At 45.5% G+C, this 70269-nt stretch overlaps 4 protein-coding genes and 1 pseudogene across 7 annotated transcripts; 3 read left to right on the forward strand and 2 right to left on the reverse strand.

Annotated features, from left to right (window-relative positions):
* Positions 1–5560: 5560 nt before the first annotated feature.
* On the reverse strand, positions 5561–30764 carry UBR7 (ubiquitin protein ligase E3 component n-recognin 7). Of its 3 annotated transcripts, XR_002523481.2 has the most exons (12): positions 30384–30736; positions 27885–28018; positions 27456–27516; positions 26028–26123; positions 22569–22622; positions 22266–22371; positions 18547–18755; positions 17925–18074; positions 16841–17003; positions 14200–14261; positions 7674–7831; positions 5561–7400 (listed from the first exon to the last, which is right to left on the reverse strand). XR_002523481.2 is itself a non-coding variant. In XM_003902191.5 (11 exons), exons 1-11 carry the CDS (start codon positions 30531–30533, stop codon positions 7739–7741), a joined length of 1278 nt encoding a protein of 425 aa, XP_003902240.4. In that variant the 5' UTR covers positions 30534–30753; the 3' UTR covers positions 5561–7738. The 3 variants fall into 3 exon arrangements, 2 of the variants coding, with proteins under 2 accessions (XP_003902240.4, XP_021797186.1); XM_003902191.5 differs by having other exon boundaries at positions 5561–7831; positions 30384–30753; XM_021941494.2 differs by lacking the exon at positions 27885–28018 and having other exon boundaries at positions 5561–7831; positions 30384–30764.
* On the forward strand, positions 12454–13063 carry LOC108586633 (annotated as a pseudogene).
* GON7 (GON7 subunit of KEOPS complex) lies at positions 30635–34937 on the forward strand. Its single transcript, XM_003902193.3, has 2 exons — positions 30635–30995; positions 34054–34937. The coding sequence occupies exons 1-2, from the start codon at positions 30635–30637 to the stop codon at positions 34146–34148; spliced, it is 456 nt and encodes a 151-aa protein (XP_003902242.2). The 3' UTR covers positions 34149–34937.
* A 17724-nt stretch (positions 34938–52661) lies between these two features.
* TMEM251 (transmembrane protein 251) lies at positions 52662–54781 on the reverse strand. 2 transcript variants are annotated; one of them, XM_031667884.1, is made up of 2 exons: positions 54696–54781; positions 52662–53492 (listed from the first exon to the last, which is right to left on the reverse strand). In XM_031667884.1, exon 2 carries the CDS (start codon positions 53474–53476, stop codon positions 53081–53083), a length of 396 nt encoding a protein of 131 aa, XP_031523744.1. In that variant the 5' UTR covers positions 53477–53492; positions 54696–54781; the 3' UTR covers positions 52662–53080. The 2 variants fall into 2 exon arrangements, with proteins under 2 accessions (XP_031523744.1, XP_003902243.1); XM_003902194.4 differs by having other exon boundaries at positions 54243–54753.
* Positions 54782–54808: 27 nt separating this feature from the next.
* On the forward strand, positions 54809–57523 carry MOAP1 (modulator of apoptosis 1). The gene is made up of 2 exons (XM_017961487.3): positions 54809–55172; positions 55369–57523. Exon 2 carries the CDS (start codon positions 55489–55491, stop codon positions 56542–56544), a length of 1056 nt encoding a protein of 351 aa, XP_017816976.1. The 5' UTR covers positions 54809–55172; positions 55369–55488; the 3' UTR covers positions 56545–57523.
* The last annotated feature ends 12746 nt before the right edge of the window (positions 57524–70269 follow it).

Consider the following 70269-nt stretch of genomic DNA (forward strand, 5'->3'; position numbering starts at 1 on the left):
CCAGGAAAGCATGCTTGGGAGGAGGGGGGAAGGCAGGAGGAAGGCCTGCCCGGGCTGGGGGATCCTCGGGGTACCTGCAGGGCAGGGCCGGGGCTGGGCCTGCCTCTGCCACTTCCTGGCTGTGGAAGCTGGGGCAAAGCGCCTAACCCGTCTCCTCATCCTTAAACTGGAGATAATGTGAGTGCACTTCTTGAGCGCTGATCGCGGACTTTCCATGTCTGACCCACGATCCTCAAGTCACCCTGTGCAATAGTTCTCATCCTCAGGTTAAGATGAAGAAAATCCTCCTCAATACCTGCCTTGCAGGGCTGCTACGGGCTCCTGTGGGCACCTGTAGACGCCTGCACTCTCCTGGAATTCCTCACCCTTCATCTAGCTAGCTCCACGAATATCCTCCATCTCTGGAATCTTTTTTTTTTTTTTTTTTTGAGACTGAGTCTGGCTCTGTCGCCCAGGCTGGAGTGCGGTGGCCGGATCTCAGCTCACTGCAAGCTCCGCCTCCCGGGTTCACGCCATTCTCCTGCCTCAGCCTCCCGAGTAGCTGGGACCACAGGCGCCCGCCACTTCGCCCGGCTAGTTTTTTGTATTTTTTAGTAGAGACGGGGTTTCACCGTGTTAGCCAGGATGGTCTCGATCTCCTGACCTCGTGATCCGCCCGTCTCAGCCTCCCAAAGTGCTGGGATTACAGGCTTGAGCCACCGCGCCCGGCCCATCTCTGGAATCTTCTGGTACAGTCGTTGCCAACCCTTTTGGCACCAGGGACCGGTTTCATGGAAGACACTTTTTCCACGGATAGGGGTGGCGGGGCGGGGGGCGGTTGGGGAGGGTGGGGAGGTTGGTTTCGGGATGATTCAAGCGCATTGCTTTTAACATTGGATTCTCATAAGAAGCGCCCAACCTAGATCCCTCTCATGCGCAGTTCTCAATAGAGTTCTCCTCCTATGAGAATCTAATGCCGCCGCGGATCTAACAGGAGGCGGAGCTCGGGCGGTAACACTCGCCGCGCACCTCCTGCTGTGTGGATCCTAACGGACGATGGACGGTACCGTGGGACCCTCGTTCCAGCAGAGGCACCATAAATGCCTCCCTGCCCTCTGAGACTGATCTAAAAGCAATTGTTCTTCCCATCTCTCCATGTTCCAGCGGAGCCACTGAAGTCCCTGGGAAGTCCAACTGTAAGTGACCCCGAGAGACCTTAGTGCCCCCAACATCCCACCATTCCTGGGCTGCCGGGACTGGGTTCTTTGCAGAGTTGCAGTCAGGTGACCCTGTGCCTGCCGCTGCCGCTCTCCCGAGTCATTTGCCGGGCTTCTTCCTACAGAAGTCCCCTGATGGCACCCAAGGTTGTTTCCCCGCCCTGCTCAGGTGTCCTCCCCCACCCCCAGCGCCAGCGTCCTTGTGCTCCTACCCCGCCCCTCCTGCCTCCTGCCCTGGCTGCCCTCCTAGCTCCTCCTCGCCCACTTAGCCCTCTCCCAGGACGTGGGCTCCTTCTTGCTCTTTCCAAGGATTGTGTGTCAGGAAGGGTGGTGGGAGACGTCTCTCTAACACCCCAGCACCTCTCCAGCCCCCACAGTCCAGTGTCCCACTCCCACCCTTGCAGCTGCCACCCCCAGTCACTCCTTTCGTATCCTGAAGGCTTTGGCTCCAACCTCACTAACGTCCTCTCTGGTGTCATCCTGGTAGCTGCCTAGACCATCTCCAGCTACCTGTCCATGGCACAGCTCTCCCCTGTTCCCAGAACGTCTCCACCTTTGAAATGCTAACCTCACTGCCCGCTCTCAGGCCGGATCGCCTCCTGTCCAGAGCCTCTCCCTGGACCTCCTCTGAAACTCTGGCCTCCTTGCTCCCCTGCCAGGATGGTCCAGCTTCCATAGGTGGTAGCCATCTCAACGTGCCCAGCTGCAATCCATCCTCCCCGCCCAACTCAACCCATAAACAGGGTGTCCATCTCCAGCTTTGGGAGACTGAAGACAGCCATGCCCCAGTGGTACCTGTGGTCCCCAGCCTCCCGTGGCTCAGTGTGCCTGGGTCCTGCGGGTCAGCCTTAACCTGTTCTTCTCGGGGCCACTTTCCACCCCTCTTCTCTCACCTGAGCCGCCCTCCAGCGCACTCCTCCCCCCCACCTCTTCCCTCCTCTTACCTGAGCCATCCTCCAGCTCACTCCTCCCCTCCCACCTCCCAGGGAAATGGAGGCTGCCAATGGAACTCCCTTGATTTTGAGGCCTCATTCCAACACCCTCACCTGCATCCCCCTGCCACCAGGTCTGGTGGTCCTTCTGTCCCATCCTATCCCATCTTCTAACAGCTCCAATGTCACCTGTGGTCCATTCTTAGCAATGGCTCCACCTTAAGAATGTGCGTTGGCCCAAGTGTCTCTGAACTTCAACAAGCAACTCCCTGGACTGGCCTTCTGCAGCCGCACCCTCTCCTTGTCCCCTCACAGTGGTGCCAACTGTGGCACACTCCCTGCCCTCTGCAATCTGGCCTCCGCCCGCCACTTGTGGAAATTGCTCTAGCCAAGGTCACCCGCTGGTGACCTTCATCATTAAACGCAGTGGATGCTGTCGGGGCCCCTGGCCCCCCCGTCATTTCCCTTCTATCCAGGAGCACTCCTGCCCCCCATCCCCTCACTCGCCTCTGGCCTGCCTGATGCCAAGGCTCTGTCCTGCCTTGGTCCCTCCCCTCCCTCTCTCCTTCTTGGGAACCAAGTGCCTAACCAGGACATTAGCTCTGGAGTGTCCTCAACCAACGTCAGGGGCTTAGCATGAAGAACGCTGCTTGCTGTGTGGAGGGTGCCTGCCCTCGGACCAGCCTACCTCCTGGAGTGTAGGACCAGGGAGGGGCCCAAGCAACCACAGACAAGGCCACGTTATCCCAAATCAGCCTTACCAGGAATAAAATGGGGGTGGGGATCTGTCTTTCTTATTTCTAAATTGGCTTAGAACTTAAAATCTCAATGGACCCAGACCCTTTTGCTCTTGACTTTGCTGCAGAGGCACCCCGACTTCTGTAACGTGGGTTCTTGGCCTCCCCAACCCCCGGGCTGCCCCTCTCAACCCCCAACCCCCCGGCTGCCCCTCTCAACCCCCAACCCCCGGGCTGCCCCTCTCAACCCCCAACCCCCGGGCTGCCCTTCTCAACCCCCAACCCCCGGGCTGCCCTTCTCAACCCCCAACCCCCGGGCTGCCCTTCTCAACCTGCACTTCAGCTTCAGCCTTCCTTTCAGCGCTGGTGTCCCTGGCATCTGCCCGAGGCCCCCTTTCCTTCTCACTTTTCCTTATCTCCCTGGGGAAGAGCCCATTCATTTCCATGGTGCCAATGAGTGTGGCTGCTGATCACTCCCAAAGCTCATCCCCAGCCTTGGCCCCTGGACCTCAGATCCATTTACACAGCACCCCTCTCAGATGCCCAGCAGGCAGCTCCAAGCCACTCAGCACCTGTCTTCTGCCCCAGCCTAGCCTGTGCCGCAACAAAACCATTTGTTGCTCCCCACGTCTTTCCTATGCAAAAACCTCCTCCTGGGGAGAAGCAGACGCCAGTGCCATGCAGCCTGTAGAACCGTGAGGCAAGATAAACCTCTCTTCTTATAAATCACTCAGTCTCTGGTATATTTATTTATTTATTTATGAGACAAGACCTTACTCTGTCACCCAGGCTGGAGTGCAGTGCAGTGGCACAATCACAGCTCATTACAACCTCAACCTCTCAGGCCCAAGTGATCCTCCCACCTCAGCCTCACAAGTAGCTGGGACTGCAGGTGTCCGCCACTACGCCCAACTAATTTTTGTACTTCTTTTTTTTTTTTTTTTTTTTTTTTTTTGAGACGGAGTCTCGCTCTGTCACCCAGGCTGGAATGCAGTGGCCGGATCTCAGCTCACTGCAAGCTCCGCCTCCCGGGTTTACGCCATTCTCCTGCCTCAGCCTCCCGAGTAGCTGGGACTACAGGCGCCCGCCACCTCGCCCGGCTAGTATTTTTTTTTTTTAGTAGAGACGGGGTTTCACCGTATTAGCCAGGATGGTCTCGATCTCCTGACCTCGTGATCCGCCCGTCTCGGCCTCCCAAAGTGCTGGGATTACAGGCTTGAGCCACCGCGCCCGGCCAAATTTTTGTACTTCTTTTAGACACAGGGTTTCGCCATGTTGCCCAGATTGGTCTTGAACTCCTGGACTCAAGCAATTCTCCCACCTCGGCCTCCAAAAGTGCTGGGATTACAGCTCTGAGTCACTGTGCCTATCCCAGCCTCAGGTATTTCTTTATGGCAATGCAAAAGAGGATGAACGCAGTGACCCAAATGGGATGTGGCCTTACTGGCTCCCGGGAGGTCGGCCAGGTTGGCTTCCTGTACTTCCCATGTTCCCCAGATAGCAATGACCTTCAGTAGGGGCTGGACTAGGCCACTTCCTGGTCCTGTAACCATGCAGACTGATCTTTCAATTTTCTTCTGCTCCACTAATGTCCTTCAAGGGAGGTGGGAGAATGGCAGTCTCCGGGGCATTGATGATTATAGAGTCATCTCTTTTTAGCTGTGTAAGCAACTCCAGGACTGCAGAGAACACTTTACCCACTTAAGTTGAACTCACCATGGGTGATGACCACAAGTCCACATCCAAGGTAGCAGGAGTTTGGGGGAGGCCAAAGATGGGTCACTCTACTGGCTTTTTGGGTTGTTTTTATGTTTACTTAGAAATAATGGCTACTGTGTAGGGTGGACCTCACATTTTTCTCAGGCTGTCAGCTCCAGCCCTCTCTCCCTCTGCACACAGCAGTACCTGAACACTGTGACTGGTCACACCCAGCCCACTGCTTTGTTCTGCTGTTCATCTAGACCCCAATTATTAGACCCCAGGGGGTATGGTGAAGTCGGGTGGATGAAGGAGCTCTGCTCAGGGGACCTTGGATCAGGCTGCATTTTGTAGAATAGCAGAATAGTGAACTACCCAATGTCGTGAACCAGTCCCTCTGCTTTGAGGGCAGGACCCCAGGGCGGGAAGAGCTGTTAGAATATACCATTACATTTCTTTTGAAGAGACGAGGTCTCGCTCTGTTGCCCAGGCTATAGTGCAGTGAGTGGCTATTCACAGATGCAACCACGGCACTCTATAGCCTCCAACTCCTGGGCTCAAGCAATCCTCCTGCATCAGCCTCCCAAGTAGCTGGGACTACAGGCATGAACCTCCATGCCCGGCTCTATGCATTTTTTTTCTTTTGAGACGGAGTCTCACTCTGTTGCCCAGGCTGGAGTGCAGTGGCGCAATCTCGGCTCACTGCAAGCTCCACCTCCCGGGTTCACACCATTCTCCTGCCTCAGCCTCCCAAGTAGCGGGGACTACAGGCGCCCACCACCATGCCCGGCTAATTTTTTGTATTTTTATTAGAGAAGGGGTTTTACTGTGTTAGCCAGGATGGTCTCGATCTCCTGACCTCGTGATCTGCCTGCCTTGGCCTCCCAAAGTGCTGGGATTATAGGCATGAGCCACCGTGCCTGGCCTGCATTTTCTTATAACCTGCAGAGGGAGGCTGTGTAGACTTAAATATGACTAAAAACAATCTGAAAAGCAATGATTTTGTATTGGTTTTATTTAAATTTTACAGAAACCTGATTAGAGTTAAGTATGTAATTATAAGTCCAGTAACAACTTCTACAAAAATGCACATACAATGCCAGAACTCCTTAAAAGCAACTAATATCATATTTGTGTTTTGCATAAAACATGCATTAATATGTTGGCCAAAATCAGTCTCTACAAGAAGAGACAGTCCAATACAGTCGATAAGAAAACTAGTTGTGAACAACAGGTAAAAAAAGAGGTTTCCAGTTAATGTGAAAGAAGGAATAGTACCTTTCATAAAACAAGCCCTTCAGCGTTGGGTTAACTGATTGGTACTATTGTGCTGCACGTAATGTAACACATCACCTCCAAGACTTGGTCCTGATCGGTCATAGGAAGTAAGGGACTTTCTGGTAGTTACATCAGATATTTGAGAAGATTAAAAGCTTTCTGGACATGATGGTATACTAGTGGTGGAACCTTGCAAAAAGGGTTCGAAACATTCTCAGACTTGGAAGAGCTCCCAAGCTTGATAAACAGCCTCAAAGACACCCTGAGCCTTTGAACGGAGCCCTCTGCACAGGCCAGCTCAGGGCTCACCAGCATGTCCTATGGCCACAAGAGCTTCCAGCTCCACTTACCACCCTTCGTGAGGATCTGTAATTAAGAGACTGAGTGCTGAAGAACATGGTTGTGCCATTTCTTTGAGGCTTTGACTTTTTATAAGGCCTAGTTCATCTCGTCCAGGGATTGGGCACTCAAATGAATACACGGATGCTGGACACATAAGGAGTATTAATATACATGATGGCCCCACAGCCTGAAATGCTTTTATTAACATACATCAAGATGTGTCTCCGACTGTCAGGAAAGACCTTGTTCTTCCAGAGGGAGAGAAGCTGAGGGCTCTCTATGTATCACAAGGCCTTTACTCCACAGACTGAGGGGCGTTAAAGAGGTCTCGTATCAACTGAAAGGACTTCCCCTCAAATGTGGGGCTCTGTACAACCTTCCATGAGGATCTTCAAAAACAAGATCTCATGTCGCTAGGGAAGCGGCGGCGGACGTTAACATTATATACACAAAACTCTGCATTCGTGCAGCCTCGGGCCTTATTTGGAATCTCTTCCACAGTCTGTCTCTTCCAAAACAGGGCTCCCTGCCCTGCTTACTACAAGTAAGCTAACTCAGGAGCTGTTTTCTGTAGCACAGATTCGAGGGGGAAAATAATAATTTATTGGGGTTCTAATAACATTTTCATAACAGAATATCAAAATAGGTCCATTTTTGATATATGCTTATGAATATCCCTGATAATATCAAGAAATCCAGAGGACTTCGTAAATCACCAAGATTTCACAGGGGTGAGACCCGGTCTGTTTTCTAGGCAGCAGAAAAGGGACTAGTATACCGGCAAATGTTCTCCAGGAAGCCCTGTGAGCGCTACAGTACTGAAATTCTAATTCTAGTGCCAGAAGAATTGTGAACAAAAATTTCACTTGAACTGTATTAGTAAAATTCATAACAAAGGTTTGCTTCCTCAGCCCTATCACCTGCTAATCTCTCTGCTGTGACAGACATCCAGACCAGAAAACCATCAGTCCCGGCTACTCTGGAGGTTGAGCCTAGAGAAAACAAGCCCCAAGATCCTTTCTAAGCTATGACCAAACCTCAGAAAACAGGGATGTGAAAGAAGGAGCAGACCAGGCTTGAGGAAGCTTTGACCCAAGGCACCACGATCATAGGGGCGAGGGGACCTGCAGAGGTTCTAGGTGACGGGAAGAGAGCCTTCCGTGACGCCTGCGGAGGAGGTTCTGGGAGGCAACAGCTCTGTGGCAAAACACACACATCTGGGAGTGAAATAACAGATCATTAAACAAGACACCAATTTGCTTTCTCAAAACCAAATCAAACTTTAAAAAACTACGCAAATAACCCTGGGTGCACTGGAGTAGGAGTACACTGGAGAAGTCTGTGGAATGAGCTGCACTAGCTGAGTCACAGAGGATGTTGGCTGTGACGTCAGCATCCACACTGTGGCTACTGCAGCTAAAGAGAATGAAGGGAGCGCGAGGCCTCTCCAAACAGAGGAGGACGGAAAGGGGGCCGAATGTGAACCACACCTCTTTTATTCCAAGAATGGGAAGTGCATTTTCATTGGCCTGAATGAGAAGCTTCATACTCCACTCTAGCTGCAGTAATACTGCATCCCGTCCACTCTTCTTCTCTTTTTTGACTGAAACTCTTCAAAGAACTGCTGAATGTCCTCTCTCTTAACAACCTGTTGATGAAAAGCAAAGATTATGAAAGAGAACTAAGTAACAGAATCGCAATTATGAGGCCATAGCATTCACAAACAAGTCAAATGATACTGCTAAGAATTACGTTCATGTGCAGTTAATGATACCATCTCCATTTTCTGGTTTTTTTTGAGATGGAGTCTTGCTCTGTCACCCAGGCTGGAGTGCAGTGGCATGATCTCGGCTCATGCAACCTCCACCTCCTGGGTTCAAACCATTCTGTTGCCTCAGCCTCCCCAGTAGCTGGGATTACAGGCACGCACCACCATGCCCAGCTAGTTTTTGTACTTTTAGTAAAGACAAGGTTTCACCATGTTGTCCAGCCTGGTCTCGAACTCCTGACCTTATGACCCACCCACTTCGGCCTCCCAAAGTGCTGGGATTACAGGCTTGAGCCACCGCGCCCGGCCACCATCTCCATTTTCTAGGAGGGATGCTCAGGCACACAGGGCTGACCTGCTCAGAGCCACACAGCTGGGCACAACAGCAGAATGGTTCCAGGCTGGGTGACCCCTACTGCAGTTTCCCTTTACAAAATGAGACAACAGCAGCACCTATCTAGCAGGGTCAACTGAAGGTTGGATGAGCGACAACGCCCACAAAAGACTGCCTGGCACGTGGCAAGTTCTCAAGATAAGCTGAAATTGGCAGAGCCAGCACACAAACTGAGAACCCCAAAGTCCTCCTCAGACCACTGCCCACACCCTCTTACCACAGCTGTGTTTCTGAATGTCCTCCAGCTCTGCAAAAGCACCCACAAAAAACAAAATGTACTATACTGGGAGACTGTGCTTTCTTTACCAGCAACAGAGGTGTTAAGAAAAAGGAACTAAAAAGCTTTTCCCTCTGGCCAGGCACAGTGGCTCATGCCTGTAATCCCAGCATTTTGGGAGGCTGAGGCGGGTGGAACATGAGGTCAGGAGATCAAGACCATCCTGGCTAACACGGTGAAACCCCATCTCTACTAAAAAAATACAAAAAACTAGCCGGGCGCGGTGGCAGGCACCTGTAGTCCCAGCTACTCGGGAGGCTGAGGCAGGAGAATGGCATGAACCCAGGAGGCGGAGCTGGCAGTGAGCCCAGATCATGCCACTGCACTCTAGCCTGGGCAACAGAGCAAGACTCTGTCTCAAAAAAAAAACTTTTCCCTCTTTGTCATCAATGAAAAAAACAAACTTAAGAGTCCAAAATTAAAGATGTTTGCTATATACACAGAAAAATAATTGGGAAAAAACTCATACTATAGAAGCAGCACTTTGAATAAATCCACCTTATGCAATAAAATGGAAATTTATCTATTTTATTGGAAAAAGGATTTAGTGTCCCATACAAAGGTGTTTATGATATTAGCAAAATAAAATATTACAAATAACAAAATAAGACAAAGGGAAAATACAAATAAAAAAGCAAACTGGTCTAGATGCAGTGGTTCACGCCTGTAATCCCAGCACTTTGGGAGGGCGAGGTGAGCGGATTGCTGGGGCCAGGAGTTCAAGAACCAGCCTGGACAACGTGGCAAAACCCTGTCTCTACTGAAAACACAAAAATTAGCCAGGCATGGTGATGGGGGCCTGTAATCTCTGCTACTCAGGAGGCTGAGGCAGGAGAATTGCTTGTACCCGGGAGGCGGAGGCCGCAGTGAGCCGAGATCGTGCCACTACACTCCAGCCTGGGCGACAGAGTGAGACTCCATCTCAAAATAAACAAAACAAAACAAAACAAAAAGCCAACTGGACAACCTGGCAGTCCCTGCCCACCCCAACAGCGAGTCTGCGCCAATGGATCCATCGAAAGCTGTCTAATGCCATCACAGAAACAGGTTTGTTTATTTATTTTTTGAGACAGGGTCTCCCTCTGCAACCCAGACTGGAGTGGAGTGGCGCAATCACAGTTCACTGCAGCCTCGACCTCGTTGACTCAAGCAAACCTCCCACCTCAGCCTCCCAAGGAGCTGGGACTATAGGGTGCACGCCACACCTGGCTAATTGTTTGTTGTTGTTGTTGTTTGTTTATTTGTTTTTGAGATGGAGTGTCGCTCTGTTGCCCAGGCTGGAGTGCAGGAGTACAGTGGCACAATCTCGGCTCACTGCAAGCTCTGCCTCCCGGGTTCATGCCACTCTCCTGCCTCAGCCTCCCGAGTAGATGGGACTACAGGTGCCCGCCACCACACCTGGCTAATTTTTTTTTGTATTTTTAGTACAGACGGGGTTTCACCATGTTAGCCAGGATGGTCTCGATCTCCTGACCTCGTGATCCGCCCGCCTCAGCCTCCCAAAGTGCTGGGATTATAGGCGTGAGCCACCGCGGCCAGTCCACGCCTGGTTAATTTTTAAATTTTGTGTAGATACGAGGTCTCACTATATTACCCACACTGGTCTCAAACTTCTGAGTTCAAGTGATCCTCCCACCACTGCCTCCCAGAATGCTGGGATTACAGGTATGAGCCATGACACTCAGCATGTTTGTTTTTTAATAAGGTAACACATGCTTATTGTTCAGAAAGAAGGACAGTGAGACAAGAAGAGTGAAGGAAAGAGAAAGAAAACGAGAGCATGTGAATGCATTTCAGCAAAATGGGAAAGAGATAAAGAGAAAGTAAGAAAGGGGTATAAGGTGAAAACTTCCCTCTCATTCCCTAGTAAGTGCTGCTAACATACTCAAAATATCAATGCTAACTTGGAATAATTTTCTCAGACCAGTAGCTGATACACCAGTTTCACAAGCACCAACAGTAATACTGCTGCTCAACCAGTGAGGAATCTGAACCCCTAACAGAATGCAGAGACTGAACACAGCCTGAAGTGACTGCAGCTCAAAATTCTAATGTACTTGGCTAAATGGCATGGGAATTTACACTTAACAAAATGCTAATAAATAGGATACTTGCAAGGTGCAAAACGAAGGATCTGTCCCTACCTTGGATTACAAACGTTAACCACAGAAAGCCCGTAAGTGAAAGGAAATAATATCTCTAGCAAGGATACTGTAGGAGGAGACCTAGCAACACACAAATGAGACTGTGCAGCTTTTGGTTTCTGGATATCCTCAAACGGCCACAGCTAACGTGCAGAGGAGAAATGCTAGTGAATAAATACTTGGGTTCAATAAAAAATCAGTTTTTAAATTTATTTCAGAAAATTTGTAGTTCCTAAGTTTATTAATTATTATTGCTTTTTAGAGACGGGGTCTCGCGCTGTCACCCAGGCTGGAGTACAGAGGTATGATTATAGCTCATTGGAGCCTCAAATTCCTGGGCTCAAGCGATCCTCCGATCTCAGCCTCCCAAGTAGCTGGGACCACAGGCACACATCACCATGCCTGGCTAAATTTTTTTCTTTTTTTGTAGAGGCGGGGTCTCATCATCTTGCCCAGGCTAGTCTTGAACTCCTGGGCTCAAGCAATCCTCCCACCTTAGCCTCCCAAGTGCTGGGATTACAGGCATGAGACACTGCACCCAGTCTAAGTGGGTTTTTTTTTTTGTTTTTTTTTTATTTTGTTAGATGCAAACATTAAATAAAAGGCAGTCTATCATCTAAAACAGCTAGAACTCATTAACATTATCCCTATGGACAAATACAACCAAAGCAGATAAGCTTTATGGCAACCTGAGGTTTTTTTCTTTTTCTGTGAAGATCTGGTTAGTAATGTCATGGAACAAACCACAAAAATACCACATTTCTGTGACCTCTTAAATTATCTGCTCAGATAAAACATTCTCTCCTAAAGAGTGGCTCTGGTGATAACAAGGACCCGGATGTTTAAGATACCTGTGAAGACTTGGAGTAAAAGTCTCCAATGTGCATGAAGAAAGAGAACATGCCTACCTTTTTCTTTTATGTAATTTTAAGTATATGTGTGTGATAAAATAAAGAACAGAGGGCATGCCTGCACACTCTCTGAAACACCTCGAATGTCCACACACACAGAGGTTACCACACTGAGGCAGAATGCCCCATGACACCCATGAACATTCTTAGTTCTAGCACCAAAGAAGCTTGAGTCTGTATTAACCAGAGGATAGTCTCTGCAACAGAAACAAGAATAACTACATTAAGTTTTAAGAACTGTAGGGAAAGACGGGTGCAGTGGCTCACGCCTGTAATCCCAGCACTTTGGGAGGCCGAGGTGGGTGGATCACGAGGTCAGGAAATCGAGACCATCCTGGCTAAAAACCCCATCTCTACTAAAAATACAAAAAACTAGCCAGGCGTGGTGGCGGTCGCCTGTAGTCCCAGCTACTTGGGAGGCTGAGGTAGGAGAATGGCGTGAACCTGGGAGGCAGAGGTTGCAGTGAGCCGAGATCACGCCACTGCCCTCCACCCTGGGTGACAGAGCAAGACTCCGTCTCAAAAAGAAAAAAGAAAAAAAGAACTGTAAGGAAGTAGGAACTATTCCCAGTGATAGTGAAGAACAGTCTCTAAAACCTGAGAAAACCATTTAGGAGAAGGCTCTTTTAACTTTACAATTCATTTTGCAGAAAGGCAGCCGGCAGCACCGTGACCCTGTCCAGAAACTCAGGCAGTTAAATGTTCTTCCCACATTTATGACAAAGAAAGAAACGACCTAGCCTTTGGCGGGTGGTGGTGAGCACGGAGAGGACACCATGAAGGCCTCGGACACACTACCAGTACAAGGTGGTGGGTCGCTGCCTGCCCACCCCCAAATGCCACACACCGCCCCCCTACCGCATGCGAATCTTTGCGCCTAATCATGTCGTCGCCAAGTCCCACTCTGGTACTTCGTATCTCAGTTAAAGAAGATGAAGAAGTCTTCCGGGGAGATTGTCTACTGTGGGCAAGTGTTTGAGAAGTCCCCACTGCGGGTCAAGAACTTCGGCATCTGGCTGCGCTATAACTCCCGGGGCGGCACCCACAACATGTACCAGGAATACCAGGACCTGACCACTGTGGGCGCTGTTACCCAGTGCTACCGAGACATGGGCGCCCGGCCCACTCCATCCAGATCATGAAGGTGGAGGAGATCACAGCCAGCAAGTGCTGCCGGCCGTCAAGCAGTTCCACGACTCCAAGATCAAGTTTCCGCTGCCCCACCCGGTCCTGCACCAGACCCGTCAGTACAAGCCAGGCTTCACCACCAAGAGGCCCAACACCTTCTTCTAGGTACAGGGCCTTCACCCGGGTGTGCCACAAATAAACTCAGGAATGCCCCCCACCCCCCACAAAAAAGAAAAGAAAAAAAGAAAAAAAACGACCTAAAGTAGGTAGACAGAGATGGTATCTTCTAAGAAAGCAGGGCTCAAGACAGCCTCCCGAGTAGCTGGAACTACAGGTACAAGCTACCATGCCCAGTTCTTTTTTCTTTTTTTTGAGATGGAGTCTTGCTCTGACACCCAGGCTGGAGTGCAATATCACAATCTTGGCTTACTGCAACCTCCACCTCCCAGGTTCAAGCGATTCTCCTGCCTCTCAGCCTCCGGAGTAGCCGGGATTACAGGCACCCGCCCTCATACCCAGCTAATTTGTGTATTTTTGCAGAGACTAGGTTTCACCATGTTGGCCAGGCTGCTGTTGAACTCCTGACCTCAGGTGATCTGCCCACCTCAGCCTCCTGAAGTGCTGGGATTAAGGAGTGAGCCACCACACCTGGCCACCATGCCCAGTTTCTATTCTAAACTTTGGAACTTAGAATTCCAGAAAATGGGTCTGGTGTTAATTTTTCCTGCCCATTTTCCCCTCCCCCTCCCAAAGATCCATGCTTCAAGGTCAGGACCAGCAGAATCGGTACTGCGGATTCCTTCCAATGATCTTCTGCCAAGCTGCAAGTACTCTCTGAGAGGCCGCGGGACTGCGTCCTCTCATCATGCCTCCTGGCCCAGCTGGGGTTGGTGAGGACTCCCAGTGTAACTCTGGTGTTTTACTACCTCTTACTCATTTCCCTTAGCCTGCCAATTTGCTCAAAATAGTCCCTGAATTCAACTCTCAAGTACCCACTTAAGTCACAGTCATTTTTTCTTTTTTTTTGAGATGGGGTCTTGCTCTGTCACCCAGGCTGGAGTGCAGTGGCGCGATCTCGGCTCACTACAACCTCCGCCTCATGGGTTCAAGCGAGTCTCCTGCCTCAGCCTCCCGAGTACCTGGTACTACAGTTGCCTGTCAGCACGCCTGGCTAATTTTTGTATTTTTAGTAGAGATGGGGGTTCACCATATTGGCCAGACTGGTCTTGAACTCCTGACCTTGTGATCTGCCCACCTCAGCCTCCCAAAGTGCTGGGATTACGGGTGTGAGCTGCCGCGCCCCACCAATCACAGTCATTTTTAATCATCAAAGGAAATAAACACTTCATTCAAAACTTACAGGGCTATGATTAGAATTCTTTAACTCAACATACCGTGCCTTCATCAGCAAATCTCTTGAGATAGTCTTTAAGTTCAGTCTTCAAATCATTGTATTCTAAATCAAAACCACAAAAGTATTTACATTTAGATAAACCATTTGCTTTCAAAAACAAAATATTCTTTGCCATTGACACCTGACTGTTAATAATGTAGTTTAAATAAAAATTTTCTTAAGTGAAAGCTGCATAGAAACTCATTCCCAAATTATCTGCACTTCCTCCATGTTGATATCTGAGACTCTTTTTCATTAAAAAATAAAAAGCGGCCAGGCGCGGTGGCTCACGCCTGTAATCCCAGAACTTTGGGAGACCGAGGCGGGTGGATCACGAGGTCAGGAGATCGAGACCATCCTGGCTAACACGGTGAAACCTCGTCTCTAATAAAAATACAAAAAATTAGCCAAACGCAGTGGTGGGTGCCTGTAGTCCCAGCTACTCAAGAGGCTGAAGCAGAAGAATGGCGTGAACCCGGGAGGCAGAGTTTACAGTGAGCCGAGATCACGCCACTGCACTCCAGCCTGGGTGACAGAGTGAGACTCTGTCTCAAAAAAAATAAATAAAATAAATAAATAAAAATAAAATAAAATAAAAAGCAAAAATTTTTAAAAAGCACAAGTGGCTGGGCGCGGTGGCTCACGCCTGTAATCCCAGCACTTTGGGAGGCCGAGATGGGCGGATCACAAGGTCAGGAAATCGAGACCATGGTGAAACCCCGTCTCTACTAAAAAAAATGCAAAAAATTAGCCGGGCGAGGTGGCGGGCACCTGTAGTCCCAGCTACTCAGGAGGCTGAGGCAGGAGAATGGCGTGAACCCAGGAGGCGGAGCTTGCAGTGAGCTGAGATCATGCCACTGCACTCTACCCTGGGTGACAGAGCGAGACTCCGTCTCAAAAAAAAAAAAAAAAAAGCACAACAAGCAGAGATATTCTAATCCCATAAAGATTAAGAATTTTTAAAAGGGCTTCCTATTTCTCTGGAATTCTGGTAGCTGAAATAACCATGGACTTGTTGAATATTTATTTTATTTTATTTTATTTTATTTTATTTTATGAGATGGAGTCTCACTCTGTCACCCAGGCTGGAATGCAGTGGCACGATCTCGGCTCACTGCAGTCTCTGCCTCCCAGGTTGAAGTGATTCTCATGTCTCTGCCTCCCGAGTAGCTGGGATTACAGGCACGCACCACCATGCCTGCCTACTTTTTTGTGTTTTTGGTAGAGACGGGGTTTCACCATGTCAGCCAGGCTGGTCTCGAACTCCTGACCTCAGGTGTTCCACCTGCCTTGGCCTCCCAAAGTGCTGGGGTTACAGGCATGAGCCATCGCGCCCAGCCCAAACAAACTGACTCAGTTTACATTATGTACAAGGTACCTTGAGGGCTACAAAAATCTTTTAGGTGCAGCCTCTATCCTTGAAAGTGTTTAATAAAGGCAAAAAGAAATTAACAGTTATAAATAAAAGACAAGGTGCAGTGGCTTGAACCTGTAATCCTAGCATTTTGGGAGGCCGAGGCAGGTGGATCACCTCAGCTCGAGAGTTCAACACCAGCCTGGGTGACATGGTGAAACCCTGACTCTACTAAAAATACAAAAATTAGTGGGGACCGGGCATGGTGGCTCACGCCTGTAATCCCAGCACTTTGGGAGGCCAAAGCGGGTAGATCACCTGAGGTCAGGAGGTCGAAACCAGCTTGGCCAACATGATGAAACCTCGTCTCTACTAAAAATACAAAGTAAATTAGCCAGGCATGGTGGCGGGTGCCTGTAATCCCAGCTACTTGGGAGGCTAAGGCAGGAGAATCACTTGAAGCCGGAAGGCAGAGGTTGCAGTGAGCCGAGATCATGCCACTGCACTCCAGCCTGGGTGACACAGTGAGACTCCATCTCAAAAAAAAAAAATTAGTGGGGCACAGTGGCATGCGTCTGTAGTCACAGCTACTTCAGAGACTGAGGCAGGAGAATCACTTGAGCCTGGGTGGCAGAGGTTGCAGTGAGCCGAGAATGCACCATTGCACTCTAGCCTGGGCAACAGAGCAAGACCCTGTCTCAAAATAAATAAATAAATAATAAAAGACAGAAATGACTGATGCCATAAAAGACACATAAAAGTGGTGGCATCCAGGTGGAAATGGCTGGGATAGAAATCACTACGTTTGGCATGCTGCCCCTGGGTAGTGGTGGGGGGATGTAAAAGCCTTCAATCAAGGGTTTGGGGGTATTTTCTCCTCTAGTGGTTTCCTGTGAACCACTGAAGCAACCTCAAGAACTGTCAAAATGGTGACATGCCTTGCTCAAAAAGATGACACATAATGTCCAAAAAATTGTTTCAATGGATGGAAAAATTTTATTCATCCATCTACCCTTTATCAGAATAGTGTATGTTGTGGTTTCTCAAGCATGTAATTATTCCAGCGTGTAACTGCTTCAATGGTAACAGCAGCTGAATACCCACCAATATGAAAATCAAGCAATGATCTACAATTCACAATTTTAATTCTTTGAATTAAATTAAAAATATAGGTGTTTATTGCCCCCTTTATAGTTTTTTACATAGTGAAAGAAACTATGAATTTTCACTTTCACACACACACACACACACACACACACACACACACACACACACACAGAGTATTTACCACAAATGAGTTCCACTTGCTGGACTCTATTCATGCTGCTAAGGGTATCCATTAGGGGATCGCTCCTGTCAGTGGCCTGGGCAATCTTGCCTTTGTTTTCATAAGCCAGAACTGTGTCGTATTCATCTGTCAGGAACAAGACATCTAGATCTCCATACATTTTCTTTAGGAAAAAAAAAAAAAACAGTTTCCCCATTAGAATTGTTTATCATTCTCAGAAAGTCAATGTCATCAGAATCACTAAAAATGTTATTTTTTAAATATTAAGACCTAGAAAAACTGGAACCTCTTAACACAGAATTGCTAGAAGGATTTATTCTTTTTGCCCAAATTTCTGTCAGAATTCTCCCAATTTCCCAGATGTCATAGAGTCTATGAGATCTTTATTTAAAAATCACTGATTTACTGTAACTTTCTTTTTTTTCTTTTTCTTTTTTTTTTTTTTTTTTTGTGAGACGGAGTTTCACTCTTCTTGCCCAGGCTGGAGTGCAATGGCACAATTCCGGCTCCTTGCAACCTCCGCCTTTCGGGTTCAAGCAATTCTCCTGCCTTGGCCTCCCAAGGAGCTGGGATTACAAGCATGTGCCACCACGCCCAGCCAATTTTGTATTTTTAGTACAGACAGGATTTCACTATGTTGGTCAGGCTGGTCTCAAACTCCTGACCTCAGGTGATCCACCCAACTTGGCCTCCCAAAGTGCTGGGATTACATGCGTGAGCCATCGCACCTGGCCAATTTACTGTAACTTTCAACCAGTGTTTCCAAGCAACTTTTTGATATAACAAAGAACTGCTATTTGCCTAAAGATAAGTAAACTAAAATTAAAATAAGTAAATTTAAAATACTGCATAATTATCCATTTCTTCCACAAACATTCCAACTGTAAGTACTATGTCATAAATTTGCTTAATGTAAAAATTTTGAGGGTCTCCTAAACATTAATTCCATAAATATACTGTTCAGGTGCTCTTTTTATTTTCCTTTCTTCCTCTGGTACAAAAACTGAATGTTTTTCCCAGGTGTCCTTATTTTGGGGCACAGTACACAAAACATGCTAACACTGAAATTAATCAGATACTTTACCATACAGTCCTGGCAGGTACACAACTTGCTCCGCCAGTTCAGGGGCCAATAGGTGGCAGTGTCCTTCTTTATAAACTGCTTAGCCTTAAGCTCCTGAAGTCTGCAGCCAGATTTTGATTCTGCGTTGAGGCTTTCATTCTTAAACACTGTCTGAAATAAAATTAAGTTTTGAAGCATGTTTTTTAAACTACCATAGTTTTCATAGTTTAGATTTTGTAAAGAGATTTCTTTAGGCAAAGGATAAAATTGAAATCCAAAGCCATAAGTTTACAGAATTAATTCCGCTTCAGTTTTCTTTCTTTTTTGTTGAGACGGAATCTTGTTCTGTCGCCCAGGCTACAGTGCAGTGGCATGATCTCGGATCACTGTAACCTCCGCCTCCTGGGTTCAAGCAATTCTCCTGCCTCAGCCTCCTGAGTAGCTGGGATTACAGGCAAGTGCCACCATGCCCGGCTAGTTTTTGTAATTTTAGTAGAGATGAGGTTTAACCATGTTGCCAAGGCTGGTCTCAAACCCTCAGGTGATCTGCCTGCCTTGGCCTCCCAAAGTGCTGGGATTATGGGCACGAGCCACTGCGCCTGGCCCAGTCTTATTTCTTGATGGCTTGTACTTCACATATTACCTGGAGATCAGATTCAGAACTAGAGCTAGCACATGGTTCACTGTTCTGCTCTGCTTTAACCTCCTGGACATCATCCTTTCCCTGTTCTGGAACATCCTCTTTGAGGGTACTATCTTGATGCTCTCCATTTTCAGCTTTAATAACTTCCTGATCACCTATTCCATCAATGTTCCGCACCAATCCATCATCCTCAGTGGATATTTTGGTTACTGTGGGTTCAAAGAAAAAAAAGAAAAACACATACACACATATCCACTGACCTAACAGACAATAAAATCCCAACAGACAATGCAATCACTTATTCTATTATTATTTATTTATTTTTTTTTTTTTTTTTGAGACGGAGTCTCGCTCTGTCGCCCAGGTTGGAGTGCAGTGGCCGGATCTCAGCTCACTGCAAGCTCCGCCTCCTGGGTTTACGCCATTCTCCTGCCTCAGCCTCCCAAGTAGCTGGGACTACAGGCGCCGCCACCTCGCCTGGCTAGTTTTTTGTATTTTTTAGCAGAGACGGGGTTTCACCACATTAGCCAGGATGGTCTCGATCTCCTGACCTCGTGATCCGCCTGTCTCGGCCTCCCAAAGTCCTGGGATTACAGGCTTGAGCCACCGCGCCCGGCCTGTTATTTTTTTTTTTACAGACAGATTCTCACTCTGTCACCCACGCTAGAGTGCAGTGGCATGGTCTTGACTCACTGCAACCTCTGTCTCCCAGGTTCAAGCAATTCTCATGCCTCAGACACCCAAGTAGCTGGGACTACAGGTGCGTGCCACTATGACTGGCTAATTTTTTGTATTTTTAGTAGAGACAGGGTTTCGCCATGTTGGCCAGGCTGGTCTCGAACCCCTGATGTCAAGTGATCTGCCTGCCTCAACCTCGCAAAGTGCTGGGATTACAGGTGTGAGCCACCACGTCAGGCATACAATAGCTTTTGCTTTTTTTTTTTTTTTTTTTAGATGGAGTTTTGCTCCTGTTGCCCAGGCTGGAGTGTAATGACGCAATCTTGGCTCACTGTACCCTCCTCCTCCTGGGTTCAGGCAATTCTCCTGCCTCAGCCCCCTGAGTAGCTGGGATTACAAGCATGCGCCACCATGCCTGACTATTTTTTATTTTTAGTAGAGATGGGGTTTCTCCATGTTGGTCAGGCTGGTCTCAAACTCCTGACCTCAGGTGATCCGCCCGCCTCGGCCTCCCTAAGTGCTGGGATTACAGGCATGAGCCACCACATCTGACCTAAAATCGCTTTTTCTGGTTTTAAAATATTTCAGAATCTGGAAAAAGAGATTAGTCCACCATAGTCTCCGAAATACTGAGAAAGAAAATACTAATGCTTCTTTAGGTTATGTCTGTCTAACCCAAAGAATTCAAATAATTGAACAGTTTATTTGAAAATATCAATCACTGCTTAAGCACTTTACACATAAAGGAGAAAATAATGTACTGTACTTGTTAGAGACAGAATAATACAAGAAGTAGGAGGAAGAGATTGAACTGTAAACACAGACAGAAGGGTACTTTTTAAAAAACAGCTTTTCTTTATGGGAGGAAGAAATAAAAAAATGATGGGTGTAGCAGCACATATACTCTGAGACAGAGAAGAGAAACGATAGGGGAGCTCACATTGGATGCCAGCATTTCAATGTAATAGGAGATGAAGCCATCTGCTGACGAGAGAGGAAATGGAGAGGCAGGAGATCAATTTAAAAAACCCAATTAAGCTGGGTATGGTGGCTCACACCCATAATCCCAGCACTTTGGGAGGCCAAGACAGGTGGATCACCTCAGGTCAGGAGTTCAAGACCAGCCTGGCCAACATGGCGAAACCCCTGCTCTACTAAAAACAGAAGAATTAGCTACGCATGCTGGCGCATGCCTGTAATCCCAGCTACTTGGGAGGCTGAGGCAGGAGAATTGCCTGAACCCAGGAGGCATAGGTTACGGTGAGCCGAGATTGTGCTACTGCACTCCAGCCTGGGCAACAGAGCAAGACTCCGTCTTAAAAAAAAAAACCCAATGAGTAAGAACTGTACATAGATAGGTTCAGTATCTGTGGACAGTGAGAGAGACCACTGGAAAGGGTATGAACAGAAAGGGAGCAGCACTTAAGAACTCTGAGGCAAACTGGCCAGGTGTGGTGGCTCACGCCTATAATCCCAGCACTTTGGGAGACCGAGATGGGTGGATCACTTGACATCAGGAGTTTGAGACTAGCCTGGCCAACACAGTAAAGCCTTGTCTCCACTAAAAATACAAAAATTTGCCAGGTGTGGTGGCATGTGCCTGTAGTCCCAGCTACTCTGGAAGCCACATCACAAGAATCGCTTGAACCCAGGAGGCAAGGTTGCAGTGAGCCGAGATAGCACCCCTGCACTCCAGCGTGGATAACACAGCCAGACGTTGTCTCAAAAAAAAAAAAAAAAAAAAAAAAAGACAGAAAAACATGAGACTGGAGGTACAGCTATGCTGCTCATGGTTTGTACAGTGAACTGATCTCTAAAGATGAGAAGGGCAAGAAATTATGAAGCCAAAGCAGTAGATACTACGAGTTTAACTGCCACCTTAAAAATATATTAAGAAACACATAAAGCATTACCAGTAAGACATTTAATGCCTCAGGACCATTCATTAATCAGTTGTTTTAATTTCTTAGTGTATAATAAAAGCACCAGATAGGCTGGGCGTGGTGGCTCATGCCTGTAATCCCAGCACTCTGAGAAGCCAAGATGAGTGGATCACTTGAGCTCAGGGGTTCAAGACCAGCCTGGGCAACATGGCGAAACACTGTCTCCACAGAAAATACAAAATTAGCAGGGCGTGGTAGCATGTGCCTGCAGTCCACTTTTATAAGGGCACTAATCCCATTCATGAGGGCTCGGACTTACGAAACAGGCCCAAGCGAGCTTGTTTGCCCCTTTTAACAGGTACGGACACATAAAAGCCTCCATCTGTGAGGAATGGGCACTCAACCAAACCACTGACTCTGCAGGCACCTGAATTTTGGACTTCCCAGCCTCCAGAACTGTGAGAAATATCCATCTATTGTTTATAAATTACTCAGCCTAAAGTATTTTGTTCTAGCACCCCAGATAGACTAAGACACCACCCCCTCGCCAACCGATACCATGTGTTATAATTAACAACTTATTTCAGTTCTATGTATCTTTCAAAATCCATTTGAAAACTGCCTCCTCCATTTTCTCTAACTCTGGTCTCATCAATATTCTGCATCATATCATTTAAGTATAAATTTGTTTTTGGTAGTGTCCCAACCAATCTATGCACCTTGTGGAGAAAGAACACATACTATTTTTTGGTTTTTTTGTTTTTGAGATGGAGTCTCGTTCTGTTGCCCAGGCTGGAGTGCAGTGGCATGATCTCAGCTCACTGCAACCTCTGCCTCCTGGGTTCGAGCGATTCTCCTGCCTCAGCCTCCTGAGTAGCTGGGATTACAGGCACGTGCCATGATGCCCGGTTAATTTTTGCATTTTTAATAGAGACGGGGTTTCACCATGTTGGCCAGGCTGGTCTCAAACTCCTGACCTCAGGTAATCCACCTGTCTTGGCCTCCCAAAGTCCTGGGATTAGTGAGCCATCGTGCCTGGCCAGAACATATACTATTTTATAACCACAGAGTTAAAAATAGTTGCTAAAAATTCTGAATTGAACACACACATTTCACAAGCACAAGTTTATGGCACAGCAACTTCACAAAGATACCTACCTGCCAATTGTGCAGCATAAGCCCACAAAAAGGAACAACGTTTCATGCAGGCCTGGCATACCATCTCTTGAAAATCCCCACTCTCGGGGGGAATGGCACCAAGATGCTGTGAATATAGAACACCAAAAATTTTCTTGTGATTGCCACACTGTCCAAAATGCCCATTATTTTACAAATAAATACTGTAATAATACACTGATCATATCACTAGAATTTATTTTTAGAAGAGTAATTATAATGTAAAATATAACCTTTATCTCTTTGTGATGACAATGGTTTCAAAAGGTAGAACATTTTCCTTACCCTTCCATGGAACCAGTCTTCACAGACCACACACTGGATCATCTCATCTGGAATCTAGCAGAGAAAAGCAGTTTGTTACGGAGTACACTGAATTCGGGAACACGGAAGTAACCCGGCACGCAGTAGAATAAGATACTAAATATTCGTTCCACATGAACTGGTGTTCCAAAGGCTTACATTGAGAGAAGCCCTCTACAAACAATCTCAAAGCTCTTTCACATCAGTTACTTAATATCTGATTCTCACAAAACGGTGTAGACAAGGAGGAAATTCCCATTTTATACAAAACTCAGGCCCAGGCAAGTAATGTGAATGGACCGATGCAGACAGTGACAACTGGGACTTTTTACCACACCATCCTTTAATACAATACTCAGTTGTATTACTGTATAGGATGGTCACTCCAGCCTTCTTTATGATATTGAAAAATTAGACAATGCTTTTCTGCTGCAGAAAAACCATCCTGCCAAGTACACTGAAAAGTAAATGTTAGGAAAACCCTCTTGATAGATAACTCCTCTAATTTGAATAAATTAAATAATTAAATGCTGGCCCTAGGAAAATAATATACCAAAGAACATAGACTATTTGGGAGATGACTTTCTTTTATTCCCAGGCTCTCATAACTGTTAATTAACATCCCAATGTTGTTCTGTCCTTTTCCTATTGTAGGCTTCTTAAAGGGAAAAAAAAAGCACATATTGTGGAACAGGAGGAGCTGTAACACTTTACTACATGCCTTAAAATATCCAGTTTTGGGCCGGGCGCGGTGGCTCAAGCCTGTAATCCCAGCACTTTGGGAGGCCGAGACGGGTGGATCACGAGGTCAGGAGATCGAGACCATCCTGGCTAACACGGTGAAACCCCGTCTCTACTAAAAAAATACAAAAAAATAGCCGGGCGCGGTGGCGGGCGCCTGTAGTCCCAACTACTTGGGAGGCTGAGGCAGGAGAATGGCGTGAACCCGGGAGGCGGAGCTTGCAGTGAGCTGAGATCGGGCCACTGCACTCCAGCCTGGGCGGCAGAGCGAGACTCCGTCTCAAAAAAAAAAAAAAAAAAAAAAATATCCAGTTTTGGCCGGGCACGGTGGCTCACACCTGTAATCCCAGCACTTTGGGAGGCCAAGGTGGGCGGATCGCCTAAGGTCAGGAGGTTGAGACCAGCCTGGCCAACGTGGTGAAACCCTGTCTCTACTAAAAATACAAAAATCAGCCAGGCCTGGTGGCAGGTGCCTGTAATCCCAGCTACTCAGGAGGCTGAGGTAGGAGAATCGCTTGAACCCAGGAGGCAGAGGATGCAGTGAGCCGAGATCACGCTACTGTACTCCAGCCTGGGTGACAGAGCGAGACTCTGTCTTAAAAAAAAGAAAGAAAAAAAAATTTCAGTTTTAAGATTTTATTTTTGCTAACTCAGAGAACTTCAATCTGTCCCTGTACATAATTTGGTTTAATAATTATAGTTCGAACGCAATTAGAAAACAAGGAAGAAGGCAGAAGGCTAATATCTCTAAAGACAAAAAGTACTCTTTCAAATCAGTAAATACCCAAACAAAACCCAAACCAATCAAAACATAGGCTGAGGATATGAAAGGACAATTCAGAGGGAAGGTTATTACGGATGTCCAACGAACTCATGAAAAGATGCATAATCTCACTTATCATCAGGGAAAGAAAAAAAATTTAAGATACTATTCTTCATTTATCAAAATGGCAAAATTTCCAAGAACTGGTAATATGCAGGGTTGACAAAAGTGTTGGGGAAAAAACATTATCATATACTGTTGCTGGTTCAACTTTTTTGGCAGATATGATCATAATTTTATTATTTATTGTGATTATTATTTTTTGAGACAGAGTCTCGCTCCGTCAACCAGGCTGAAGTGCAGTGCCGCAATCCCGGCTCACTGCAACCTCTGCCCCATGGGTTCAAGTGCTTCTTGTGTTTCAGCCTCCCGAGTAGCCAGGACTACAGGCATGAGCCACAGTGCCCGGCCAATCACAATTTTAAACACCACAAATACACTTTGATCTGTCAATTCTACTAATCCATTCTACATAAATACTTGGAGTATACTCAGTTGTATTACTGTATAAGGATGTTCACTCTAGCTTTCTTTATAATATTGAAAAATCAGATAATGCCATTCTGCTGTAGAAGAACAATGAGGTTGACTAACTTATGGCATATGAAGTTATAGGATACTCTGCAGCAGTTAGAATGGGGTAAGTGTGTTTGCTGACATGAAAGAATGTCTGTGATATACTGGTGAGAAAAACCAGCTGCAGAAGTGAGTGTACAGAATTTTCACTTCGGTTAATGGAAAGGAAATTACACATTGAAACACACATTCACTCAAAACACTTTAATGTGCACAGAAAAAGACCTAAAAATACATACACCAAAAGTGTTAACAGTGGTTAGGCTTGGGAGGTAAGAGGTGCAGGAGTGAGGAAGAACTCGTTTTGAATTTTGCATATATTTCTCATTGACATTTTTAAGAGGATGCTGTTTGTATACCCCATTTCTTTCCGTAGAGAGACAGAAGAAATTGAAGGTCATTTCTTAGAAAGTGTTAGGGGGCAGGGGGAGGCAGTCAGGGAAGGAGAGGAAGGGAAGAAGCTCTGGCTTTGGGAAAGTCCTCTCCAATATTTCATTCTTTTTTTTTTTCTTTCTTTCTTTTGAGACGGAGTCTCACTCTGTCGCCCAGGCTGGAGTGCAGTGGCCAGATCTCAGCTCACTGCAAGCTCCGACTCCCGGGTTTACACCATTCTCCTGCCTCAGCCTCCCGAGTAGCTGGGACTACAGGTGCCCGCCACCTTGCCCGGCTAGTTTTTGTATTTTTTTAGTAGAGACGGGGTTTCACTGTGTTAACCAGGATGGTCTCGATCTCTTGACCTCGTGATCCGCCCGTCTCAGCCTCCCAAAGTGCAATATTTCATTCTTATGATGTAAAAATGGAAAGAACGGTTGAGATGTGTACCAATTATAGATCCGACCCAGATTCATAAGAAAAGATAAATCTAGAGGCCGGGCGCGGTGGCTCAAGCCTGTAATCCCAGCACTTTGGGAGGCCGAGACAGGCGGATCACGAGGTCAGGAGATCGAGACCAACCTGGCTAACATGGTGAAACCCCGTCTCTACTAAAAAATACAGAAAACTAGCCGGGCGAGGTGGCGGGCGCCTGTAGTCCCAGCTACTCGGGAGGCTGAGGCAGGAGAATGGCGTAAACCCGGGAGGCGGAGCTTTCAGTGAGCTGAGATCTGGCCACTGCACTCCAGCCCAGGTGACGGAGCAAGACTCTGTCTCCAAAAAAAAAAAAAAAAAAGAAAAGATAAATCTAGAACCCTTTCACCATCCCGCACTGCCTCCCGAAGAGCCAGAGGCTCAGATATGACAAGCAGTTGAGGAATCAAGGCTAGAGGGGACACACTCCCAGGTTTAACTTCCAATTCTCTTACCTCGTCTTCAGGATCAGGATAAGGTCTCTTGCAAATGCAGTACAATCCAAAAAAGTTGTCATTGTACTTATTGCCAGAATTTACCTTTGCTTTGTCCTGAAATATAATATTGATTTCAATAATAATATGGTCTAATTTTAACTATAATTTCACACATTATAAAATTAATACATTCAATACATTTCCACATTATTTCCCCCAAGAGGCTGATCTTTAACTTTCAAAGTAGGAAAAAAAAACCTCACTACTACTAAAGGGATACTTTTTTCAGGATACAGGGAAAAAATAAAATTTTGTTTTTGTTTTTGTTTTTTTTGGTGGTAATTAGGAGAAATTAAATACACCTATTCAGTAAAGTGGAGATAAAAGTTAATCATAAATATTAATTATCAATCTATGTGAACTGACATTGGCCTGGAATTTCAAGGTACTTCTTTTTCCTTTTTGATAGAGATGGGGTCTCACTACGATGCCCAGGCTGGTCTGGGTTCAAGCCATTCTCCCACGTAGGCCTCCCAAAGTGTTGGGATTACAGGTGTGAGTCACCACGCCCGGCCTTATTTATTGGTTTTTCTTTTTCTTTTCTTTTTTTTTTTTTTGAGATGGAGTCTCGCTCTGTCTCCCAGGCTGGAGTGTGGTGGCACAATCTCGGGTAATAGAAACCTCCGCCTCCTGGGTTCAAGCGATTCTCATGCCTCAGCCTCCCAAGTAGCTAGGATTACAGGCACACACCACCATGCCCAGATAATTTTTTGTATTTTTAGTGGCGGGGGTGTTTCACCATGATGGCCAAGTTGGTTTCGAACTCCTAACCTCAAGTGATCTGCCCACCTCAGCCTCCCAAAATGCTAGGATTACAGGTGTGAGCCACTGTGCCAGTCTATTTATTGTTTTCGTTTTGAGATGGAGTCTTGCTCTGTTGCCAGGCTGGAGTGCAGTGGTGCAATCTCAGCTCACTGCAACCTCTACCTCCTGGGTTCAAGCAATTCTCCTGCCTCAGCCTCCTAAGTAGCTGACCGAGTAGGTGACTGGGTGCCACCATGCCCAGCTAATTTTTGTATTTTTAGTAGAGACAGGGTTTCACCGTGTTGGCCAGGATGGTCTCGATCTCCTGACCCTGTTTATTGTTTTTAAGTCATATCCTTTGCTTTAAAAGCCTCAGAGAATAAGTACAACCAATATAATTAAACCTGAATTACTTTCAAGTACATCTCTTCCCCAAACCTTTCATATTAATTACCATCTATGTTGTAGGCTCTCAACAGTTTATATAGTTTTTCCAACAAAGTAAAAAATGAAATGGCCATCTGCAAAGAATAAGCATAAGAACTTCTTTTTTGGAAAATACAGGTATTTGTTTTTTACTCCCTCTGGCAAATATTAACCCCAGCTGCTCTAACTGCATTTATAGTTACAGTGTTTACTTACAGGAAGTAATTTGCATTCCAAAGTTTTAAACTTGCTGTTTCCACAATCACAACGAAAATTTCTGAAAAAAAGGAGGAAATAACAATTTTATTTTTCTTTTTACAAAATCCAATTTAAAATTTCTTCAAGCATTCAAGCACATAAGACTTCACAATTCTGGAAATTAATATGTACAGAAGCAAATATTTATATCACATACACACAAACACACACAAGTAAAATGATGGTAGAGAAAGATGAGTAGTTTGAGTTTGTACCATATTATGTTTTTAAAGGCTCTAGAAACTCTCTCCAATTATATAAAATAATTACATGAAATTTCACTACTGTACAACAGCTTTGCATGAAAAAACATGATTAGGAAAAAGTGTAGATGGGAAAGAATCTACACTTCAAAAGCATTTAGTAACAATCTCTGACTATGTTTACCTTTTTGTGTATAGCTCAAATAGTTTGTGACTTCCATGACATTCATAACTGCAAGCTAAACAAATTCCTGCTGGTTCTTCTCCCTCTGGGGTGCAGGTACTACAGGCATATAGTGCTTGCCTCTTTACTGAGCCCTAAAAGCCCCCAAAATAGAAAAGAGAATTAATGTAATAGCATGGCTTACCTAATACCCACACTAGGAACTGAAAAATAATTAAAATCAGATTATCTGTGGTCAAGATCTTTCTGTAAAAACCATTAAGACTAAAAAGTTTACACAGCAGAGCATCAACCAAAACACGGTTGTGTTGCATGTTTCATTTTTATACTAGTGCTTTTCATGCAAGCACTTTTTTCTTTCTTCCTAATTTATTTATTTTTTGCAGAGACGAGGTCTTGCTATGTTGCCCAGGCTTGTCTCAAACTCCTGGGCTCAAGCAGTTCTCTGCCTTGGCCTTCCAAAGTTCTGGGATTACAAGCATTAGCCATGACACAAGTCAGCACTCCTTTCTTAAAGTGATAGGATGTCTGAATTTGTCAGTCGGCTGTGAATAAATGGATCTGTTTAATCATTTTAACATGTGAAAACACAGGAGCATATGTATAGGTTTATGTAAGTAATATCACACTTTCATCCTGGAAAATGTTTGTAAATCCACCAAAGAGAGAATCAACACATGCAAAGAATCTCTTTGATTTTTAGGAGATGCATGCTGAAGTATTTAGAGGTATAGTGTCATCATGTCTGCAACTTATTTTTAAATAGTTCAAAATTTTAAAACAACAAATTTTAAGTAGAAAAGGAGATAAATGTGACTAAATGTTAAAAAGTGAATATGTAGGCTGGGTGCAGCGCTCAGGCCTATAATCCCAGCCCTTTGGGAGGCCAAGGTGGGCAGATCACCTCAGGTCAGGAGTTCAAGACCAGCTTGGTCAGCGTGGTGAAACCCCATCTCTAAAAAACCCCATCTACTAAAAATATAAAAATTAGCTGGGCGTGGTGGCGGGCATCTGTAATCCCAGCTACTCGGGAGGCTGAGACAGGAGAATCGCTTGAACCCGGGAGGTGGAGGTTGCGGTGAGCCAAGATCATGACATTGCACTCCAGCCTGGGTGGCAAGAGTGAAATTCCATCTCAAAAAAAAAAAAAAAAAAAGTGAATATGTATAATAGGTATAGTTACCTTCCTCTAGGAAGGAGGAAGATAGACAAGGAGGCTTCCGGGATGCCAGTAAAATTCTATTTCTTTCTTTTCTTTTTTTTTTTTAAGTTCTTTTCCAATAAGCCTTTTGCACTCCTAATGTTCTATTTGTTGATCTGGGTGGTGGGAACATGCACACTTTCCTTTCAAGCTGTGTACATGATTTGTGCAAATTTCCATATTTTTTTTTTACCACAATAAAAAGAAAATATTAAGGGAATCCATTTTATAAAGGTAACTACACTTCAAAAATAGTTTACATACAGACTTAGAACTTTTTTTTTTTAAGGAAAGCAGGCGAAAAATTGTTTTAGTGGTGACCAAAGGTTTTAAAATACCTGGGGCTATGTCTGGATACCAGGTTTATTCAACAATCTAGCACTTTGCAATGTAAACTAAACTTGGTCAACAACGAGAACTGGTATTATGACCTCAGTTCATACCACATAATGAATGCAAGTCTCTCCCCTCATCTCCCCAGTGTTCCAATCCACCCCTCTGCCTAGGTAACCCTTCTTCCTGCCAGTTCTTATCCTTTGTCAGTCTTCTTCCTACCCATCCTTTTCCATTTTTGTACCTCGAAGTATAGGGTGAGTCACTAAACACATCACACCCCCTCAAACACTTGCTCACTCACAACGTCTTCCAAATGCCAAATAGATCCTTTTCTCCTCTCTCCCCTCCCTTGCCAGAGCCACTTGCTGTTCTGTTTCCGGTCTATTTCCAGGGGAGGAGGGCAGACTGCAGACAGACATGGGCACTTGCTCCATTTTGCCAAAAAAAGAAAGAAAAAGTACTAGCTAGCACTTGTCAAACTAAATTGCAGAGGAACTAGCTGTCAAGGAGCTCACCGCAAATCCCTATGGATTTGAAAATCTCTTTAACCTGACTCTCCCATTTGGTCCCTAATAAATAAATAAATAATCTTAGGATGGGAAAAGCAGGGACAAAGATGTCTGGATCTGAGAGGTCGCGGGCTGGTTTCGTGAAAAGCAGTGGTGCACCAGGAAGAGGCTGGAGAGGACGGACAGAGCAGCTGCTCCAGGGTCCTTCCTGGCTGGCCGGACAGAGTTAGAGAGAGGGGAGATGGGGGCCTCTGCTGGACACAGGCTGAAGGGGGCCCAGGAGGTTGGGGATAAAAGGGAAGGGTGGGCTTGGGGTAAGGAAGCGGCAGACGAACGGCGGCCCCGGACCACCACTGGGGAGACGACTGAGGCAGGCGGGAATAGGGACAGCCGGGCCGGGAAGGGGAGGTTCGGCGGGAGCCGCGGGAGACAAGGCCCGGGCCGCGTGCCCACCTGCGAGTAGGAGCACTTCTCGGAGTCGCTGCCGCCCAGGACAGCACACGCCTCATTCTCCAGCTCCTCGTCCTCCTCGAGGACGTCGACCAACGATACCACGGGCTCCAGCTCCGACTGCCGCCCAGCGGAGCCCTCGGCTCCGGCCATCCTCAACTGTCACCCGAACCGCGGCTCGGCCCCGGCGGAGGCGGGAAAAGCGGCCACGAGGGGCGTAGCCGGAGGAGGCGGGGCCCGAGTGCCAGGAACCAATGACAAGGAAAAAAAGCGAAGGAAGGGGGAGGAGCGACTTCCGACAAACGGATGTCACTCCTCTCCCTTCTGCCGCCTGCGCTGGCCACGGGCTGATTTCCGCCTCCGGGTGGCGCTTCCAGGTGTCGTGTTCTGGAAGCTTAGTGGTCACCATGGAGCTGCTGGGAGAGTATGTCGGGCAGGAAGGGAAGCCGCAGAAGCTGCGGGTGTCCTGTGAGGCGCCGGGTGACGGCGACCCTTTCCAGGGCCTATTGTCTGGCGTGGCCCAGATGAAGGAGCTGGTAACGGAATTATTCGGCCCCCTGGTACAGGCGGAAGTGCAGCACCGGGTGGCGGCGGCTCCAGACGAGGCCCTGGACGGTGAGCTCTGAGACGGTGCTGCAGCGACAGGAGGACGGGGCGGGCGCCAGGGGAAATTGGCTTGGGGAGCCCGTGTAGAGTGGCAGACTTGGACAAAGTGAGCCTCGAGGAAAGAAGAATTGCATCTAAAAATTTTTGGCGGGCCAGGCGAAGTGGGGCTCACTCCTGTAATCCCAACACTTTGGGAGGGCGAGGCAGGAGGATCACTTGAGGTCAGGAGTTCCAGAACAGCCAGGGCAACATATCGAGACCCCGTTTCCATTGTTATTTCAAAGATAATTTAAAAAATAAAAATTGTTGGCATTTATCACTATATTTGGGCTGCTTCTACTCAAGCATTTCCACGACTCATCGCTATTTCATTTATTTCACTAAAAAACTTGCCGAATGCCTACTACTATTTGCCAAACCCTGAGCTGAGCCCTGGAGGAAGAATGAGGTGAATGCGACTCAGTTCCTGCCCTTGTCAAATACAAGGGGATTATACAGGCAGACACTCTTATTAAAAGTGAAAGTGGCCAGGCTGGTAGCTCAGGCCTGTAATCCTAGCACTTTGGGAGGCTGAGGCGAGCGGATCACGAGGTCAGGAGTTCGAGACCAGCCTGGCCAATATGGTGAAACCCTGTCTCTACTAAAAATACAAAAATTAGCTGGGAGTGGTGGCGGGCACCTGTAATCCCAGCTACTGGGGAGGCTGAGGCAGAAGAATCGCTTGACCCCGGGAGGCGGAGGTTGCAGTGAGCTGAGATCACGCCACTGCACTCCAGCCTGTACTACAGAGCGAGACTCTGTCTCAAAAAAAAAAAAAAAAAAAAAAAAGAACGTGGTTCTATGGCCCTCTGTAAGTGTTGCAAACCCAGAGACCCTCGGAAGGCTTCAAAGAGGATAAGACTTTTGAGCTGGAGTATTGAATAAAAAGGAGTTTTATCAGGTGTGAAACTACAGACATATTTGGAAGAGTACAATCTATCGCAGAGTAGGAACAGGTTCCAAGGAGTGGGACAGACTTAATTTTAACATGTATTAACTCCCAGAGACTCCCTTGCCTTTCCAGTTTTGTAGGTGCAGTTTGAAAGTAGAAACGTGAAGTTTAACTGCATTATTTTTTAAAAATTGCCTCGAATGCAGAAATAGGCAGGTACTTTTTTTTTTTTTTTTTTGAAATGGAGTCTAGCTCTGTTGCCCAGGCTGGAGTGCAGTGGCACAATCTTGGCTCACTGCAACCTCTGCTTCCCGGGTTCAAGTGATTCTCCTGTCTCAGCCTCCCAAGTAGCTGAGATTACAGGCGTCTGCCACCACTCCCAGCTAGTTTTTGTATTTTCAGTAGAGACAGGGTTTCACTGTGTTGGCCGGGCTGGTCTCGAACTCCTAACCTCGTGATCCACCTGCCTTGGCCTCCCAAAGTGCTGAAATTACAAGCCTGAGCTGCTGCACCTGGCCAGGCAGGTACATTTTAACTGTCCTGAGCTGAAAAATCCAAGAATAGATATTAGAGTCAGGATTTACCATTCTCTAAGAAGAGCTTAAACTGTACTTTCCTTCCATCTTGGGAATTACATCTTGATAATATGGATGTTGGCTATGATCAAAAAGAACAATAACAAGTGTTGGCTAGAATGTGGAGAAATTGGAGATCTTGTACATTGTTGGTGGAAATGTAAAACAGTGTAACCACTGGGAAAAAGAGTTTGGTAGCTCCTCAAAAAGTTGACATGAAGTTACCATATGACCCAGCAGTTCCACTGGTAGTCCTCGCAAGAGAACTGGAAAGTATGTTCACACAAAAACTTACACATGAATGTTCATAGCAGCAGCATTTATAGTGGCTAAAATGTGGAAACAACAATTGACCGGGCTTGGTGTTGCACCTTTAGGAGGTGGGAGGATCACGTGAACCCAAGAGTTTGAAGCTGCAGTGGGCTGATTGTTCCACTGCACTCCAGCCTGGAGGACAGAGTGAGGTCCCATCGCTTCATCTCTAAAAATAATGATAATTTTAAAAAATAGGAATAATGCAAATATCCATCAACTGATGAGTGCATTAACAAAATGTGGTGTATCCATACAACGGAATATTATAAGCAATAAAAAGTAATGAAGTATTAATACGTGCTACAACATGAATGAACCTTGAAAACATTATGCTAAAGTGAGAGCCAGACACAGAAGGGTACATGTTATATGATTTTGTTTATATGAATGTACAGAATAGGCAAATCCATAGAGAGAGATTAGTGAGCTGGGTGCAGTGGTGGGCACCTGTAGTCCCAGCTACTCTAGAAGCTGACACAGGAGGATCACTTGAACCTGGGAGTTTGAGTCTAGCCTGGGCAACATAGCAAGACCCTCTCACTAATAAAAATTAAGGGGGAACAAAAGTAGATTAGTGGTTGCCGAAGGCTGAGGGGAATGGAAAGTGACTGCTAATGGGCATAATTCATTTCTCTTTGGAGTGATGAAAGTGTTCTAGGATTAGAGAGTGGTGATGGTTGCACAACCTAGTGAATATACTAAAAACCACTAAGCGGTACACTTTTAAAAGTGGATTTTGGCCGGCCGCAGTGGTTCATGCCTGTAATCCCAGCAGTTTGGGAGGCTGAGGCATGCAGATCACGAGGTCGGGAGATCGAGACCATCTTGGCCAACATGGTGAAACCCCGTCTCTACTAAAATACAAAAAATTAGCTGGGCGTGGTAGCGCGTGCCTGTAATCCCAGCTACTTGGGAGGCTGAGACGGGAATCACTTGAACCCTGGAGGCAGAGGTTGCAGTAAGCTGTGATCGCGCCACTGCACTCCAGCCTGGTAACACAGAAAGACTCCATCTCAAAAAAAAAAAGAGACTGGATTTTATGATGAATGAGTTAATATTTCCAAAGAGGAAAGTGATAGAAAATAAAGATTTTAAACACTGAAATTCTCAAAATCATTTTAATCTAAAATGTGCATGGTTTTATTAATCCCTAAAGTGAAATGGTCTCGTTATCAACCACTTTAGCTATATATATTTCTTTCAACCATAGAACGTATTGTCATACAACAAATATTTATTTTAAAAGGTGATGATGAAGATGATGCAGAAGATGAAAATAACATTGATAACAGAACTAACTTCGATGGACCATCTGCAAAACGGCCAAAACCACCGTCTTAACAATAGCCTTTATGACATTTAAAAGATGGCTGTTGTATCCCAATTGTCACACTAGGACATTTAAGGAAGACTTATGCTCTAATTTGGAAAAGCATTTGTGTTGTTTTCCTGGGACAATTTTGTCAAAGAGAAAACTGGTTTTTCTGTTTCTAGCAAAGATAGTAAAGGCTTAGAAATAAAATCTGTTTTCTTGAGAAATAAATTTCAGACCGTGGGAGGAAAATAGAACACTTCATAATATATAAAATCCTCTTAAGTTGGCAACTGAATTTTTATCATTGTTTTCTATTTTTAAAATAACCATTGGTTTGTGTGATGTCTACATCTTTTAACTTCTGCTTCTGTTATAAACAGTACGTCATGGTTCATAGGCAGTAACATTTCAGAGAACTGACATGAACAAGTGGTGAAAAGTGGGCATTAAATGTAAAAATAACAGTTCTTCATAAATAGAAGGAAAATGAGGAAATAGAAATACTGAAGAGAGAGTCCTTGAAAGAGACCCAAGGAAACCCTGAATTCATACCCATGTCAAAGATACAGATATCCTGAGATGATGCCGCTTGATGAATGTGCATTAATCTGATTTATCATGTACCTTAAGAGAGCCAGATGGGGTAGGGTATGTTTTTGTGCTGTGATATGGTATGTATACAGGTACAAATGTAAGGCCTTAAGTAAATAATCTGCGTTGATTACAATTTGGATATTTCCTCTCCTCCTGTAGCCATACTTTGATTTTGCTTTAAAAAGATTATTGAATCCTTTAAAATATATATTCCTGAAGTATGTATGTGTGTGTGTTTCTTTTCTGCTTGTCAGTGGGACTAAGGCATGTTTATTCACTATGCATCCTTCCTGATGTAGATAGCTTCAATGCAAAGAAATCAAGTAGCATGTACCTAGTAAAATACAAATAGTCATGGGATTTTAGAGTTGGAAGTAACTTTACAAACTATGTGATTTATTTCACAGATAAATCTCAGGATAAGTATTTGCCCTCAGATTACAGAGTACTGGGTTACATAAATAGCCTTTAGGTTTTTTTTAAGCTGATAAAAGGTGAGAGAAATCATTAATCAACTTTTTTTTTTTCTTTTTTTTTTTTTTGAGACAGAGTTTCACTCTTGTTGCCCAGGCTGGAGTGTATTGGTGCGATCTTGCTCACTGCAACCTCTGCCTCCCGGGTTCAAGCAATTCTCCTGCCTCAGCCTCCCAAGTAGCTGAAATTACAGGCATGTGCCACCACGCCCAACTAATTTTGTATTTTTAGTGGAGATGGGGTTTCACCATATTGGTCAGGCTGGTCTCGAACTCCTGTCAGGTGATCCACCCACCTTGGCCTCCCAAAGTGCTGGGATTACAAGCATGAGCCACCACACCAGGTCAACTTTTTTTTTTTGTAGATGGAGTCTCACTCTGTCGTCCAGGCTGGAGTGCAATGGTACAATCTTGGCACACTGCAACCTCCGCCTCCAGGTTCAAGCAATTATCCTGCCTCAGCCTCCTGAATAGCTGGGATTACAGGCGTGTGCCACCATGCCTGACTAATTTTTTTATTTTTAGTAGAGATGGGGTTTCACCATGTTGGTAAGGATGGTCTCAAACTCCTGACCTCGTGATCCGCCTGCCTCGGCCTCCCAAAGTACTGGGATTACAGATGTGAGTCACTGCGCCCAGCCTGTTTTTTTTTTGTTTTTTTTTTTAAATTTTAGACAGGGTTTCACTCTGTCACTAAGGCTGCAGTGCAGTGGCACGATCTTGGCTCACTGTCACTGCAACCTCCACATCCCAGGCTCAGGTGATCCTCCCACCTCAACCTCTCAAATAGCTGGGACCACAGGCATGCACCAGCACATCCAGCTAATTTTTTTGTATTCTTTGTAGAGATGGTTTCACTACATTGCCCAGGCTGGTCTAGAGCTCCTGGACTCAAGGGATCTGCCCACCTCAGCTTCCCAAAGTGCTGGGATTACAGGCATGAGCCACCATGCCTGGCCTAATCAACTTTTATGAATCACTTTTATTATGAAATAATTTAAGTGAAAATCTATATACCTTTTCATATCCTTGAAACACTGTTTTACTTTGGAACAGCAGCCTTCCACTAAGTACTCTTGGGCAATCAAACAATGCCAACTAGAAAAAGTTATAGATCGTCAGAAATTATCTGTTTAGTTTATGCTGATGTTTCTAATATTTAGCTGTTATTTATTATAGTACTGTTATCTCTATACAATCATTAAAGAAAAAACTGGTTGGGTGCGGTGACTGATGCCTACAATCCCAGCACTTTGGGAGGCCAAGGCGGGCGGATCACCTGAGATCGAGAGTTTGAGACCAGCCTGACCAACATGGAGAAACCCCATCTCTACTAAAAATACAAAACTAGCCTGGTGTGGTGGCGCATGCCTGTAATCCCAGCTACTTGAGAGGCTGAGGCAGGAGAATAGCTTGAACCTGGGAGGCAGAAGTTGCAGTGAGCCGATCGTGCCATTGCATTCCAGCCTGGGCAACAAGAACGAAACTCCATCTCAAAAAAGAAAAAAACTTACCTGTATATATGGAAAATAGATCACATTGTTAAATTGATATCTGAACCTTTTCTCTGAACATTTTATGTTTCCTTTGGAAAATGTGGTTATAAAGAAGAAATTTCAAGATAATATTTGTGTTTGTGGCCTAGTGTTTTTAGATTCTGATTTATAAGATTGGTCTTTTAATTAATTTTAATACTGATTTCAATTCTAATACTGTCTTCTTCATAAGAAAGCCACATGTTTGACAAAGATGGGCCAGTATAGAAGAAATGCTTTGCCAGGTTTTCTAATCTGCTGCTGCACTTGGGTGTCACTGTCACTCAGGCTGGAGTACAGTGGCACACTCACCTCACTGCATCCTGGAATTCCTGGGCTCAGGTGATCCTCCCACCACAGCCTCCCAAGCAGCCAAGCACTAGGTGTGTGCCACCATGCCAGGCTAATTTATTTTTTATTTTAGTTCTTTTTTTTTGAGACGGAATTTCGCTCTTGTTGCCCAGGCTGGAGTGCAATGGTGCAATCTTGGCTCACCACAACTTCCACCTCCCAGGTTCAAGTGATTCTCCTGCCTTAGCCTCGTGAGTAGCTGGGATTACCGGCATGCACCACCACGCCAGGCTAATTTGGTATTTTTAGTAGAGACGGGGTTTCTCCACGTTGGTTAGGCTGATGTCAAACTCCCAACCTCAGATAATCCACCCGCCTCGGCCTCCCAAAGTGCTGGGATAACAGACACCGCACCTGGCCTTTTTTTTTTTTTTGAGATGGAGTTTGACTCTTTTTGCCCGGGCTGGAGTGAAATGGCATGGTCTCGGCTCACTGTAACCTCCACCTCCCAGGTTTAAGCGATTCTGCCGCCTCAGCCTCTCAAGTAGCTGGGATTACAGGTGCCTGCCACCATGCCTGGCTAATTTTTGTATTTTTAGTAGAGACAGGGTTTCACCATGTTGGCCAGGCTGGTCCTGAACTCCTGACCTTAGGTGATCCACCCACCTTGGTCTCCCAAAGTGCTAGGATTACAGGTGTGAGCCACTGTGCCCAGCCACCAGGCTAATTTTTAAATTTTTTGTAGAGATGGGGGCCTTGCTTTGTAGCCCCAGGTGGTCTCAAAACTCCTGGCTGTAAGCGATCCTCCTGCGTTGGCCTCCCAAAGTGCTAGGATTACAGGCATGAGCCACCGCACCTGACTAATCTGCCTTCCATGGTACAAACAGCCACAGGCAAGCAGAATAAAGTTACTCTTTGAAACAGCTCCAACTTTACTTCTGAACAGGAAAGTCAACTGCACAATCCTACCTAAAAATAAGCTTGACATTAGACTTAGATAAATCTTTTAAAATGTGAAACATATGGAATTTATGCAAGATAGATGTGTTTTCTAAAAGTAAGTCCTTTTGCGTCATAGTAAGAAATGTTTATTTTAATAATAGAATTCTGTGGCCAAGGACGAGAACTTTTACTTTTTTATAATAGGTTGTGATTGCTTGGCTATAGTATTAGGTGGTGCAAAATTAATTTTAAGACATTTAAACCTTTTTGGGAAGAAAAACTTACTTTGGAAAAATAGGAAAAAAATATGTGAGGAAATCAATTCCCCCCTGCCTCTCCGTTTAGAAATGGGCATTCAGAATCGGAGGAATTTTTCTTTCTTTTTTTTTTTTTGAGATGGTCTCTGTCACCCAGGCTGGAGTGCAGTGTCATGATCATAGCTCGCTGCAACTTCGAACTCATTTGGAAGGTAAGGGCTCAAGCAATCTTGAGTTCAGTAGCTCAAGATTCTTGAGGACTCAAACAATCTTCCCACTTAGCCTCTAGAGTAGCCAGGACTACAGGTGCATGCAACCATGCTTGGCTTTTTTTTTTTTTTTTTTAAAGAGACGAGGGAGGTCTCAGTTGCATTGCCTAGGCTGTTTTCTAACTCCTGACCTCAAGTGATCCTCTTCAGCCTCAGCCTCCCCAATAGCTGAATTACAGACTTGAGCCACCATGCCCAGCTTAGACTTAAGAGGATTTATGCTTCTGCCACTAGTTGCCTTTCAAATCCTGGGCCAAATGACCTCCTTTGTCTATCTACTTATCCTTTAGATTTCAGTTTAAACATTTGCTTCAGGAGAACTTTTAAATTTTTTAACTGAAAAAGCCTATACTTTTAAAGGAAATAAAGTTTATGTTTTCTTCCAAATGAGAAAATCAGTTGGAGATGTATGTGGCCCTCAGTTTATTATGTAGTTTATCTAGTTTCTATTTAACCTATTTAACCTAAAGATGCAGCTATCTCTCAAATTGTTCAATCAATATAAGTATAGACTATCATTTCTTATATTGCAATAAGATGCATACATATAAGACAACCTGAGGCTGAGCATGGTGGCCCACACCTGTAATCGCAGCACTTTGGGAGGCCAAGACGGGCAGATCACCTGAGGTCAGAAGTTCGAGACCAGCCTGGCCAACATGGTGAAACCCTGTCTCTACTAAAAACACAAAAAATTAGCTAGGCATGGTGGTGTGCAGCTGTAATCCCAGCTACTAGGGAGACAGGCAGTAGAATTGCTTGAACCTGGGAGACGTGGGTTGCAGTGAGCTAAGATTGTGCCACCGCACTCCAGCCTGGGTGACAAAGCAAGACTTCGTCTCAAAAAAGAAAAAAAAGCCAGAAAATCTAAGCTTTTTAACTCAGTCGTCAACCTCTGTGTTATGACAAAACCTTTTTTTTTTTTTTTGAGACGGAGTCTCACTGTGTCGCCCAGGCTGGCACCATCTTGGCTCACTGCAAGCTCCACCTCCTGGGTTCACACCATTCTCCCTCCTCAGCCTCCCGAGTAGCTGGGACTACAGGTGCCCGCCACCATGCCTGGCTAATTTTGTTTTCTTTGTATTTTTAGTAGAGACGGGGTTTCACCATGTTAGCCAGGATGGTCTCGATCACCTGACCTCGTGATCCACCTGCCTCGGCCTCCCAAAGTGCTGGGATTACAGGCATGAGCCACTGCGCCCAGCCCGACAAAATCTTTATAAGCAATTCCTTGTATGAACTATTGTGATTGGTAGTTGAGCACCACACAGTTCAAAACTATATCCATACTGGTGATGGGTGCAGATAAGCATGTTTGGGGAAATTAATAACACTACAATGTAAAAATCCAGAAACCATAGTGGAAAATATTAGTAAACGTGATTCATAATAACTGAAATTTCTGAACATTCTGTAAATACGGTCAAAATAAAAACGGAAAAAGTATTAAGTATTTTCAGCACAAATGACTAAGAACGAATTCTTTTATGTAGATCCCTTATATACTAGTCAGGAAAATATAACAGAAAAATAGGCAAAGGAAAGGAACCACAAGATCACAGAAGAAATACACATGGCTTTTCAGTGAAAAAAAAAAAAAAGAACTTCAAATAAATTGACATTAAAACCACAATGCAATACCATTTTTTTACTTTTCAGACTGAAAAATCAACAGTTTTGATGCAGTATTGAGCTGGAAAGGATGTGGGGTCTATAATATATTCATGGTGAGAGTGTAAATTGCTATAAGCTCTTAGAAAGTCAAGCTGACAATTCTGTTAAAATATTAGGCTGGGGGCGGTGGCTCACGCCTGTAATCCCAGCACTCTGAGAGGCCAAGGTGGGTGGATCACAAGGGCAAGAGATCGAGACCATCCTGGCCAACATGGTGAAACCCCGTCTCTACTAAAAATACAGTAAAAATTGAAAGTTTTGGCGTGCCTGTAGTCCCAGCTACTCAGGAGGCTGAGGCAGGAAAATTGCTTGAACCCAGGAGGCAGAGGTTGCAGTGAGCTGAGATTGAGCCACTGCACTCCAGCCTGGCAACAGAGTGAGACTGTATCTCAAAACAAAACAAAAAATAAATAAATAAATAAATAAATCTATCTATCTATCTATCTATATATATATCACATGCTCTTTGACTTAGCAATTTCATTTATAGGTATTTGTCCTACAGAGTAACGCATGTGCACAAAGATCTATTTATAAGACTATTTGTTGCAGCATTATTAGTAACAAAAGGCTGGAGACAACTGTTCATCAGAAGACCATAATTAGATAAAAATAGAGGAACCTTAGTACAACAATATTGTGCAGCCATGGAAAACACTAAGGTAAAGCTCTATATGCTGTTAAAGGTCAATCTCTGAGATCTGCTCAATAAAAACTAGCAAGGGGGCTGGGTGCGGTGGCTCACACCTGTAATCCCAGCACTCTGGGAGGCTGAGGCGGGTAGATCACGAGGTCAGGAGATCGAGACCATCCTGCCTAACACGGTGAAACCCCATCTCTACTAAAAGTACAAAAAATTAGCCAGATGTGCTGGCGGGCACCTGTAGTCCCAGCTACTTGGGAGGCTGAGACAGGAGAATCACTTGAACGCAGGAGGCAGAGCTTGCAGTGAGCCGAGATCATGCCACTGCACTCCAGCCTGGGCAACAGAGCGAGACTCTGTCTAAAAAAAAAAAAAAAGGCCGGGCGCGGTGGCTCACGCCTGTAATCCCAGCACTTCGGGAGGCCGAGACGGGTGGATCACGAGGTCAGGAGATCGAGACCATCCTGGCTAACACGGTGAAACCCCGTCTCTACTAAAAAATACAAAAAACTAGCCGGGCGAGATGGCGGGCGCCGTAGTCCCAGCTACTCGGGAGGCTGAGGCAGAAGAATGGCGTAAACCCGGGAGGCGGAGCTTGCAGTGAGCTGAGATCCAGCCACTGCACTCCAGCCCGGGTGACAGAGCGAGACACTGTCTCAAAAAAAAAAAAAAAAATTATCAATGTATAGAACTGTATAGAATGCTACTATGCTACTATTGGGGAATAAGCTAGATAGACATATGTCTCTGAAAGAATAGCACAACTACCTCTGGGAAGAGGGAGGGGAGTAGGAGTTGGGAGTGAGGGAGATTTTTCATTTTATGCCCTTTTGTTCTTTTTCCATTAAAAAAGGATGTAATTTTCTACATGAATACAGAAAATGTTATTTTGAAACTTTCAATTATTTTATTTATTTATTTACTTTTTTGAGACGGAGTCTTGCTCTGTCCCCCAGACTGGAGTACAGTGGGAGGATCTTGGCTCACTGCAAGCTCCGCCTCCCGGTTTCATGCCCTTCTCCTGCCTCAGCCTCCCGAGTAGCTGGGACCAGCACCATGCCCGGTTAATTTTTTTGAGTAGGTGCCCACCACCATTCCCGGTTAATTTTTTTGTATTTTTAGTAGAGATGGGGTTTCACCGTGTTAGCCAGGATGGTCTCGATCTCCTGACCTCGTGATCTGCCTGCCTCTGCCTCCCAAAGTGCTGGGATTACAGCTGTGAGCCACCTCACCCAGCCAAAACTTTCCATTTCTAATTTTACAAAGTTATGCTTTAGATTTAATAAGAACACAGCAGCCATATTAACAGTTTAAAACACTGTCATGTTGGTAATTCAGGGCGAAACATAACCAGTTCAGACTTTAAAAGCAAAGCAAAAAAAATCCACATTTCCCATTCAACTACTTTGTCAGAAGAAGGAGGAAAAGCCCAGCACAGTGGCTCTCCCTGGTAATCCTAGCACTTTGGGAGGTGGAGGTGGGAGGATCCCTTGAGCCCAGGAGTTTGAGACAAGCCTGGACAACAGAGCGAGACCTTGTTTCAAAAAAGAAAACAAGAAAAAGAATGATAATGCCACTTCCAGAGAGTAGGAGAGCTTGGCTAAATATGAAATAAGATATCATAAAAAAAGAGCCACCTTGGCCGGGCGCAGTGGCTCATGCCTGTAATCCCAGCACTTTGGGAGGCCGAGGCGGGCGGATCACGAGGTCAGGAGATCGAGACCATCCTGGCTAACACGGTGAAACCCCGTCTCTACTAAAAATGCAAAAAATTAGCCGGGCGAGGCGGCGGGCGCCTGTAGTCCCAGCTACTCGGGAGGCTGAGGCAGGAGAATGGCGTGAACCCGGAAGGCGGGGCTTGCAGTGAGGCGAGATGGCGCCACTGCACTCCAGCCTGGGCGACTAAGCGAGACTCTGTCTCAAAAAAAAAAAAAAAAAAAAAAAAGAGCCACCTTGGCCAAGCACGGTGGCTCACACCTGTAATCCCAGCACCTTGGGAGGCTGAGAAATAAGATACCATAAAAAAAGAGAAGAGGTATTTCTAAAACTAACCTAACCTAAAAAACATGGCCTATGGCCAGTGTGTTATTTTCAAAGTATAAAATGAATCTCACAATGTTGCTGTAAGTACTCCACTTCTCAGGTGACCTTTGAGATCAGAATTGCTCTATTTAAAGACATGGCCCAGGAAACTGAAGTTAGACAGTAAGCTTCTATTTAAATCTTTTAAAAAGTAGCAGCTGACATTGGGATAGTAACAGGCCATAGGGTGCAGTTTTAAATAGATATTTATTCCAATGCCAAAAATTCTACTGGGGATGGAAGTAACTTCTAGAAACAGTAGTTTAAATGAGTGCTTTACAAGTCCAAGATATTGAACACCAGAGTACTCAACTGTGTGCTGTAGCTCTAAGAGCTGTGACACTTGGCCAGGCACAGTGGCTCACACCTGTAATCCCAGCACCTTGGGAGGATGAGGCAGGAGGATTGCTTGAGCCCCAGGAGCTTGAAACCAGCCTGGGCAACATAGCAAGACCCCATCCCTTTAAAAAAAAAAAAAAAGAGCTGTGATACTTGCTGCATGTGAGGTGGTTTAAGAAACCATTATCTTCATGATTGTGTCTTGAGAATTTCTCAGGGACTCTAACCACCACTTAAACCTTGTTTGTGAATGTGTTTTTCCCTGCATCAGTAAAGAAAATTGGCCAGGCGTGGTGGCTCACATCTGTAATCCCAGCACTTTGAGTGACCAAGGTGGGCAGATCGCTTGAACCCAGGACCTTGGGACCAGCCTGGCAATGTGGTGAAACCCCATCTCTAAAAATAAAAACAAAAAATAAAGAAAATTCCAAGACAGGCCAGGTGCGGTGGCTCAGGCCTGTAATCCCAGCACTTTGGGAGGCCGAGGCAGGCGGATCACGAGGTCAGGAGATCAAGACCATCCTGGCTAACATGGTGAAACCCCGTCTGTACTAAAAATACAAAAAATTAGCCAGGCGTGGTGGTGGGCGCCTGTAGTCCCAGCTACTCAGGAGGCTGAGGCAGGAGAATGGCGTGAACCCAGGAGGCGGAGCTTGCAGTGAGCCGAGATTGCGCACGCACTCCAGCCTGGGCGACAGAGCGAGACTCCATCTCAAAAAAAAAAAAAAAAGAAAATTCCAAGACAACCAATATTACAAGAACTGTTGGTAAAACATATTGTAGTCTGTCCCTGGATCTAAAATAAATAAGTTGAGATACTCATTTTAAATCTTGGCCTTGAAGATAATATATCCCTAAATGCGGAAATATGAAAGAGTTCAACAACTAAACTAGAAGACAGGACAGATTGTACTATGCGTTTAATAGTAAATGTTTATTTTATTTTATTTTATTTTTTTTTTTGAGACAGAGTCTTGGTCTGTCACCCAGGCTGGAGTGCAGTGGCACGATCTCAGCTCACTACAACTTCTGCCTTCCGGGTTCAAGTGATTCTCCTGCCTCAGCCTCCTGAGTAGCTGAGATTACAGGTATGCATCACCATGCCCAAATTTATTTTTAGTAGAGACAGGGTTTGGCCATGTTGGCCAAGCTGGTCTCAAACTCCGGACCTCAGATGATCTGCCTGCCTCAGCCTCCCAAAGTTCTGGGATTACAGGTGTGAGCCACTGCGCCCGGCCAGATGTTAACTTTTAACCTTTATTCTATCTGGACAGTGAACTAGATTGTTTTGTAGTCTAGCAAGAAAAGTGTTTAGTGGCAATAAGATTTACTCATTCAATAAAAAATTACTGAGCAACTACTATGTGCCGGGCACTGTTCTAGGCATAGGGTCCGCAGCAGTGCACAAAGAGACAAAATTTCTGCTCTCATAAGAGTTTAGATTCTGACAAAATATATAACATAGTACATGATGCTAGGTGCTATGGAGAAACACAGGAAAGTGGATGCTTAATTTCAAATACGGGTCATCAGAGGCAGCCTTACTAAGGTGACATTTCAGCAGGCCAGGGTGGAGTATCCAGACAGAAGATACACTGAGTGCAGAGGCCCTGGATCAGGGTATTCTGGTGAGTTCAAGAATCAGCAGGAAGACCAGTGTCTGGAGTGGAGTCAAGGGCAGAGGGAGTAGTAGAAAATGAAGTCAAGGCCAGGTGTGGTGGTGCACCCCTGTAATTCCAGCACTTTGGGAGGCTGAGGCAGGTGGATCACTTGAGGTCAGGAGTTCGAGACCAGTCTGGCCAACATGGTGAAACCCTGTCTCTACTAAACATATGAAAATTAGCTGGGCATGGTGGCAGGTGCCCGTAATCCCAGCTATTCAGGAGGCTGAGGCAGGATAATCACTTGAACCCAGGAGGCGGAGGTTGCAGTGAGCTGAGATTATGCCACTGCACTCCAGCCTGGGCAATAAAAGCGAAACTCCATTTCAAATAAATAAATAAAAGAAAATGAAGTCAAGGTCAAGGGCAGGGCCATTCATTTATTACTTGCCATGTTAAGGACTTTGCTTTTCTTTCTGACAAGGGAAGCTTTGGGAGGATTTTTGAGAGGAGTAACATTTTAAAAGGATCCCCCTGGCCACAGGGATGATAACGGACTCATAGGAAACTCGAGGCACAGATTTTGATGGGTGGAGAGATCGGCAGCTTAGATTTGAATAGGTTCAATTTCATGTACTTGGTAAGACATCTTACCAAGCACCATGTCAAGGCCTATCAAACAGGCAATTGTATAGTAAAGTCTGGAGCTCAGGAGAGGGATCCAAGGTAGTGACATAAATTTGTATATTTATTTATTTAGAGACAGGCTCTTGCTCTGTCGCCCAGGCTGGAGTGCAGTGGTACAATCTCCATTCACTGCAACCTCCACCTCCCAGGCTCAAATGATCCTCCCACATCCACCTCCCAAGTAGCTGGGATCACAGACATGTGCCATCATGCCTGGCTAATTTTTGTATTTTTAGTAGAGACGGGGTTTTGCCATGTTGCCCAGGCTGGTCTCAAACTCCTGGCCTCAAGTGATCCGCCCCCCTTGGCCTCCCACAGTGCTGGGATTACATGCATGAGCCATCATGCCTGGCCAATTCGTATATTGAAAGCCATGAGCCATGGATGAGATGTCCAAAGGAGTACACACAGAAAAAAGAACTGGGGCACGCCAGCATTTAGAGGTTGAGCAGATCCCCAACAAGGAACTAGCAAAGAAGACTTAAGAAGCTGCTGAGGGCCGGGAGTGGTGACTCATGCCTGTAATCCCAGCACTTTGGGAGGGTGAGGTAGGAAGATCACTTGAAGTGAGGAGTTGGAGACCAGCCTGGCCAACATGGTGAAACCCCATCTCTATTAAAAATACGAAAATTAGCCGGACACAGTGGCGCACGCCTGTGGTCCCAGCTACTTGGGAGGCTAAGGTGGGAGAATCACTTGAACCCAGGAGGTGGAGGCTGCAGTGAGCCGAGATCACACCACTGCACTCCAGCCTGAGCAACAGAGCAAGAGCTTGTCTCAAAAAAAAAAAAAAGGAAAAAAAAAGCTGGTGAGGAAGAAGGCAAACCAGTTAAATATCTAGAATGGGACCATCTAATACACAGTGCCACATGTGCTATTTAATTAGAATTTAAAACTCAGTTTCTCAGTCACATTAGCCGCATTTTTTCTTTTTGAGAGACAGGATCTCACCCTGTTGCCCAGGCTGGGGTGCAGTGGTGCGATCATAGCTCACCGCAGCTTCAAACTCCTGGGCTCAGGGTATCGTTCCACCTTAGCTTCCCAAGTTGTCAGCATACAGGTGTGAGCCACCATGCCAGGCTCATGTTAGCCCCGTTTCAAGAGCTACTTTCGGGTAGCTATTGGCTACTGATCTGGACAGCAAAGATAAAGCACATCGCCAGCATTGCTCAAGTTCTATTGGACGGTGCTGGTCAAGAAGACAACTGAAGAAAGTATCTCAAGGACAGGGAGTGTCAAAAACTAATAGTAATAATAATTTGAGGGTAGAGACTTGACCATTGGATTTAGTTATGTGTAAGTGACCAGCAACTTCCTGACAGGACAGCAGTTTTGGTAGAGCGGGAGGCAAAAGCCTGATAGAAGTATATTCAGGACAAACTGGAGGAGAGGACTCGAAATCAAAAGAGACAGCTCTCAAGATTTGCAATTAAGATGGCTAGGGTGAATTGAACTGCAACATATTTGTTGAAGCTGTTCCAAAGACAAGCACAATTCTCATGACAGCTGAGTTTTTGGCAAATGGCACATAAAAACCCATGACCCAGCGATTTGTAACCCTGAGAGAATCATTTGAAGATTGCTTGGGGTCCATCCCAGAGACGTAACTCGTTGGAAAGGGACCCTGGCATTGTTTAAATATAAGAAGTTTTCCTTGGGTAATTCTAATGTACATAAAGCCACAGTCCAAGACCTACTCACTGCCTTAGAGCAAAGCATAAATACGAATGCATGATGATTCCCAACCATGCTCCAAAATTATATGGCACTTCTTATGTTGGAAAATTTATTAAATGATGGCACATATTTGCTGCAAAGATGAGACATGGTATTGTGGTAAGTTTTTCTGCCAGTGTTTTGGAGATTGAGAATGTTAAATCCATCAAGATAGGAATCAACACTAGATAATCTTTGCTTATTATTTTTATTTTTTTTTTGTTTAAGACAGAGTTTCGCTCTTGTTGCCCAGGCTGGAGTGCAACAGTGCGATCTCGGCTCACCACAAACTCCGCCTCCCGGGTTCAAGCGATTCTCCTGCCTCAGCCTCCTGAGTAACTGGGATTACAGGCATGCCCCACCACACCCGGCTAATTTTGTATTTAGAGTAGAGATGGGATTTCACCATGTTAGCCAGGCTGGTCTAGAATTCCCGACCTCAGGTGATCCGCCCACCTCGGCCTCCCAAAGTGCTGGGATTACAGGCATGACCCACCGCGCCCAGCTGATAATCTTTAAAAAAAAGAAAAGAAAAAAAAAAGACTAACCCTACTCACCATGAACAAATGTGCTGGTTTCATTACCCTGGGGGTACAGTTACTCATAGAAGCACTTTATCTGGGGCCGGGCGTGGTGGCTCAAGCCTGTAATCCCAGCACTTTGGGAGGCCGAGACGGGCGGATCACGAGGTCAGGACATCGAGACCATCCTGGCTAAGACGGTGAAACCCCGTCTGTACTAAAAATACAAAAAAAAATTAGCCGGGCGAGGTGGCGGGCGCCTGTAGTCCCAGCTACTCGGGAGGCTGAGGCAGGAGAATGGCGGGAACCCAGGAGGCGGAGCTTGCAGTGAGCCGAGATCGCGCCACTGCACTCCAGCCCGGGCGACAGAGCAAGACTCTGTCTCAAAAAAAAAAAAAAAAAAAAAGAAGCACTTTATCTGATGACTGTACTTCCCCAAAGAAAAGCTTTCCCTTAACTGTACAAATTTTGAAAGAGAATCAAATTCTAACCTTTAGGGAATCACAACTTTTACTTTAAAACTGGTATTATGAACAATTTAATATTAAAAAAAGAGACAACTTAGAAACTAGTAGCATCTTTAAAACCAGAAAATTTACATGGGGACTAAAGCTCCATGAATTACATGATTCTGTAATTCAGTTTCTGTTCCCTATACTGGCACTTTTGAAAAAATAAAATATCTGGCATGTTTTGGTGAAAAATCTCAACAGGATTACTTCATTTCACATATAGTTGCAAATAAAATCACCTATCAAATCACTATAGGATATAGCTCTATTTTTCTCATCTCTGGAAGCCACCGTTTCCTAGTTATGAATCCTAGAATGTTTGTCCCCTCCCTAAAATCCCTGAAGCACTTACTATATTTGCTGTTCATCTCACTAAGTAATCCTGTATTCACTGTTTTTTGTATTGTGATGTGAATATGAAATAAATGGGCTGGGCACAGTGGCTCACACCTGTAATCCCAGCACTTTGGGAGGCCAAGGCGGGTGGATCACCTGAGGTCAGGAGTTCGAGACCAGCCTGGCTAACATGGTGAAACACCATCTCTACTAAAAATACAAAAATTAGCCAGGTGTGGTGGCATGCACCTGTAATCCCAGCTGCTTGGGAGGCTGAGGCAGGAGAATCACTTGAACCCAGGAGGTAGAGGTTTCAGTGAGCCAAGACCACATCATTATTCTCCAGCCTGGGCAACACAGTAAGACTCTGTCTCAAAAAAAAAAAAAAAAAAAGGAAAAAAAAAAAAAAAAAAAAAAATAATCATCTGTTCTCATCAACAATCCTAACCCTCAATTTTTTTTTTTTTTTTTTTTTTTTTTTTTTTTGAGACAGAGTCTTGCCCCAATGGCACCATATCAGCTCACTGCAACCTCCGCCTCCTGGGTTCAAGTGATTATCCTGCCTCAGCCTCCCGAGTAGCTGGGATTACAGGCAAACGCCTCCATGCTCAGCTAATTTTTGTATTTTTCAGTAGAGTCAGGGTTTCACTCATGTTGGCCAGGCTGGTCTCAAACTCCTGACCTTGTGATCCACCCACCTCGGCCTCCCAAAGTGCTGGGATTACAGGCGTGACCCACTGTGCCCAGCCGCCAGGCTAATTTTTTAATTATTCCCTAGCCATCAATTTCAACTTCTTCCTCTATCCAAGAGCTAACAGATTAAAAAATATATTTCACTTTTCCCTCTTTACCTTACCTAAAAACTGCTTTGAACTATTAAATAGCCACAAACTACAAATAACCCACAACTTGGATAAATAGCTCCTAAATAATCAAAAAGCAGATTAAACCTGCAATCTGAAATGCAGTAATTACATTTGGAAACACTAAGTTTACTACATTATCCTACTCTATTTTAATATTTCTACTATCAAGGCAAAAGGCAATATAATCTTGAAAGACAGAGATGGACTGAACATTTTCTTACCAAATCCCAAAATACTAGAATTTGAAGTATCAAGAGAGATGGATCTACTTCATTCAAAAGGAATTACTACTTTGCAATACCAGTGGCAACCTCACAAACCTTGCATTACATGAAAGTTTTTTTTTTTTTGAGATAAGTCTTGTTCTTGTGGCCCAGGCTGGAGTGCAGTGGCGTGATCTTGGCTCACTGCAACTTCTCTCTCCCGGGTTCAAGCGATTCTCCTCCCTCAGCCTCCCAAGTAGCTGGGATTACAGGCATGCACAACCAGCCCTGGCTGATTTTTGTATTTTTAGTAGAGACAGGGTTATGCCATGTTGTCCAGGCTGGTCTTGAATTCCTGGCCTCAAATGATCTGCCCGCCTCGGACTCCCAAAGTGCTGGGAGTAGCATGAGCCATCCTTTTTAATACAAATGGGGTCTTGCCATGTTGCCCAGGCTGGTCATGAACTCCTGGGCTCAGGCTATCCTCCCACCTCTGCCTCCCAAAGTGCTGGGCTTACAGATGTGAGCCACCACGACCAGCCTACATAAAGCATTTATAAAACAAAACTGAAATAATTGTCTTAAATCACTGCCTCAAGACTAATAAAACTGAAAACTCTCGATGATTTACCTCAGATTACTCTCTTTTTTGAGAAGCAGTATAGAATGATAAAAAAGCTGGAGATCTGAAGCTGACATCCTGGGTTCAAATCTTGGCTCTTTCACTTACTGGCTGTATGACTATGTACCAGTTATTCGTATGTGTTTCAGATTTCTTCCTCTGTAAAAGGATACTAGTAGCAGTATAATACCTGCCTCCCAAGACTGTTGTGAAGAATAAATGTAAATCACTCATAAACAATGCCTGTAACATGCATACTGAAGACTTAAAAGATGCAAGTGATTTGGTCATCTGAACCTCACAGAAACAGGTATTTCGAACTGCTGCTTACTTTGAGGATTCTATGTACTGTATCAAAAGATATATCATTTCAGTAACTAGACCTTTGGAGGCAGTGAGATAAATGAGACTAATTTATCTGAAAGATCTGATCTGCTACTTTTGCATGACAAAGGTACCTGCTTTATCTGTTAAGTAAAAGCTTGCTATGAAATACTCAGCCTTCCTTTCTGCTTCAGTCAGATGTAGTGAAAAGATGAGGTTGCTAGGAAACTTTCAGATTTCTAGTAGACAAATGGAGAAGAACTTGTCAATAATATTGCCATTTCCATTCTTTGACATGACTGGGCAAACAGTACCCAGTGCTTAAAACATTTGTCATTTGTGAGAAGCACTATGCCTCTGTGGTTAGTAACGAAGGCATGAGAATACCTGGTTATAACCCTGGCTCTGCTACCCGCTGTGACCTTTGGCAAGTTACTTGCCTTCTCTGCCTCAGTTTCCTTATCTGTGAAATCTGGATAATAATAGCCATCTTATAGGGTTGTTCAGAGTTAACATGAGTTAATTTCCATAAAGCTCTTAGAATAGGGTTCAACAGAATCAGCACCAAAAAGTGTTAAGATTATTATTAAAAGCATAAAATGTTTTCCAGTATTAATGACATAACTGTATAAAAATATATCTTGATCTCACACAGAAAAGAAGACATTCTACTGTGTCCATGTTTTAGTTATTTGTATTAGTACCAGATGTGAGGTAGTACAAATGCAAAGGAGAAGGTATACAAGGATCACATCTTCATGTAATTAACCTACTGCCTGACGACCTGACCTTGGGCCAGAAAAGAAAATCAGAAAGATTATGACTTGATAGCATCTTTTAGAGGGGTCTCATGCATCTGATAAGGACTGGACTAAATTACCTGTTATAGGCTGGGCGTGGTGGCTCATGCCTGTTATCCTAGTACTTTGGGAGGCTGAGACGGATCACTTGAGGTCAGGAGTTCGAGACCAGCCTGGCCAACATGGTGAAACCCCATCTCTACTAAAAAATACAAAAATTAGCCGGGCATGGTGGCGGGTGCCTGTAATCCCAGCTACTTGGGAGGCTGAGGCAGGAGAATAGTGTGAACCTGGGAGGCGGAGGTTGCAGTGAGCTGAGATCGTACTACTGTACACCAGCCTGGGTGACAGAGCGAGACTCCGTCTCAAAATAAATAAATAAATAAATAAAATACAGCTGGGCATGGTGGCTCATGCCTGTAATCCCAGGCCTTTGGGAGGCTGACACAGGCGGATTACCTTGGGTGAGGAGTTTGAGAACAGCCTGGCCAACATGCTGTAACCCTCTCTACTAAAATAACAAAAATTAGCCAGGCGTAGGGGCAGTCACCTGTAATCCCAGCTACTCAGGAGGCTGAGGCAAGAGAATCTCTTAAACCGGGGAGGTAGAGGTTGCAGTAAGCCAAAGGTTTCAGTGAGCCGAGAATGCACCACTGCACTCCATCCTGGGTGACAGAGCAAGGCTCCGTCTCAAAAAATAATAATAATAATTTCAATTAATTAATAAATAACCTGCTTATTTTCATTGAACACATTGTTTCCATCTTCTATTTGTAAGTTATTTCTAGCCTTTCAACATTTACCATTTAGTCTCTTCCCAAATAGTTTTCTAAACTAGTAGCAATGGGGCACATGTTCTCAGGGCCTCCTGAGACTGTGTCACAAGCCATGGAAAAAAAATTTTTTTTAATTAAAAATAGCTGGGCATGGGAGCCACGCCAGTAATCCTAGCACTTAGGGAGTGCTAGAGGGGAGGAAAGCTTGAGCCCAGGAGTTCGAGACCTGCCTGGGCAACGTGGCGAGACCTCATTCTCCACAAAAAAAAATATAAAAAATAAAACCATTAAAAGCACTAATAATAATTTAGCTAGCCATTACCAAGAGGAAGAACAAATTCTGCTTATCAAGACAACCATTACCTTAATACTTTTTTTAGCAATGCCTCATAAGCTGACAGCAAGTATAAACAGCTGGCTTAGCTGCAACAGAATGAATCGGTGTTTTAAGTGTGAAGAATTTAAAGCAAGCCAAGTAATTGTATAAAATTTAAATTTTATGATCATGTCTGGACCTTTTTACACTTAACACAATGGAAATGTTCATATTCATTTTTTTTCCCCAAAGGAAAAATTTCTGAATCATCACTATGTTGCACAGTAGAATAGAAATATGAATTCAGGTACTCAGTCAAGTTTCTAAAGAATGCAAATAACAGACACGATTTAACTTCCAAAATCTGAAGTCATCAACATGATTTTGTAGTACTCTATCTCAGGTTTTACCTAAAAATTCATTATTATTCAGATAAAGATAGCCCCCTGATCACATGTTTTTAAAAAGCCTCTGCCCCACCACAACTTCCTGAGATCTGTGAAGAAACTGCAGTCTTGTGATCAGACTCCATATAGGACTGGCAGTTTTGTAATCGTAGGGAAAAACCGGTGACTGATTTTATGTGTCAATCAGTTGTAGTCTGCTGATCTGATTAGAAGCCTTGACAAATGCCTGGTGGCGATTGCAAATAACTGCCAAGCATATAGGGATGATACAGTAGCCCACTGTTTTGGGATCAGCTCTTGTACAAGAGTATAGGAACAAAAACATCTGTAAGTAAGGTACCAGAAAAATAATTGTCCACAACCAAAAAGGCAAGGAGAGTAATCGAGCTTTCAAGGAGTGTGTCCATGTGGTTCCTTCAAGGGGCTCCTCAGGGTGCTGTTGAATGTGTTCCAAGGCCAGCCTATTGTAAGTCTCATTGATTTCAAAAACATAGTAAAATGCTGCCGCACTTGCTAACAGATACAATCCCACTCCAATCCATCCCATCCGCTGACGGAAATTCATCATTCTCCATGCTCTGTGCCTTCAAATTAAAAAAGAAAATACAGTTAGGGTCTTGTAGTACTGTCACCGCAACTACTCCAAATGTACTTGCTTTATCTCCAAGAATTCTAGGTCGGGCGCGGTGGCTCACGCCTGTAATCCCAGCACTTTGGGAGGCCGAGGCGGGCGAATCACGAGGTCAGGAGATTGAGACCATCCTGGCTAACACAGTGAAACCCCGTCTCTACTAAAAATACAAAAAATTAGCTGGGCGTGGTGGCGGGCGCCTGTAGTCCCAGCTACTCGGGAGGCTGAGGCAGGAGAATGGCGTGAACCCGGGAGGCAGAGCTTGCAGTGAGCCGAGATCGCGCCACTGCACTCCAGCCTGGACGACAGAGTGAGGCTCCGTCTCAATAAAATAAAATTAAATTCGAAAGCATCCCACTAACACACTTAAGATTTAAAATAATTAAACGCCTATTAAGAAATGTAAAACTTACAGGTTTTGTGTAATAGTTACAATAAAAAAACAAACAAAAACAAAATAACCATTGATTTCAGTATATACTGAGTTCTGCTTTTTAACGGGAATCTCAGAATAAATCACTGCATCCTACTTAAACAGGTCCATAATACCCGCCCTCCAGAAACTGGAATTAAACTAGTTTCCCACAGCACTTTTCACTTTGACAGGTGAAACACTTTTGGCTTTACAGTACTGCTTCAGATGTGAACGCGGGGTGCTACAAGTCAAGCCCCCAAGTTAAGACAGTAACTCCTAAGCACTTACAATGGTCCCGAAAATCTTCCTGTTCCCACGGCAAGCGTTAAAGAGTCATTCAGCTCTGAATAATCGGGTGGCTTTGGCATTTCAGAGAAAGCCACCATAAAATAAATCCCCTGGGTCACCCGGCTAGGAGAAAGGTGAGCGCCGCCAGCCTGGAGCACCAGCTACTAGTGATTAAGAACGGCGTGACTGCGGCGGGTCACGCGCGGCCCGGCCCCCGTCGCCGCCGCCGGAGACCCGCTATGGGGACCTGACCCGGCCGGGAGGCGTCCCCGCCACAAGGGCCTCCAGGCGGCCGGCCCCGCCCCCTGCCGCGCTGCAGCGCCGGCACGCCGCGACCAGGGTTGTGCTGACTGCGCCAGGCCCGGGCCTCGCAGCCCTGCAGCGTCGCGAGCCCAGCGCCAGTCAGCGGCCGCCGGCAGAGCCTGCCTGCAAAGCTAAGGTCCCGGATCTCACCTTCCTGTCCCGGGTAGCCAGCCCGCCCGCCGTCCCGGATGCCGCCGCAGTCGGGGCTTCCGGCTCGGGCCGGAAGCGCGCGCGCCCCGCCCCCCAGAGGCCCGCCCCCCCCAATGACGTCAGATCGCCCCCGCCCGCCGCGCAGCTTCCCCCAGCGAGACCCAAACAGCTGGAATCCGCGCTGGAGCTGGGGGTCTAGCTGCGCGGGTGGCGGCACGTCCCTTCAGGTGGGCGGCTGTCTGGGTCTGGCGACCGCGCTCCTCAGCCTTTCCTCCCGGTGCCCGCTCGCGACTGTCATCGCCCCATCACTTCTTGCTGCGGAGAGCATCACAAGCACCTGGAGGACCGGCATCAGTCGCTTTGGCCCCTGAGTGTCCATCCGAGCCTAGGGGAGCCCGCCCTCCCGCGCCTCGTCGGGGCCCGGCCAGGCACCTCCGCCGCCGGTGCACGGACGCGGGCACCGAGCACTAGATTACGGTGAGTGGAAGCTGGCCCGGAGAGGCCCTGCAGGCCCGACATCCGCCAGGCACCAGGGCTGGGAGGGGTGAGGGGCGCGCGCCGCAGTGCGGCGTCCCTGGAGTCGCCGCGGGGGGCAGGGCGCGCGGGGCTTGGGGCCTGCACGCGTGCCTTGGACGTTGGCACCCTTAGCTAACCTGTCTGCTGTGTTTTGCAGGCTGCTGGACCTCCGCACGTTGACGAGATTTCCCTGCGGTACCGCGGAGGATTACTTTGAATTGCAGTGGCCGCCTGTGGTCTGGAATATTTAGAACTTAAGTCTATTATTTCGGGCACCATGACTTTGAGGCTTTTGGAAGACTGGTGCAGGGGGATGGACATGAACCCTCGGAAAGCGCTGTTGATTGCCGGCATCTCCCAGAGCTGCAGTGTGGCAGAAATCGAGGAGGCTCTGCAGGCTGGTTTAGCTCCCTTGGGGGAGTACAGACTGCTTGGAAGGATGTTCAGGAGGGATGAGAACAGGAAAGTAGCCTTAGTAGGGCTTACTGCGGAGACTAGTCACGCACTGGTCCCTAAGGAGATACCGGGAAAAGGGGGTATCTGGAGAGTGATTTTTAAGCCCCCTGACTCTGATAATACATTTTTAAGCAGATTAAATGAATTTTTAGCGGGAGAGGGCATGACGGTGGGTGAGTTGACCAGAGCTCTTGCACATGAAAATGGCTCCTTAGACCTAGAGCAGGGCATGATCCCAGAAATGTGGGCCCCTATGTTGGCACAGGCATTAGAGGCTCTTCAGCCTGCCCTGCAATGCTTGAAGTATAAAAAGCTGAGAGTGTTCTCGGGCAGGGAGCCTCCAGAACCAGGAGAAGAAGAATTTGGACGCTGGATGTTTCATACTACTCAGATGATAAAGGCGTGGCAGGTGCCAGATGTAGAGAAGAGAAGGCGATTGCTAGAGAGCCTTCGAGGCCCAGCACTTGATGTTATTCGTGTCCTCAAGATAAACAATCCTTTAATTACTGTCGATGAATGCCTGCAGGCTCTTGAGGAGGTATTTGGGGTTACAGATAATCCTAGAGAGTTGCAGGTCAAATATCTAACCACTTATCAGAAGGATGAGGAAAAGTTGTCGGCTTATGTACTAAGGCTGGAGCCTTTGTTACAGAAGCTGGTACAGAGAGGAGCAATTGAGAGAGATGCTGTGAATCAGGCCCGCCTAGACCAAGTCATTGCTGGCGCAGTCCACAAAACAATTCGCAGAGAGCTTAATCTGCCAGAGGATGGCCCAGCCCCTGGTTTCTTGCAGTTACTGGTACTAATAAAGGATTACGAGGCAGCTGAGGAGGAGGAGGCCCTTCTCCAGGAAGTATTAGAAGGGCATTTCACCTGAGTCTCAGGGAATCACGAAGGGATATGGCAATGAGTAGAGCATGAAGGTAGAACAGTCTATATACTCTTTGACACATACAATCCCTACCTTGTGCTGCCAAGTAACTCATTTTTGTGCAATTCTCAGTATAAGCCCTTTGTCGTTTCTATGCCTATTTAAAGTCTCCTAAAGGTGTAATTGACTAGGAAGGATGTAGTTCTACACTGCTGTTTACCTATTTAAATTCATCCTTGTGAATATCTTTGTTGTTGTTGTAGGGACAGAGTCTCGTTCTCACCCAGGCTGGAGTGCAGTGGAGCGATCTTGGCCCACTGCACCCTCCACCTCCCGGGTTTAAGCTATTCTCCTGCCTCAGTCTCCCGAGTAGCGGGGACTACTCGTGCCACCACGCCCAGCTAAGTTTTGCATTTTCAGTAGAGACAGGGTTTCACCATGTTGGCCAGGCTAATTTCGAACTCCTGACCTCAAGTGATCCACCTGCGTCAGCCTCCGAAAGTGCTGGGATTACAGGTGTGAGCCACTGCGCCCGTCCTCATCCCTGTGAATTTCTTATTGTACAAAAGTTCTTTCACTACCTGTGTGCAGTGCTCTGAGAGGACAGACAAGGCTCGGGTGTATATGCTGACCAGATCTCATTGAAATATCAGCTTGTTTGGTACGAGGCGCAAGTGTAGCATGTCACATGTGATCATGTTGGATCATTGACAGTTTTTAGGTATGTATTGACCTACATTTATGATGAAGATCCTGAGTGGAGGTTAAGATACTAAGTTATTTTCTGTATGAATCAAAATTATATTGATTCTGTGCAATCAAAACAAAAGGCAGAATAGAATGCTGAGATTGGTTAAGTTTCAGTGACCATCTTTACAGATTTCTGCTATGTGTCATCAAAACATCTAGTTCTGAGTAACATTTTCATGATTGTTATAAAATTATAGATGTGAGCTTCTAAAATAAAGGAATGGTAATAAAATGACGTTGTCTGTTTTGTTTATATCAAGGTTCCAGGAGAGATTTCATTTGAATAAAGAGTTCCCAAATCATGAATCTGCAAACCACTGGACCTACACAGACGTAGTTCCTTGGACTCTTTCCTCGTGGTGCTCAGGGGTAGGAAACTGTTTTCTAAGTGAAGAGAGCTTCCACTGAAGCAGTAAAACAATGGGGTGAAACAAGACAGTGCACAAATTAGTGCAAGTAGTGCGGATGTATCAGTGTGTCAAATTTGGAGGGAGAAGGAAAGAAATGAACATTGTATGCTGCTGCTTGGAAGATTGGACTAAAAGTTTCTCCATTTACTCTCTTATTTAGTCCTCTTGGAAAAAGGTTGAGCAGTATAATCTTAGCACTTTGAAAGGCTGAGGCAGGAAGATTGCTTGAACCCAGGAGTTGGAGACCAGCCTGGGTAATGTAAAAAAAAAATTTTTTAAACTAGCCGGGCATGGTGGTGTGCACCTGCAGTCCCTGCTACTCAGGAGGCTGAAGCTGGAGGACTGCTTGAGTCAGGTCAAGGCACGGCATGCCCTTGATCATGCACTGCACTTAGCCCGGGTGACGAGCAAGACCCTGTCTTAAAAAAAAAAAATCCTGCAATATAGGAAAACTCAGTTTCACACTTGTGGAAATGGGCACAAAAGTTTAGAAATTTGGTGTGGTGGCTCACACCTGTAATCCCATCACTTTGGGAGGCCGAGGCGGGCAGATCACGAGGTCAGGAGATCGAGACCATCCTGGCTAACATGGTGAAACCCCGTCTCTACTAAAAATACAAAAAAAATTAGCCAGGCGTGGTGGTGGGCGCCTATAGTCCCAGCTACTTGGGAGGCTGAGGCAGGAGAATCTGTTGGACCTGGGAGGCGGAGGTTGCAGTGAGCCAAGATCGTGCCACTGCACTCCAGCCTGGGCAAAGCGAGACTCCGTCTCAAAAAAAAAAAGAAATTCAGTCAGGGTGAAACACCCTTGGGCCAGAATTCTATCCTCTGATCCTCTGTAGTAAGTGTAGTGAGTGATTAGGTCAGAATTCTCTCCTCTTTCTTTCTGCAAGGCCCATATTCTTTCTACTGCCAAGAAAGAGAAGCAATCATCAGGGTATCTATACCCAATAGCCTCACAAGGGAAGCAGGGCAGGCATTGGCTCCATTTCATAAATGTCCATCTTATGTGCATTGCAGGGGAGTACAGTTGACCCTTGAATATCTTGGGGCTTCAGGGAGCCAGCCCACTGCACAATCTGTACATAAGTTTTGATTCCTCAAAAACTTAACTATTATTACTGACTGGAAGCCTTACCAATAACAGAAAGTTGATTAACATATTTTGTATGTTATTTGTATTATATACTATATTAAAGTAAGCTAAAGAAAAAATGTTCTTAAAATTATATGACTGGGTGCAGTGGTTCACACCTGCAATCCCAGCACTTTGGGAGGTCAAGGCAGGTGGATCACTTAAGTTCAGGAGTTTGAGACCAGCCTGGCCAACATGGTGAAACCCACACACACCTGTAACCCCAGCTACTTGGGAAATGAGGCGGGAGAATCGCTTGAACCTGGGAGGCGGAGGTTGCAGTGAGCTGAGATCGCACCACCGCACTCCAGCCTGGGCAACAGAGCGAGACTGTGTCTCAAAAAAAAAAAATGGGGGAAGAAAATTGTAAGAGAAACTATATTTACAATTCATTAAAGAAGTGCATCATCATAAAGGTCTTCATCCTGGTTGTCATCTTCACATTGAGCAGGCTGAGGGAGAAAAGGAGGGTTGGTCTCGCTGTCTCAGTGGTGGCAGAGACGGAAGAAAATCTGTGGATAAGTGGACCTGTGTAGTTCAAGCTCCTGTTGCTCAAGAGTCAGCTACACGTTATTCTGGATCAGAAACCTACTGCAAATTAGACACTTAGCAGTGGAGAATATGAGAATCTATAAGACCTGGGCAGGTGGCATGGGTTATCTTTTACCTTAAAAAAAAAAAAAAAAAAAAAGCATGGTTAACAATTGCTGAAAGGTAGGATAAAGTATTTCATAAAGTACCCAAATTTGGAATGTGCACCTTGGTTTTAGATTCAAAGGCATGGTATAATGTTTGTGTTATGACTAAATGTCATGATTAGGTTCCCATAAATTCTTCCACGATGGAAAGATAAATATTAGATGATATATGGACTCTGAATAGATTAGAAGGTGTAATTCTGATCTTGTTTATATTTGTGTAGTCATTTGGAGTGTACAAGGCATTGTGACACGGGCCACTCACTTGCCCCTTCAGTAGTGGGAAGCAGACATGGTGAATGTGTGCACCCATGGGTGTTAATACAGGTTGCACCTCTCCATATGTGAGGCACTGAGCTGAGGGCTTAAGACTGTGTCATTAGATTTAGACTACAATCCCTGCCCTGGAGGTCTGTTCAGGGTCAGTGATGATAGCTGGTGTTGAACAGCAGATACTGAGCACCAGTGAACACATTTGGTCCTACAATGAGCTCAGTCCTTGATTTTTCCTGTTTTACAGATGAGACTGAGAAGCTAAGAAACTTGCCCAGGGTTTCACAGCTAGTGAGCGGCAGGCTCAGACATTTCCAGAGTTTCATCTTAATGTATTCTATGCTACCTTATTCAGAAACCTGCTATTTCCCCATTTGACAGATGAGAAGCTTGAGGATCAGAGAGATTCAATGCCAGGGGTAAGGGCTCATAGTCTGATTCCAGAAAGCTGTTCTTAAGGTGTTCTGACATGTATCTGGTAAACACTACATAATTTTTGTTTAGGTTATGTTTATGGAATCACATAAAATAAAATATACTCCCCTTAAATAGCTATGTTTCAACTGGGCGTGGTGGCTCACGCTGTAATCCCAGCACTTTGGGAGGCCAAGGCGGGCAGATCACCTGAGGTCAGGAGTTTGAGACCAGCCTGGCCAACATGGTGAAACCCTGTCTCTACTAAAAATAGAAAAATTAGCTGGGTGTGGTGGTGGGCACCTGTAATCCCAGCTACTGGGGAAGCTGAGGCAGGAGAATTGCTTGAACCCAAGAGGTGGAGGTTACAGTGAACTGAGTTTGTGCCACTATACTCCGGCCTAGGTGACAGAGTGAGCCTCCACCTCAAAAAAGAAAGAAAGAAAAAAAAAAAAAAAAGAAACCATCACAGATCACAGACTAGAGACTGAGGAAAGAGGTGGTGAACTAAATGTAATGTGTCCTGGAAGGGATCTTGGAACAGATAAAGGGCATGAGTGGAAAAGTGGGATCCAAGTATAGTTAGGAGGTTAGAGGTAACAGAAATGTGTCAATGTTAGTTTCCTGGAGGTGCCAAATGTACCATGGAAATGTAAAGTGTTAACAATAGGGGAAAGTAGGTGAGAATTCAGGAGCTCTCTGCGCTCTTTATAACTTATCTGTAAGCCTAAAACTACTATTAAAAAAATATTCATTGAAACACACACATAACTTGGGTTCCTAGATGTTTCAGCAAAAAGTAAAAAATAATTTAAAAAATAAGGACTGGGTGAGGTGGCTCATGCCTGTAATCCCAGCACTTTCGGAGGCTGGGGCAGGCTGATCATTTGAGCCTAGGAGTTCAAGACTGACCTGACCAACATAGTGAAACCCTGTCTCTACAAAACCACACGTGATAGTGCAGGCCTGTGGTCCCAGCTACTTGGGAGGCTGAGGTGGGAGGATCTCTTGAGCCTGGGGAATTTGAGGCTGCAGTGAGCCAAGATCGCACCACTGCACTCCAGCCTGGGCGACAGAGCAAGACCTTGTCTCAAAAAAAAAAAAAAAATCTGTGTAGATATATACACCATATGCATGGTAATAACAAATGACCTGAGATGCCAACCAGTAAAACAAGTCATTTCATTCATTGAAACACCACTAGGTGGCAGTTAGCACGAAGGGCAGGCCCCAGCCAAGCCAAAGCAGGAAAAGGGATTCTTACATAAACAGGGTCATATCTAACCCTGGAAAACTAGAACATTTCTCCAGCTTTTATGCAGAAAAATATTTTTCAGTACTCAGTCTAGGACAATGACTTCTCTCTAGGTCCATGACATTCTAGAACCTTCTAATTCATTGGTCAGAGAGGCCTGGCCTCACCAAATGGATTGATCCCAGTCTGTTTAAGTGAGAACATTCTTCATGATTCCACTTCACTCCCAGCTAGTGTGTCTCTCAACATTGGAAACCAGATCAACTTCTGAAAGTCACTTATTTTAAAGAGAATGAAATTGAGGTTCAGGCCAGGCGCGGTGGCTCACACCTGTAATCCAGCACTTTGGGAGGCTGAGGCAGGCATATCACCTAAGGTCGGGAGTTCGAGATCAGCCTAACCAACATGGAGAAACCTCGTCTCTACTAAAAATACAAAAATTAGCTAGGCGTGGTGGCACATGCCTATAATACCAGCTACTCGGGAGGCTGAGGCGGGAGAATCACTTGAACCCGGGAGGCAGAGGGTGCAGTGAGCTGAGATCGCGTTTCCAAATATTATCAGCATATCTTTTGATGAGTATGCCTTTTAATTCTCTCACTAGATTCTATACTCCTCTTTAAGGAGTATCACATCCCTACATAAGCCCAATACACTTGGAAGGTAATCAATATTTCTTTTCTTTTTTGAGACATGGTTTTACTCTGTTGCCCAAGCTGGAGTGCAATGGTGCAAACACAGCCCACTGAAGCCACACTGCACTCCAGCCTGGGCAACAAGAGTGAAACTCTGTCTCAAAAAAAAAAAAAAAAAGAAAGAAAGAATTTGAGATTCAAAGCACTATGGAGCTATGGTGGGTTCCCACATGCTCTCCTTCTACTGCTGCCAGCCAGCCTCACTCTGCTTTGAGAGGTGTTAGTTTTTTGTTTTGTCTTATTTTATTGAGACTGAGTCTCACTCTGTCACCCAGGCTGGAGTGCAGTGATGTGATCTCGGCTCACTGCAACCTCCGCCCCCTGGGTTCAAGCGATTCTCCGCCTCAGCCTCCCAAATAGCTGGGATTACAGACACCTGCCATCATTCCTGGCTAATTTTTGTATTTTTGTAGAGATTGGGTTTCACCATGTTGGCCAGGCTGGTCTTGAACTCCTGACCTCAGGTCATCTGTCTGCCTCCACCTCCCAAAGTGCTGGGATTACAGGCGTGAGCCACCACGCCTGGCCTAGTTTTCTTTTTCTTTTCTTTTCCTTCTTTCTTTTTTTTGAGATGGGAGTCTTACTTTTGTTGCCCAGGCTGGAGTGCAATGGCACGATCTCCGCTCACTGCAACCTCCACCTCCAGGGTTCAAGCAATTCTCTTGCCTCAGTCTCCCGAGTAGTTGGGATTACAGGCATGCACCACCACACCCCGCTAATTTTGTATTTTTAGTAGAGACGGAGTTTCTCCATGTTGGTCAGGCTGGTCCCAAATTCCTGGCAGGTGATCTGCTCGCCTTGGCCTCCCAAAGTGTTGAGATTACAGGCGTGAGCCACTGCGCCCGGCCTATTCTTATATTACCATATAAACTGGGTAAGTATGTTAAATAAATTAGTGTCATATATGACACTGATTTACTGATAATTATTCATTAATTCACCGTAAAGCAGGCTTGTAAGTCACCACCCTAAAAGGTGGGTTGGGGGTCAGAGGTTGGGTGGACAGTAGCAGAATTCTACAGATGAGGCGTGTGAGGCTCAGAGAGGGTGACAGGCTTTGCTCCAGGACACGAAGCTGAGTAGAGGTGGGGCCCAACTGGGAACCCGAATCTGAGGCTGCTTCTGTCTTGCTCTGTGACCTGAGCAGAGATGCTTAATTCCTCTTGGACTTCAGTTTATTTACCTACAAAATCTGTGCTCTCTTTTAGCTCTAAAACTCTGATTCTCAGAGGATTCTTTTGAGTATCTTTAAACTATAAACTGGGCCGGGTGCGGTGGCTCATGCCTGTAATCCCAGCACTTTGGGAGGCCAAGGTGGGCAGATCACTTGAGCTCATGAGTTTGAGACCAGCTAGGCCAACATGCTGAAACCCCGTCTCTACCAAAAATACAAAAAAATTAGTTGGCCATAGTGGTGCACGCCTGGAATCCCAGCTACTCAGGAGGCTGAGGCAGGAGGATCACTTGAACCTGGGAGGCAGAGGTTGCAGGGAGCCGAGATTACACTACTGCACTCCAGCCTGGGCAACAGTGAGACTCTGTCTCAAAAACATAAATAAGTAAGTTATAAACTGACTCTAAGTTCTTAATATTTGTCATTTAATACGCGTTTCCAAATATTATCAGCATATCTTTTGATGAGTGTGCTTTTAACTCTCCCACTAGATTCTATACTCCTCTTCAAGGAGTATCACATCCCTACATAAGCCCAATACACTTGGAAGGTAATCAATATTTCTTTTCTTTTTTGAGACATGGTTTTACTCTGTTGCCCAAGCTGGAGTGCAATGGTGCAAACACAGCCCACTGAAGCCTCAAACTCTTAGGTTCAAGCAATCCTCCAACTTCAGCCTCCTGAGTAGCTGGGACCACACACGCACAACACTATGTCCAGCCAATCAATATTTCTTGTTTGTTTGGTTGGTTTTTCTTTTTGAGACAAGGTCTCACTCTGTCACCCAGGGTGGAGTGCAGTGCCACGATCATGTTTCACTGCAGCCTTGACCTCCCGGGCCCAAACAATCCTCCCACCACCTTAGCCTCCGGAGTAGCTGGGACCACAGGCATGCACCACCGTGCCCAGCTAATTTTTTGTCATCGTTTGTAGGGATAGGGTTTCACTATGTTGCCCAGGCTGGTCTCAAACTCTTGAGTTCAAGAGATCCACCTGCCTCAGCAAGAGTAGGCATAAGGAAATGAATATAATCATTGGTGAACCTGTTTCTCACCTTGTTTCCTAAACCCAACCCATTACCTCTCTTCTATTAATTATTATTAATAATAATTATTATTATTATCACTCCAATAATAATAATAATACAGCATAAATTATGCTACAGAAGAGACAACACTGTTCGCTACCACCCAGCACAGCAACTATTAACCTTTTTCCTCTTTTGTAATTAAGATTTGTTCACCCACTTTACAGAACCGTTAATATCAGAGGAAGTTCAACCTCTCCCCAGCCCTAATAGAAAGAATGGGTGGTAAATCTTTTGTTGTTGTTGTTTTTGTTTGTTTATTTTAGAGATTTGGTCTCACTCTGTAGCCTATGCTGGAATGCAGTGGTGCAATCATAGGTCACTGCAGCCTCGAACTCCTGGGTTCAAGTGCTCCTCCTGTCTCAGCCTCCTGAAAGAATGGTAAATCTGAAAAGTTGAAATGATTTGGTATCCTTTGCCAAACTGCTTGCTATAGGCGTGGGCAAATAATTCAGATCTAGCCAGTGAAATATGAGCAGCTATTTTTTAAACTGTCTTCATAGGAGCATAGACTCTGGTGCCAGATTGCCCCAGGTCAGATTCCAGCTTCAGGCTGGGCACAGTGATTCACATCTGTAATCCCAGCACTTTGGGAGGCTGAGGAGGGCAGATCACTCGAGGTCAGGAGTTCAAAACCAGCCTGGCCAACATGGTGAAACCCTGTCTCTATTCAAAACACAAAAAAATTAGCCAGGTGTGGTGGCACATGCCTATAATCCCAGCTACTCAGGAGGCTGAGGCAGGAGAGTTGCTTGAACCTGGGAGGCAGAGGTTGCAGTGAGCCAAGATCGTGCCACTGCACTCCAGCCTGGATAACAGAGCAAGACTCCGTCTCCAAAAACAAAAATATTCCAGTTTCACCATTTTCTAACTCTGTGACCTTGGGCAACTTTATTAACCCTGCCTGGGGCCTCCGTTTCCTCAACTGAAAATGGGGATAACAATGAAACTCATTCACGGGATCATTGTGAGGATCCAATGAACCTGTACCTGTGAAGTGCTGTCAGTCACGGCACAGTGAATACTCAGTAGATAGCTCTTGTCTCTGTTCACCACTGCTGCATCATAAATTAACCCGGAACTTAGTGTCTGAAAGCAGCAATGGTTTAACAGCTGTTATCTCACAGTTTCTGTGGATCAGGAATCTGGGAGCAGCTTACCTGGGTGGTTCTGGTTCTCAGAGACTGCAGCAGAGCAGCCAGCCGGGGCTGCAGCCATATCTTAGATGATCCTCTTTCGCACTCACCCACGTGTGCCTGTCCACGGGGCTGCCTCATGACACAGGGCTGATTTCCCCTGGAAACAAGTGATCCAGGAGAGAGTGAGAGAGATCACCCACGTGGAAGCCACCATCTTTTAATCATCTTATCTCAAAAGTGACATCCCGTTGCTGTGTCATATTCTATTCATTAGAAGCAAGTCGGTAATCCAGCCCATACTCAAGGCGAGGAGAGAAGCATAAGTGTGGATTCCAGGACGCGGGAATCACTGGGGCTGTCTTAGAGGCTGCTGCTGACAGCTGTTAGTTTTACCTATGCAGAGAAAAAGCCTATATTTTTGTTACTTCTATTTTATATTTTACCTACAAATGACAAAATTCCTCTATTAGAACTAGATTAAAAGAGAAAAAAATCCTCCGTCCATTCCTTCATGTATCCGAGCAATAAGCACAGAATTGCCCTGTGTCCATTCTAAAAGTTGCCAGAGGCCATTTGAGGTTCACTGGTGAACAGCCAGCATATGTTCACCTTTTTAACGTACATGCATAAGTGCCTCCTAAATCTTCCCTACTCCAAGCCGTAAATGTCCAGCTGCTTCTCGGTTTCCCTGATTCCCTCCTGATCTCACTTCCCTCCCTTCTGTGTGTCCTTTAAGAATAAGCAATAAGGCCGGGCGCGGTGGCTCAAGCCTGTAATCCCAGCACTTTGGGAGGCCGAGACGGGCGGATCACGAGGTCAGGAGATCGAGACCATCCTGGCTAACACGGTGAAACCCCGTCTCTACTAAAAATACAAGAAAATTAGCCGGGCGAGGTGGCGGGCGCCTGTAGTCCCAGCTACTCGGGAGGCTGAGGCAGGAGAATGGCGTGAACCCGGGAGGCGGAGCTTGCAGTGAGCCGAGATCGCGCCACTGCACTCCAGCCTGGGGCACAGAGCAAGACTCCGTCTCAAAAAAAAAAAAAAAAAAAAAAAAAAAGAATAAGCAATAAGCCAGGTGCAGTGGCTCATGCCTGTAATCCCAGCACTCTGGCCTGAGGTCAGGAGTTCGAGACCAGCTTGGCCAACATGGTGAAACCCTGTCTCTACTAAAAATACAAAAATTAACCAGGGGTGGTGGTGCCTGCCTGTAATCCCAGCTACTCGGGGGGCTGAGGCAGGAGAATCGCTTGAACCCAGGAGGCAGAGGTTGCAGTGAGCCAAGATTGCACCACTGCACTCCAGCCTGGGCAAGAGAGGGAGAGACTCTGTCTCAAAAAAAAAAAAAAAAAAAGAAAGAAAAGAAAAACAAGAAGCAATAGCCTGCTTGGCCCCTGACACTCTCATACCTCTGTCGGAGTGGGGAGACTTACCTTGTACCAACCAGCTTTTGGTTTCTAAGCAACCGTACCATGAATATTTAACACAGGCTTTTATTTTTTTGCTTTTGTCTCACTCTTTTGCACAGGCTGGTGTACAGTGGCATGATCACAGCTCACTGCAGCATTGACCTTCCAGGCTCAAGCGTTCCTCCCACCTCAGCTTCCTGAGGAGCTGGGACTGCAGGTGCATGCCATCACACTTGGCCATTTTATTTTTATTTTTATAGAGATGGAGTCTTGCCGTGTTGCCCAGGCTTGTCTGGAACTCCTGGGCTCAAAGCAATCCTCCTGCCTCAGCCTCCCTTAGGCTTGCAAGTGTGAGCCACCATACCCAGCAACAAAAGCTATTAAAGTGTGCATTCCTTTTATCTAACATATTCTATAGAAATGTATCCCAAGAAACTAAATAAGGATGTCTACAAAGAATGGACTAAAATGTTTTTCATTGCAATATTTGTTATAACTGTGAAAAAAATCAGAAACCATATAAATATCCAATAATAACTAACAGATTAAGTAAATTATGCAATGTCCAAAGGACTATAAACTCAGTAGCTATTAAAAATTTTGTATTGAGGGCTGGGCATGGCGGCTCATGCCCATAATACAGCACTTTGGGAAACTGGAGTGGAAGGATTGCTTGAGCCCAAGGGTTGGAGACTAGCCTGGGCAACATAGTGAGACTCCCATCTCCACGAAAAAAAAAAAAAAATTAGCCAAGCGTGGTGGTGTGCACCTGTGGTCCTTGCTACTCGGGAAGTTGAGATGGAAGGATCGCTTTAGTCTAGGAGGTCAAGATTGCTGCGAGCTGCGATCAAGCCACTGCACTCCAGTCTGGGCAATATAGCAAGATCCTATCTCTATATTAAAAAACAAAAAACAAAAAACTTGCATTGAGTTGCAAGTATTGCAGTTGCTGTTTTTGTAGGTCAAAACTATTTGAATTTGGGTAATTTCATATGTTTCAACCTAATAGAAGAATTTTTTTGCATACAAATAGGTTTACAACCCACCATGAAGTGAAAAAAGGCCAGGTGCAGTGTCTCAAACCTGTAATCCCAGCACTTTGGGAGGCTGAGGTGGGTGGATCACCTAAGGTCAGGAGTTCGAGACCAGCCTGGCCAACATGGCGAAACCCCGTCTGTACTAAAAATACAAAAATTAGTTGGGCGTGGTGGCAGATGCCTGTAATCCCAGCTACTCAGAAGCCTGAGGCAGGAGAATCACTTGAATCTGGGAGGCAGAGTTTGCAGTGAGCCGAGATTGTGCCATTGCACTCCAGCCTGGGCGACAAGAGTAAAACTCCATCTCAAAATAAAAAAAAATAAAAAAATTTAAAAAAAGGAAAAAAGAAAAAAGCAGAGTACAACAGTATTTATGGAACAACTCATTTTTGTATTGGCAAATACATATAAATTATTTATAACGAAAAAAGTCTGGAGCGGCATATGCCAAACTGTTAACAGCAGTTATCTGTGGGTAGCAGAATTATAAGCAATTTTAACCTTTTTTAAAATGAAGTTTCTGCTTTTCTCCAGTGAATACTTCCTATTTGTGTAATGTTTACAGATTCTTGAATAAATGAAACAAAATAAACCATAAGAGATAAATTGTGAGCTTGAGTCTGGGAGGTCAAGGCTGTAGTGAGCTGTGATCATGCCACTTGCACTTTAGCGTGGGTGACAAAGCAAAAAAAAAAAAAAAATTCCTTCACTTAAAAATATCTGCAGTTGGCGGGGCACAGTGGCTCATGCCTGTAATCCCAGCACTTTGGGAGGCCAAGATGGGCAGATCATGAGGTCAGGAGATCGAGATCATCCTGGTTAACACAGTGAAACCCTGTCTCTACTAAAAATACAAAAAAATTAGCCTGGCGTGGTAGCGGGCGCCTGTAGTCTCAGCTACTCGGGAGGCTGAGGCAGGAGAATGGCTAAACCCAGGAGGTGGAGCTTGCAATGAGCCGAGACTGCACCATTGCACTCCAGCCTGGGAGACAGAGCGAGACTCCGTCTCAATAAAGAAAAACAGAAAAAAAAAAAGCAATTAATTCTTGTTGATCATAGGGGGGAAAATCTGCAAAGACCCTCTTTCTCTCTCTCTCTTCTTTCTTTCTTTCTTTCTTTCTTTCTTTCTTTCTTTCTTTCTTTCCATTTTTGTTTTGAGACGGAGTCTCACTCTGTTGCCCAGGCTGTAGTGCCAGTGGTGCACTCTCAGCTCATTGCAAACTTCGCCTCCTGGGTTCAAGTGATTCTCCTGCCTCAGCCTCCCGAATAGCTGGGATTACAGGTGCACGCCACCACGCCTGGCTAAGTTTTGTATTTTTAGTAGAGATGGGATTTCACCAAGTTGGCCAGGATGGTCTTGAACTCCTGACCTCAAGTGATCCACTTGCCTTGGCCTCCCAAAGTGCTGGGATTACAGGCATGATGCATTGCACCCAGCTTTTTTTTTTTTTCTTTCACCCCTACACCTTCTTCTGGGACCTCTTTCTTTCTTTCTTTCTTTCTTTCTTTCTTTCTTTCTTTCTTTCTTCCTTCCTTCCTTCCTTCCTTCCTTCCTTCCTTCCTTCCTTCCTTCCTTTCTTTCTTTCTTTTTTTCTTTCTTTCTTTCTTTCTTTTTTTTGAGACGGAGTCTTGCTCTGTTGCCCAGGCTGGAGTGCAGTGACGCAAGCTCCGCACAGTGCAAGCTCCGCCTCCTGGGTTCATGCCATTCTCCTGCCTCAGCCTCCCAAGTAGCTGGGATGACAGGCGCCTGCCACCACGCCCAGCTAATTTTTTGTGTTTTTAATAGAGATGGGGTTTCACCATGTTAGCCTGATGGTCTCGATCTCCTGACCTCGTGATTCACCTGCTTTGACCTCCCAAAGTGCTGGGATTACAGGCGTGAGCCACCGCACCCGGCCACCTTTTTCTTTTTAAATTTTTTTAAAAGTTTACTTGTTTATTTGAGACAGGGCCTTGCTCTGTCTCCCACGCTGGAGTTCAGTGGTACGATCATAGCTCACTGCAGCCTTGACCTCCCAGGCTCGAGCAATTCTCCCACCTCAGCCTCCCAAGTAGCTGGGAGACCCTTTCCCTACCTCCCTCCTTTCCTTCCTTCCCTTCCTCCCTTCTTCCCTCCTTCCCTCTTTCCTTCCTTCTTCCTTCTTTCCTTGTTTTTTTTTTTTTTGAGACAGGGTCTTGCTTGGTCTCCCAGGCACTGAGATGTGGTGGTGTGATCATAGCTCACTGTAGCCTTGAACTCTTGGGCTCAAGTGATCCTC

Source organism: Papio anubis, chromosome 7, assembly GCF_008728515.1.
Source record: "Papio anubis isolate 15944 chromosome 7, Panubis1.0, whole genome shotgun sequence".
In the NCBI taxonomy this organism is placed as follows: Eukaryota; Metazoa; Chordata; class Mammalia; order Primates; family Cercopithecidae; genus Papio; species Papio anubis.

Coding starts and splice junctions, on each gene's coding strand:
- TMEM251 (XM_003902194.4), bottom strand. CDS start 54,340: ATGGTGGCTTTCTCTGAAATGCCAAAGCCACCCGATTATTCAGAGCTG. Junction 53,493..54,242: donor GGAAGATTTTCGGGACCATT/GTAAGTGCTTAG, acceptor TTTAATTTGAAG/GCACAGAGCATGGAGAATGA.
- UBR7 (XM_003902191.5), bottom strand. CDS start 30,533: ATGGCCGGAGCCGAGGGCTCCGCTGGGCGGCAGTCGGAGCTGGAGCCC. Junction 22,372..22,568: donor AAGACTGGTTCCATGGAAGG/GTAAGGAAAATG, acceptor CTATATTCACAG/CATCTTGGTGCCATTCCCCC. Junction 18,075..18,546: donor GTTCTGAATCTGATCTCCAG/GTAATATGTGAA, acceptor ATTTTATTTCAG/ACAGTGTTTAAGAATGAAAG.
- MOAP1 (XM_017961487.3), top strand. CDS start 55,489: ATGACTTTGAGGCTTTTGGAAGACTGGTGCAGGGGGATGGACATGAAC.
- GON7 (XM_003902193.3), top strand. CDS start 30,635: ATGACAAGGAAAAAAAGCGAAGGAAGGGGGAGGAGCGACTTCCGACAA. Junction 30,996..34,053: donor TCCAGACGAGGCCCTGGACG/GTGAGCTCTGAG, acceptor TTATTTTAAAAG/GTGATGATGAAGATGATGCA.